The sequence below is a fragment of the Peromyscus maniculatus genome, chromosome 5, assembly GCF_049852395.1.
Source record: "Peromyscus maniculatus bairdii isolate BWxNUB_F1_BW_parent chromosome 5, HU_Pman_BW_mat_3.1, whole genome shotgun sequence".
NCBI classification, from domain to species: Eukaryota; Metazoa; Chordata; class Mammalia; order Rodentia; family Cricetidae; genus Peromyscus; species Peromyscus maniculatus.
Window position 1 is genome coordinate 104,421,681 of NC_134856.1, and position 72,089 is coordinate 104,493,769.

Sequence of the window (72,089 nt, forward strand, 5' to 3'; positions counted from 1 at the left end):
AAGAAAAAGAGCCTAGAGGCAAAAGAGAGCTGGGATAATTTAAGGTCAGAAAAAGCTGGCAAGAAACAAGCCAAGCTAAGGCTGGGCATTTATAAGTAAGACTAAGCCTCTGTGTGTGATTTATTTGTGAGCTGGGTGCCAGACCCCATAAAAGAGCAACAACAAAAACAACATTTTGGAGCCCACTATGGTTGAATTTCCATATAGGGCTTAAGAAAGTTAAGAGGCTGGGGGGGGGGGGGGCGGGATACGGCTCCTTTAAGAGTTTCTGCCTGCTGGCAAGCACTTCAGCAGCCAGTATGTTAAGTAGGAACAAAACAAGCATCAGCATTTTAGAGCTCTAGGAAGGTTGAATGCAGTTCCTGGTTAGGCAAACCTCCAACTGTCTGTTTCACTCTTGGCTTTCACAAACTGAGAAGCAGGCAGGGCCAGCTGAGATCCATGTGCAGAAGATCTAGGTGTAGGTTCGCAGTTTAAAGCTCTGCTCACATAGTCAAAAAAGGCTGAAGATATACAATATAAGAGGTCCAAATGGAAAAACCTATAGACAGGTTACAGTGTGTTTAACAATGTTCATAGGCTTAAGAAAAGAGAAAAAGTATATTTATAAATTTAAGGGAGAAGTAAAGCAATATAAAAAATAATAAGCCACACAGAGATGGGAAATACATAGGGATCCTGGATCCTGTATGTCATTGTGTTGATTTTGAATTTATTGATTGTTGAGAAGCAAAAGAAAGCTGCTAGGAAATGTGGGAGTGTGAGCTGGACTGCTAAATTGAACTAATCTAGATGCTTTAGGGATGTCTTAACTTTAAAAAAGTTAAAAAAAATGTATTTTTCAAATAAAAAATGCATTGGAGAAGATATTTTGCTTTTGTTTCCACAGGAGATGAGAGGCTGTGGATTCCTTCAGAGTTAATATGGATCAGGTTTGATCAGGTGAGACCTCTTGAATATTGACAGGTGATGTCTATCAGCAAAGTTTACTGCTGATCTTCCCAAGACCTGGTCATTATCTCAAAATTTTCTCTCTGGTACCCTAAAGATGTTTCATCCATAGACAACAGGAACCAGTATAGAGAAAACTATGCTCACATTCCCAAGAGTTGGGAGGTGTGTGGTCTTTGGTTATTTGATGGGTTATGGATATTTATTATAATTTAGGGAAATACAGGAATGATAAGGGAAAAAGGTAGATTATTGAATCTACTTTAAATTAAAAAACAACTATTAATCTCAAATATTTTCTATTGGTTTGGACTTTCTTATACTGATAAAAATTTAAGGTCTTTTTTTGTTTTAAAGTATCATATATATGTTTCTACTTTTGTTTAAAGGATTTTTTTTTTTTTTTTTCCGAGACAGGGTTTCTCTTGTGTAGCTTTGCGCCTTTCCTGGATCTCACTTGGTAGCCCAGGCTGGCCTCGAACTCACAGAGATCCGCCTGCCTCTGCCTCCCGAGTGCTGGGATTAAAGGCGTGCGCCACCACCACCCGGCTTAAAGGATTTTTTATAGATACAATTTAAGGTATTTTTGTTGCCACATATTGTATATATGTCTCTACTCTTGTTTATGGTATTGTACCTATGCAGTTCATTTAAAAATGTAAGGTAAAGTTCTAGTTTTTTTTTAAGTATTGTTATAAACTATATAGGATAGTCGAGAAACATAAGTCAGTAGTCATTTATAACAATCAAATCTGTAGATATGTTAGGTATATTTTCTAGGTTAAATAAATATATTTTAGATAGCTGGTCTTCAAATACTTCAAAGACCTATAAAATATGTCATTTAAAATGTTTTGTTAACTTAAAGTTTTTCATGACAATAAGACACATCCACACCTGATGGCCCCAATTTACTTCAGAGAAGATGATGAGCATTGAAGAAACTCCTTAGGGAGTTTGCTTTCATTGTGGCAAGGTTAGCCACTGAGCAAAGAATCTGTTCTTGTCTTTGACTGCTGACAATGTGCTGTGCAGACTGGACATGCAAGGCACACAGGAAAAAAAAGCCGATGAACTTTGCCAAAAGAAGGTAGGACAGTCTTTCAAAATTCGTGCTTCAAGAAGAGTCTGCCAGATATTCTGCTGGACACAGAGAAAAACAACTGATGAACTTTTCCAATACAAGACAAGACAGTCCTTTACATTTCCTGCTTCACTGATAAGTTTGCCTGATACTCTAGGCCTGTAGGCTGAAGATGGTTTCCCCAAGGTTGCAGAAGGAACTTTGAGTGATGTCCAGACAGTCAGATGTCATTTCTAGAGCTTTGGAAGTTGCTTGCAATGTACTTTTTGTTTACTGAAATAATATTATCCTTCTGGGGTCTTTGATGGAGTTAAGGCTAGACAGTTATGGTTGCAGTTTTCCTTAGTTATGATAGAAAGTAAATTAAGTGTAAAACTTTGGATTCATTAAGATAGGATAGATAATCCAGTATTTTCTCTGAATATGCTAACTACAAATAGAATATTGTAAATGTAATTCTTACTTGACAACTGCTTTTGTTGCATATAATTTTACTATGTTAAAGCGAAAACTTTTCTTTCTATTTACACCAAAAGGGAGAAATGTTGGAGAATATTATTTTAAGGTGTGTTACATTTATTTATGTTTCATTTGTTTAACTCTGTGAAACTGTGTTACTGTGCCTGTCTAAAACATCTGATGGTCTAATAAGAAATTGATTGGCCAATAGCAGGGCAGGAGAAATAGGCGGGGCCAGCAGGTACAGAAGATAAATAGAAAGAGAAATCTGGGAGGAAAAAAAGTAGAAGGACGAGCAAGAAAAGAAAGATGACATTAGGGGCTAGACTACTCAGGCACACAGCCAGCCACAGAGTAAGAAGCAAAATAAGATTACAGAAGTAAGGAAAAGGTAAAAAGTCCAGAGGCAAAAGGTAGCTGGGATAATTTAAAGTCAGGAAAAGTGGCAAGAAACAAGCCAAACTAAAGCTGAGCATTTGTAAGTAAGACTAAGCCTCTGTGTGTGACTTCTTTGTGACACAGGTGGCAGGACCCCCAAAAGAGCGAAAACAAACAACAGACAGCATACTGTCCATAGTTGATGCAGAGGCAGTTTCTTTGCCCAAATGGCTAGCTTTTGCCATAAAGAAAACAAACTCCATATGCAGTTTCTTTGATGCCCATCATCCTCTCTAGAAACAAATTGCCGCTGTCAGGAGCAGATGTATCTGTCTCATTGTCATGAAAAGTCATAAGTTATTAAACATATTTAATGCCACATTCTGTTGGTCTTTGACGTGTTTGAAGACTATCTATCTAAATATATCTCTGTATGACCTTGAAAACATACCTAACATGACTATAAGTTTGACTATGGTAGATGAATATTAATCTATATTTCTTAATTATACATTACATTTTAAATGAGCTCCATAAACACAATACCCCAAACAAGAATAGAAACATATATACAATATAACAAAATTAGCGTTAAATTTTGTAGTAATGTACCAAAATCCATAATAATGTAAAGTATTTTGAGATGTAGAGTTTTTTTTTTTAGGATTAAAGTAATTTCAATAATCTACACCTTCTCCTTTATTATTCCTATATAATGTCCCTTTTTTCCATTAGAAAGAGATCTTTGAATTTAACTATTTGTTTAGCTTTTTTCTGACTATAACCAATAACAACTTGTAACCAACCCTCCTAAACAATGAAAATTTTTATAATCCACTGAATAACCAAAACCCACCCATACTCCATCTCTTGGGAATGTGGGCTTCATTCTCTAGACTACTTCCTGTTGTCTGTTTGCACTGGTATCTTTGGGGGAACTCTGAGAAAATAAGGATCATTGTTAGGTCATGGCTACAATAGTATGTGAGGCTGGACCATGTAAGCCAGCAGTCTTAAAGCTGTTTTGAGTGCAGAATTCTGAGGAGACTGTAACAGAGGCATTTTGAGATGCTTGACCACCTGGGCCATCTGTTTTTTAGTGGTGTCTGGTCCCCTTGCTCTGAAAATACATAAACTTTTAAAAGTATCATATGTATCTGCATTAATACAAGTATAGACAATGCATTATGCACACATTAGCCAAAGAAGTTTTTTTTTTTGCTTTATATTTGAGGAACTAAAATATACATTATTTGTTTTGTAGGTTTTCTATGTTTATTTCTTTATGTCTGTAGTCAGGATTTTTAGAAGGTCTTCCCAATTAATTGATCCATATGAACCTGAAATGAATCCACAGCCTCTCACTTCCTGTGGAAATAAAAGCATAACCTCTTCCCAAAGTAACATTTTTATTTCCATTTTGAAGTCAAGATGTTATGAAAATATATAGGTTGGCTTACTCCAGCAGTTTTCATAATCCAATGCATCTTAGTAGCTGTTATTCCTTCATTAGCAATCAGAAATTCTAAAGAAAACACAATAAAACGCAGGATCCAGACTCTGTGTAGTTACCATTTTTATGTGGCTTATTTATTTTTATTTATTTATTTATTTATTTATTTATTTATTTATTTATTTATTTATTTATTTTACTTTACTGCTGTGGATATCACTCTGTATTATGTGAATGTGTTTTTCTGATTATTTAATAAATAAAATGCTGATTGGCCACTAGCTAGGCAGGAAGTATAGGAAGGAGAAGCAGAGAAGAGAATTCTGGGAAGAGTTCGAGGTTGCCAGGCAGACACAGAGGAAGCAAGATGTGAAGGTAGAACTGAGAAAAGGTAGCAAACCACATCGCTAAACATAAATAAGAATTATGGGTTAACTTCAGTGTAAGAGCTCATCAATAGTTAGCCTGAGCCAAAGGCTGAGCAGTTTTGATTAATAAAAGCCTCTGTGTGTTTACTTGGGTCTAAGCGGCCACAGGGCAGTGGGAGCCGGGCAGAACCAGGAAAACTTCAGCTACACTGAACTTCTTTTTTAAGACTTTATAATTTTTAAACTACTTTTTATTATATGACTGTATATATATCTTTTCTCTTTTCTCTCCCAAGCCTATGTATATTTTTAAATACACTGTAACCCATTTAGAGTTTTTTTTTTTCATCTGGATCTGGCTTTACTGAGCATCTGTATTGTTCTTTGGTTGCATGAGACCAATCTTAAACTGCCATGTTAGCTACCTGGCACTGCTCAGCTCAGTGCATTCCTTGGCTCATGGCATTGGCAGCTGGCTCCTCCCCTCTTGGTTCCCTGAGAGCCTGGCTTCATGGCCAAGGGACTGGAGGGAGCCACATTTACTGCCCCGGCTCTGGGAAGTTGTTGGGCCATGCTGCTGCCTAGCTGCTCATTAACCCCAGGTCAGCATCCAGGAGCAGGCCTCTTGAAAGAGCCATGCCCATGTTTGCCACTAGCACCCAGCCAGGAAGCTGCCTCTTAAAGGAACCACACCTCTGTTTTCTGCTGTCACCCAGCCGACCCAACAAAAGGCAGTCACCAAGAAGCCATATTGGACTCCATTTGTTTGTGTGTATGTTTGGAACCCTTTATTTCTCTTTAAACTTCCTCAGGTTTTATGTGGATCTACGTTGCCTCACGTTTCAATGTTGAGTAATGAAATGTTTGTCCTATATATACAATGTTTTTTTCCTGCAGAGAATGTTCACCAATACAACACCAATTACACTTTTCAGTTCATTCAAGTGTTGTGACTGGTGCATTGGTCATCTAGTGATTGACTGCACAGTACATATCATTCTTTTGAAGTTCTGTAAAATCTTTTCTATGGATGCAATCTTAAGACACTTTGATGAATCCCCAACACCTTCATAATACAAATACTTAGCAAGCACAGCATCGGGTACAAGATATGGAATTTCTTGGACTAACAGGATTAAATCACTATAAATTTTGATAAAATTTACCAAATTCATCTTCATGCTTCCAGTCATGGTAATATAAAAGGCAATTTTACAAATTCTGATTAAAGTCATTTTCTCAGTGCTTAAGAGATGGTTCACTTAAGAGCAGTAGCTGGTTTCACTGAGGATCCGGGTTCAGTTTCTAGCAACCACATTTTGGTTCAGAACCATAAGTCTTACTCCAGTCAGTAACAGGGTATTTGATGGTCTCATCCAGCTTCTAGAGGCACCAGGCATGCACAAGTTACACATACATAATGCAGACAAACTATTCATACACAAGAAATGAATACAAATATAAAAAAGCTAAAAAACAATAAAGTCCCTTCACAAGGGTGGCAATATAAAGAATGAGGTTTCTTTATCAACTATAATTTGCTAAAGTCTCCCTCCCTCTCCACACAAGGCTTGAGTTACCAGGAAGATTGTCTGACAAATAAACACATGCTTAAACTGTTTTGTGGGATTTTGTCTTACTCACAATATTATAGAACTGAAAGTTTTTTCACACTCATTAACAGATGAATAAGAGAGATAATTTATTGAATTCTCTCACTGAGCATGCCAACACTCAGCCAGAAGTCCATCCCTGTGAATCAAAACAAGAGGGCTAAAGGTTGCATAACCAAGGATCATAATTTCTTGGATATTTATCATCAAGGAATTGTATTGTAAAGAGAGACTTAAAAATAGAGAAAAAGCACAATTGATCCAATAAAAGACAAGAAAACAGAGCATCAGAAGGAGGACACTCTGGGCAGCTCTCAGCTCAGGGGGAGTTCTGTAGAGAAGCTTGGCTTTCTGAAGGTAGAGGACCTGCTGGTGGTGCATGTAGAGAAGAGATACCATGTAGCCACTGGCCCCTCCCATGGCTCCCTGAAACACTGCATCTCTCAGGACCATGAGAGGGAGTACAAGCCACTTTGTTTTCTGACTTTCTAGCATAAAATAACAATAGTTGTCTTCACTCTTAAGCTGTGATATATTCAGGTTTATACTTGTGATAGAGTGGATTAGGTTCATACTTATTAAAGCATTGAGTACCCAAAAGAAAAAAAAGAGTGGAAGGATATGCCATGCAGACTTTGGTCTGAGCCTCCTCCACCCAGATGCTCTAGGACTGATGATGATGGCCTGGACCACAGTGAGGAGACTGCTGGTGCAGATGGAGAGGCCACGGGCCACCCTTGACAGGTAAATGAGGATCTTACAGCCTACATCATCTAGGAAGTTTCTCAAACCAAAAGCTGCTATTGTCTTTGGCAGTCCTTTTACAAGGAGGAGTATGATGTTTGTAAAAGCCAAGTGGATGAGAATAAGGTGTATGGGTTTCTTCTCAGGGCCTCCCCACCAACTGAACATATAATTCACAAAGATAGAAATGTTCCCCAGAGTGCCAACCGTAGTCATTAACAGGAAAATTATTTTCTTGATAAACTTAAAAAACATTTTTTCCTTCTTAGGTAGAAAACTTTGTGTCCAGGATATAAAGACTCTTTCAAGAAAGCATCAGTAATGCTAGACATAAATCAGAAAAGCACATTTTGCACAATGGCACTTTCTAGTGTGTAAGAGGCAGCAATGGACACAGGTAATGTGTGCAGATTAGGTCCTTGAAATGCCTCCTTTTTCCCACTGTGGACTCTGAGATAGTGTACTCTGACAGGTAAGTTTGGCAACTGCTATTCAAAATCTAAAGTTTTGAAGGAGATTTTTATTTTTGAGCTGTGCACTAGCAAAGCTGACTTGTTCAAGTGGAGTGTGTCTGTCTGTCTGTCTCTCTGTCTGTCTTTCTGTCTGTATGTCTTCATACCTGGATTTTCCTAGTTAACTCTCAGCATAGCTGAATTGAACTCCAGTTTCTCCAAGCAACATTTCTTTCTCTGTTTCTCATTCCATTTCATCATATTTCCCCACCTGACTCCCAAACCTGAGGCTCATACTGAATCTGTGTGCCTTCCCCACATCACCTCACAGACACTGGGAATCCTGCTGGGTCACCACCTGTAACTTATCTCAGATTTGGTACCTCACCCTCCACACTGTCTCCTCCTTTGTTTGATATTCCTTTCTTATCTGCATCCTGACTAATGTAACAGTTTCTAGATTTGCCTTTGGCTTCAAAGTTTTATAACCTGCATTTCCACATCTTAATATTTTAAAAGTTCTTGTATTGACCACTCTATGCCTTCACTCCATATTAATGTTCACTAGTCACTTTTTAAAATAGTCCTCAATGTCAAATCAAATCATGTACCCTTTCAAGATAGGGCCTGACAGTTAAATCTGAGTCACAAAAAGATATGCTGAAAAATTCATGTACCCACCAGGTTGCAGGTGTCTAGCAGAACCCTGTGGTGCTTCCTAGGAGAGGGGGTAGCAGACAGCTGTGACCCCAGTTTATGACTTCAAGGCATTTGTGACTCCAGTGAGTGACCTGAGGTCATCTGAGGGAGCATGGATCCACTCTCCAAGAGGGGATGATGACAATGAGCTGGATCTAAGAAGGGGATTAATGAGGTGTTAGGTGCCACTGAGAGATGAGTGCAGTTCATGACTTACGACTCCTCAGTATTTTCTACATACAGTACCATAGGTTGGGGCATACTGTGTGAGCAGGGATCCCCCATCTCAGAGTTCAAGGTGCATTTGCCTCTGTGGGGCCTTGTGAGCAGCAGTTTGTCAGTTTGCTTTGCAGCTGCTTCTCCTGATTCTTCTCCAACCTGTGTATCAGGGAGGCTGCTTTGTTCTGCATCAGTCTGAGTTGATTCCAGAACTTTCGATCTCAGCAGTATATTATTCTTCATGTTCAGGAGCTGCTCCACTCTTATTTTTCAGGGACTCATGGTAAGCTTTGGGCATCTTTTCTAAAATGAGAGGGAAACTGAATTTTTCATGGGTCTGTGTGTTCTGAGTACTTGGAACACCTCTGTTCCCTTATTCCTGTGAAACTTACAGGATTGTTTCAACTGTCTATGTCTTAATGGTATCACCTGTGACCTGCATGAACTGAGCCGTGTTCCCAGGTTTGGGTTTATGTTGCCTCATGACTCTAGAAATATCAGTTACTTCCTTTCAACTGCTCCCCTGATGGAGGGGTAATCATTGCCTGTATTATCGGTGCATCCTAGAATCACAATACCATCCCAAATATGCTCCAGACAGTAATAGCAAGCACATCAGCATTCAGTAACAATTTAGAATAAAAATGCAGTGTTTACTCAGAGGCTGGAATCTGTAAAAATCCCTCCAATAATTCACCCCAAATCCTGATGGAAAATATTAACATTTTTTAATTGTTTAATGCTTTATTAACATTACACATTGTTTAATGCTTAATATCTGGAGATTCCTACTTTTCTGGTCTTCTCTCTCTCCACCCCAAAGTTCAATCATATTTCAGAACAGATTCTGTTCTAATAAGTGATCCCTTCTACTGGAATGGACTGTCAGAGGACGTAGAGGCAACTTATCTTCCACATTATATTGGCGAATACAAAAGGAAATTAATTTAATAGACAGGGTGGACTTGCGTTTACAAATACGGATGATACCTAGTCTGTAAGTAAACCCCAGGAACATGACATAGGTTACATCCGTCCATCCTGGTTTTCTAAAAACAAGGAAACAAAAGCAAAACAGACTATTTCTCTTTGCTACTTAACATTGGGATAAAATTAAGATGAGCTGTTCAGGGTGTGCTAGTTCACAGCCTGTATCCTTGATAGCAGGAATTCTCAAGATGGTAACAATAACTGTTACACTTAGTGGTTTGTATTTCTCCATACCTGCCAAGCTCACTAGACTGTAGCTGATAAAAGTATTATAATATTATGCAATAGACGGAAGAGCCTAAGGATGGATATCGGGGAAAAAAAAACCCTTCAAATTAGGAGTTATAATATAACTGTAAAAAAAAATTGCCAATATTTGAAAAGTAGAAATGCACCAAAAGTGAGAAGCACCAACCTTACAAACGCTAGTGATGCTTTTGGAGTCACAACGCTAGAAAATGTGGAGGCTGAAACAAGAAATTCTGTTTTTGTTTTGTGTTGTTATTTTTGAGACACAGTCTCCCTATGTGAACCAGGCTAGCCTTGAACAACAATCACCTTGTCTCCGTCTCTTGTGTGCTGATGTTACAGGAGCATATTCTGATTTTCTCCATGGTTTGAGAGACATGGGAAAATCTTCTATATACTATCGATTCCTTTAAAGAAAAAGAAAAAAAGGAAGAAACCTTATACAAAGACCCAGACAGAGCTCTGTCATGATCCCATAGCCGGAGGAGGATAGCGATGCTTTGGCAATTCTGTTCCATTTCTCTGTCTCTGGGATCTAGTCTCCTTTGCCCTGTCTGGAGCCACGGACCTACCTCCTCAGGGCCAGAAGGAAAGCAGAGGTCCCGAGGATCACAGAGCCTCTCAACTGCTCCCTGGCTTAGGCAAAAGGAGAGACTTCTGCTTTAGTGAAACTCTCCCTGGCACAGCTGAGGGGATTGAAGATCTTACCTCCATGAACTCACCTGGACCTCTGTGGTGCAGACAGCCTCCGGAGCAGCTCTGGGAAGGTGACATTTACCAGGTCCTATTTGTACTGTCAGGATTTGTGGGGCTCTTGGCTGCCATCAGGTAGTGCAGACTTCAAGTTTCATGTTGTCACAGTGTCAGGGGGAAGGAAGGCCTCTGCAGGGCCCCAGTCCCTGAAGTACAGCTTCCCCCTCTCTCCACAATTACTACATCTGTTTTCCTCAGAAGTTATTCCAAGTTTAATTAGGATTTAATGATTTTAAGAGGAAGGATGTGAGATGAGAAAATGAACAGCTAAGTTTCATTGTACAGAGCTCCCCACATCTCCAGACTGTTTTTCACCTTCCCAAAGAGACAAGCTATGATCTGGCAGGGGACCGGCTTCTGACACATAGACTAAGTCACTTGCTTCTCTTTCTTAAATCCCTACTTAGACAGAATTAGAATATATGATGCTCAGCCCTGGGGATTCATGTGCAAGACCCACACAAGGACTAGAACAACTTTAGAGTTCTTTTTTCTACCTGTGCCCATTGCTGGTGACAGGATTAGTTGGAGCTGATTCTTTCATTCCTGCACATTAAATATCATACAGAATTCTAAACGGATTCCTTCTTGCCCTTATTCCAAAAGCAGTATTTGCTCATTATAAAACTTCAATAACAGTTATAAAACTTTTGTGTGTGGGCCTTCCATTTACATTTCATTCTAGTTTCTAGGAGGCCCTACCTATCCCAGATGGAAAAGGATGTAAATAAATATACAGGGCTAAGATTAGAGGTGATGACATCATCATTTTGTTCTTGAAGAGAAAGCATCATTGGGTTGACATAGGAGATGAGTTCAAGGTCATGACTCTTACTCTGTGCCCTGCATGATGGTGTCTCCATACATATAGGGGCTGCTGACATTCTAGAGGCCAAAAACGCTTCCTCTGTAAATAAAATGACACCTTTTGTATCCTCTCTATTGAATGTGGAACCCAGGAACAGTTAAGCTAAGTTGTACATTACATATGTCATGGTGGATGGAAATAGAAAAATAAGGGTTGTTGGCCAAAGGGTCCCTTGGAGTCCTTAAAACAATCCAGGCTATTGCCAAGACTATAGGCTGCTCCCCACAAACTGACATCAAGGCTTCATTGCTTAACACTTCACCCACACTACTCACTGAGCTTGGAGATGTCAAGTCAATGCCTACATAGAGCCTTCACTTTGTGTTCCCGCATCTTTGGTACAGGCAGGTACTCTGCATGCTCTCAGAAGAGAAACATAAACACCAACCCAGGCACAAAGCCTTATCTGCAATGGTGCACTGCCTGCAAGATACACTAGGACAATGGCGGCACAAAGATTGTGGAGTAACCCACTCCTCAAGATGAAACCCACACCTGACACTGCTTGGCCAACCAGGAACCTGAGAAGCAACAGCCAGGGACCAAGGGTAAAACCAAATATTACTCATCTAAAAAAGGGGGAAATGTATTGATATAATGACTCCTAAATATTATGCAGCACTCATAGGTCAGTGTCTTGTTGAGCTATCAGCAGAGAAGCTTCCTCCTGCCGCAGATGGGATCAAACACAGAGACCCACAGTCAGACAGTATCCAGAAGAGTGAGAGACCTTTGAACACACAGCCCCAAATGGGATGTCTCCATCAAATCCCTCAATCCCTCCCCTCAGAGCTCAGCGAACCCCACAGAAGAGGATGTGTCAAGAGCATTAGAGCCAGAAGAGATGAAAGACACCAAGAAAATAAGGCCCTCTTGTGGTGGTATTGTGTTCCCCAAAATATTGTGTGCCCAAATAAACTTACCTGGAGTCAGAGAACAGAACAGCCACTAGATACAGAGGCCAGAAAATGGTGGCACTCACACCTTTAATCCTAGCATTCCAGAGGCAGAGATCTACCTGGATCTCTGTGTGTTCAAGGATACAGCCAAGCATGGTGACACAGGCCTTTAACCCCAGGGAGTGATGGCAGAAAGCAGAAAGGTATATAAGGCTTGAAGACCAGGAACTAGAAGCTTTTGCTGGATAAGCTTCAGGCTTTGGAGCAGCAGTTCAGCTGAGATCCATTCAGATGAGGACTCAGAGGTTTCCAGTCTGAGGAAACAAGATCAGCAGAGGAACTAGCGAGGTGAGGTAGCTGTGGCTTGTTCTGCTTCTCTGATCTTCTGGCATTCATCCCAATACCTGGCTCCAGGTTTGTTTTTATTAATAAGACCCTTTAAGATTCATGCTAGATCCCTCTAGATCAACATGAGCAAAGCTCCTAAGAACTCAGAGAGACTTGAGCAGCATGCACAGGGCCTGCACGGGTCTGCACTAGATCTTCTGTGTGCTTCTAGTTTTTGTGGGATTTCCGAGTGTGTGAATGAGTGAGTCTCTGATCCTGTGCCTTCTGTTAGGTTCTTTTCCTTCTGTTGGTTTGTCTTTTCTAACTTCCATGTGATAGGTCTTGTTTTATCTTATTATATATTTTCTAAAAATGAATGAATGAATGGACACATAGCCACTGGGGTAAAGATTAGTGACCGAACTGTCACTTATACTTGCTGGGAGAGGGAAAATCAGTTTTCTCTAATAGAGTGACACTTGGTATATCAACTACTTGAGGACCTCACATGCAGGAGTAATTGACCAGCATAATAATGGACTACATGGGATTTTTGTTTTTGTTTTGTTTTTATTTTTGTGTGTGTACTTTTATTTGGTTACAGTTCAATGGCTTTTTCTTTTGGGAAATGTATTTTTTATTTTGTTTTCTTGTTTTGGGAGGATTTTATTATTGTATTGAGTTTTTGTTTTTGAGAAAGAGCTTGAAGTTTTGTGGGTAGGAAGGAGGGGAAGATCTGGGAGGACTTGGACTTTGAGAAGCATGTACTAAAAATATGTTTGAATTTTAAAATACTTGAAATGTAAAAATAAAATAATAATAAACAAAATTTTAAAATAAATTTCTGGAATAACAAGGAGCACTTCCCTCTGTTATTTTTGTGATTGTTTTTGGAGAAGTTCTAAATATCTTCTTTGTCTTTGAAACAAAAAGAAAACAATTTAAAGCTTGTAGCGCTCTGACTAGTTTATTTAATAAAAGACGAGAAAATCTCAAAAAGCTGGCCTTCATGTGGCTTCCATCCAGAATTCCATAGAGAAAACCAGCCACCACAGGCAGAGGGCATGCTGGGAGTGACTGGTAACCTCCGTTTTGTACAGCAAGCTTACAATACTCCATTGTAACAGGGTGGCGACTAAGGTTAATAAACCTCACTGGGGAGATTGCTCTGCGACTAAAGTACTTTATTCCCACTGTTAGTGCTAACTCACTCAAATGCATGGTGGGGTGGCAGCTTGCCTGTAATTCCAGCCTCCAAAGCCAGGGACAGGCTATCCCTAGAGGAACTGGGTCAATAGGTTAGCCATTGCTGTGCTCTGTGTTTCACTGTAAGATCCTGACTCAGCAGAGTAGATGGAGAATGATTCCTGACACCAACCTCAGTCTCATGCATGCAAGTTATGTACAAATGTGCATGTGCATCACCTCACACACAGGTGTGCCTGTGGACTCACAAACATGCATGCACCCATAAAAAATAGAAATGTAAAGAAAAAAAACAAAAAACAAAAAAACCCCACCACAATGCAACTGCTCTTCTTCAAGGAAATCAGGAAACCAACTGTCAAAACAGGTGGCTTTATTTATGGTTTGGCTGAACCCAGGAGAGAAAGACTCTTCCTTTCTCTGCCCTTCTCTGTAGCAGTGATACAATTTTATAACAAAGAAAGAAATGCAGGAAAGGTGCCTGTGTCCTCAGAACTGTGGGAAGCCTCCCTAGGGGGCAAGTTTCTCCTCTGACAGTGCCTGGGCTTCAACCTTTCTCCTTCCTAAGGGTAGGAATGACTCTAGGCAAATGGTCATTCCTTGGGTTTATAATATCAATATTCTCAGAGTGCAAAGGAAGGGACACGTTTCCTTTTAGAATAACTGCCATCCTGCCAGGACAGTGACATCCTGACACCTCTTTCCCTGTTGGTCGCCTGCTCATTGCTCCTGGTAGAGCCATTGGAAATCCGGAAGTGCTGGGGTATTTCCCTGACATGAACAACACTGAGGGGATATAAATGTGGATGATCACTAGTTCTTCCTTTTTTTATTGTAGTTCTAGATTCCTGGCAATGGGGTCTTTTTCAGTTTTTGTTTTTGTTTTTTTGGTTTTTTTGCAAGTAAGCAAGAGATCCAAAGTCACATGATGGGCAGAGTGGGAGGGAAGCAGGTAAGAATCTGCCCAGCATTCATCTAGGGAAATATTTCTGCATATTGGAATATCTATTTGGATGATTTAATAATCTATTTTATGTTGCTATAAAAATATTTGAGATTAAGTACTTCATGAAATGATCTGCTTGGATTAGAAGTCTTGTATCTGGAAGGTTCAAATAGCATAGCACTCTCATTCTAGTGAGGGACTCCTGGATGCTTCACAATGTAGTTAAGATACAGAATAAAAAATGACCACAGAAGCTACCAGATGTGTGGTGTGGTCTTGCCATATAATCCATTCCCATAAGAATGACTTAACCCTGTCGCTGTAAGAAAACACCATGGCCAGAAGCAACTTAGGAAACGGTTTATTTTGGCTTTTGGTTCCCAAGGGTTAGTTCCCGTGATAGGGGTACAGCGTGGCAGCAGGTGGCTGGAGCAAGAAGCTGGCTGATGACATCTGAAGCCACAACAGCTTCTTCCGTTGGCAACGGCTACATCAAGCCTCCAGTTCCACCTGCTTCGGGTACACACAGGGAGAAAGGACCACCGACCATGCTGCCCATCAATGTGGACCCAGACAGCAAACCAGGAGTACGTCCTCAAGAGTTTGTCAACTTCACCACTCAGACAGAGCGGAAGATTCGCATCATTATGGCAGAGCCTCTGGAAAAGCCACTGACGAAATCTCTGCAGCGTGGAGAAGACCCCCAGTTTGATCAGGTGTTGTAGAAACACGAGACCATGTGGAGTTAGACAGACCTGGGCTTACATCTCAACTTCCACACGGAATTCACTAGATCATTTTTAACCGTATGACACAAACTGTGGCCCGTGGACCATGTTAGGAACATCGCCTGGCAGCCCTGGAGCTACAGACTTCGAAGCTCAAAAAAAGAACCCCCAGGGGTCCCATGCTGCCAGGTCATCAGCTCCATGAGCTCCCTCTCTGAGTACTGCCTGCCTTCCATCCTGCGGATGCTGTTTGATTGGTACAAGAGGCAAAACGGCATCGAGGACGAATCACACGAATACAGACCGAGAACGAGCAATAAGTCCAAAGGTGATGAACAGCAGCGAGACTATTTAATGAAAAGACGGGACCTCGCCATTGACTTTATTTTTTCATTAGTGTTAATAGAAGTTTTGAAACAGATTCCCCTTCATCCTGTAATAGACAGCTTAATACATGATATTATCAACCGGGCTTTCAAACACTTTAAATACAAAGAAGAGTACCTGGGTCCCAACACTGTCAATATGCACATTGTGGCGGATCTGTATGCAGAGGTCATCAGAGTACTGGCCCAAGCCAAGTTCCCGGCTGTCAAGAAGAAGTTCATGGCAGAGTTGAAGGAGCAGCGGCACAAAGAACAGAGCCCCTATGTGGTGCAGAGCATCATCAGCTTGATCATGGGGATGAAATTCTTCAGGATTAAGATGTACACCGTGGAGGACTTCAAGGCATCCCTCCAATTTATGCAGGAATGTGCCCATTATTTTCTGGAGGTTAAAGACAAGGATGTCAAGCAGGCCTTGGCTGGGCTCTTTGTGGAAATCCTCGTCCCCGTGGCTGCTGCTGTGAAAAATGAAGTCAACGTCCCCTGCCTCAGGAACTTCGTGGAGAGCCTCTACGACACCACGTTGGAACTTTCCTCTCGGAAAAAGCATTCCCTGGCCTTATACCCCCTGGTGACCTGTCTTCTCTGTGTCAGTCAGAAGCAGCTGTTCCTGAACAGATGGCACGTTTTCCTCAACAACTGCTTGTCCAATCTCAAGAACAAAGACCCCAAAATGGCTCGAGTTGCCTTGGAATCTCTCTACAGATTACTCTGGGTTTACATGATTCGAATCAAATGTGAAAGCAACACTGCAACTCAGAGCCGACTCATAACCATCACCACCACGCTTTTCCCCAAAGGGTCCCGCGGCGTGGTGCCCAGGGATATGCCTCTGAATATCTTTGTGAAGATTATCCAGTTCATTGTCCAGGAGCGTCTGGACTTTGCAATGAAGGAAATCATTTTTGACTTTCTTTGCGTGGGAAAAGCAGCCAAGGCTTTCTTTCAGTCTCAACCCAGAGAGAATGAACATTGGTTTGCGGGCGTTCTTGGTGATTGCTGACAGCTTACAACAAAAGGATGGTGAGCCGCCCATGCCGGTCACAGGAGCTGTGCTCCCGTCGGGAAACATCCTGAGAGTAAAGAAAACGTATTTGAGTAAGACGCTGACTGAGGAGGAAGCCAAAATGATAGGAATGTCCTTGTATTACTCCCAAGTCCGCAAGGCCGTAGGCAACATCCTAAGGCACCTTGATAAAGGAGTGGGACGATGTATGATGCTGACCAATGTCCAGATGCTGAACAAAGAGCCGGAAGACATGATCACGGGTGAAAGAAAGCCAAAAATCGATCTCTTCAGGACCTGCGTCGCTGCAATTCCTCGACTGCTGCCCGATGGGATGTCCAAACTTGAACTTATTGACTTGCTGGCCAGGCTCTCCATTCACCTGGACGACGAGCTGCGGCACATCGCGCAGAACTCTCTTCAGGGACTGCTGGTTGACTTCTGCGACTGGCGGGAAGACGTGCTCTTTGGTTTCACTAACTTCCTGCTCCGGGAAGTCAACAACATGCATCACACCCTCCTCGATTCCTCCCTCAAGCTGCTCCTGCAGCTGCTCACCCAGTGGAAACTGGTTATCCAAACGCAAGGAAGAGGCTATGAACAAGCCAGCAAGATCAGAAACTCAGAGCTCATTCCCAACGGCTCCAGCCACAGGATGCCGTCGGAGCGTGGTCCCCACTGCAGTGTCCTCCACGCTATGGAAGGCTTTGCTCTTGTCCTGCTCTGCAGCTTCCAGGTGGCCACGCGCAAACTGTCTGTGCTGATACTCAAGGAGATCCGAGCTCTCTTCCATGCCCTGGGTCAGCCTGAGGACGATGACAGGCCGATGATTGATGTCATGGATCAACTAAGTTCTTCCATTCTTGAAAGTTTCATTCATGTGGCAGTTTCAGATTCGGCAACACTACCACTTACCCACAACGTGGACCTACAGTGGCTGGTGGAATGGAATGCCGTCCTGGTGAACAGTCATTACGGCGTGAAGAGCCCTTCCCATGTCTGGATCTTCGCACAGTCTGTCAAAGACCCCTGGGTCCTCTGCCTCTCCAGCTTCCTGCGCCAGGAGAACTTGCCGAAACACTGCCCCACGGCCCTGAGCTATGCCTGGCCTTACGCCTTCACCCGGCTGCAGTCCGTGATGCCGCTGGTGGACCCAAACAGCCCAATCAATGACAAGAAAACCAGCACCACAGGCAGCGGAGACAACTACGTTACCTTGTGGAGAAATTACCTCATTCTCTGTTTTGGAGTTGCCAAACCCAGTATTATGAGCCCAGGACACTTACGAGCGTCCACTCCAGAGATCATGGCCATGACCCCCGATGGTACAGTGAGCTACGATAACAAGGCCACTTCACAGTGTTATCTCGTTCTTCGTCACCAGATCTGAACTCCAGCAGCAAACTGATGGCGAGCAGGAAGAGCACTGGTCAGCTGAACGTCAACCCCGGGACTCCCAGCGGCAATACCACAACTACAGAGCGGAGCCGGCACCAAAGGAGCTTCTCGGTGCCCAAGAAGTTTGGTGTGGTTGGCCGATCCTCCGACCCGCCTCGAAGCGCCACGCTGGACAGAATCCAAGCTTGTACCCAACAAGGTCTTTCCTCAAAAACCAGAAGCAATTCCTCCCTGAAGGACAGTCTCACAGACCCGTCCCACGTGAACCATCCCACCAACCTGCTGGCCACCATCTTCTGGGTCACGGTGGCCCTGATGGAGTCCGACTTTGAGTTTGAATACCTCATGGCCTTGAGGCTCTTGAACCGACTGCTGGCCCATATGCTGCAGGATAAAGCTGAGAACCGAGAAAAGCTGGAGAAACTCCAAGGGCAGCTCCAGTGGGCTGAATTCTCGGGCTTACAGCAGCTGCTCCTGAAGGGCTTCACCTCTCTCACCACCACAGACCTGACCCTGCAGCTTTTCAGCTTGTTGACACCAGTGTCCAAAGTGCCCATGGTGGACTCATCCCAAGCCATCGGTAAGGCCAGCGTCTCACATCCTTGTAGCCCTGATGGTGGCTGCATTCAGCCTTAGAGAAATAAGATTATACTATATGTCTGTATCTATAGTATTAGACACTGGCAATCGAATAAAAGGGGCAGCAGTTTATAGAGAAAAAAAAAAAAGAATGACTTAACCTAGACATCTCCATTAAATGCTTACGAAGAGTCACCTGATGAGGCAATTCCATTCCAAGTTAAACTCTACCTCCTCAACACTGCCAGATAGATGAAGACCACACTTCCAATCCCTGGACCTGAGAGAGACCCTTAAACCATACTGAAACCATAGAAGTTGCTTAATATGCAGATAAAATTTATCATATCTGAAACTCTATATGTCTTTATCTAAATATGCAATCCATTCCTCTAAAGCATTTCCATCTAATGAATTATTATAGCCACTTACCCAGGATTTCTAGTCAAAAATCTCTCACACATCACACCCTAGTAAACATTATTGGTTCTATCTTAAATTATTGAAAATGTAGATAAATCATACTACCTCTATATAACTAATACCATCCAAATCCAATGTTTCCACATTTTAATATGCACAGAGATTGCTTGATCACATCCCACATGAAGATACTGTGCTCTTGAATCTTTCTGTTCAAGAGAACCTGCTCTTGCATAGGGATTTTGAGTTTGAACTGGCACATTTTTCTGTCTATCACCCACCTTTCCCTGGGCTCATCCCAGATGACTAGGCGTAGGGAGTGCTGAAACAGAATTGCTAGTACCTGATGTAAGGTTGCTCTAAAAAGCACCTTCCACTCAGGGCCTCTCACAGGCCTTGCTAATACCATCTCGGAACTATGTAGTCCTTCTGTTGGCTCTCCTTCCCTGTTACATTTACACTCTCAGAAGGCTCTCCTGTATCACTCTGCTCACACCCAACCTGGATCATGCACAGTCAGTCTTATTCAGCATTAGTACTTTTTTCTAACGCTTTCCTCTAATATACCTTGTGGTGGTATTGTGTTCCCCAAAATATTGTGTACTCTAATAAATTTATCTGGGGTCAGAGAACAGACAGCCACTAGATACAAAGGCTAGAAAATGGTGGCACTCACACCTTTAATCCTAGCATTCCAGAGATAGAAATCCCTCTGGATCTCTGTGAGTTCAAGGCCACATTGGAAATAGCCAAGTATGGTGACACTCGCCTTTAATCCCAGAAAGCCAGCCTTTAATCCCAGGGAGTGGTGGTAGAAAGCAGAAAGATATATAAGGCGTGAGGACCAGAAACTAGAAGTTTTTGGCTGGTTAAGCATTTGGCCTGGTTAAGCTTCAGGCTTTTGAGCAGTAATTCAGCTGAGACCCATTCTGGATGAGGACTCAGAGGCCTCCAGTCTGAGGAAACAGGACCAGCTGAGGATCCGGCGAGGTGAGATAGCTGTGGCTTTTTCTGTCTCTCTGATCTACCAGCATGGACCCCAATAACTCGCCTCAGGTTTGATTTTATTATTAAGAACTTTTAAGATTCCTGCTACAATACCTTCTCCTACCAATCGTGGCCAGCTACAGCTCCAAGAGGTGCCTTTTAGACTGTGCCATAATCTGCCATGCTTTTACTGAAAATTCTTCAGTGGCCTCCTATTATTATTCTCATACCCAAACCTATACACAGTGTCTATTACTAGAATTTTTGTAGCACAGCCATGATCCACATCTCATCATCTGCATGCCTTCCTTCTGTCAGAAGTTAAGAATGTTCTTCCACAGATGTCCACATGCAAAGTACTACACTTTCACTTAGTTTTTGCTTTCCTTAGGGGATAATGTCCTTGATCATAGTTCTATATAAAGCAAGAAGTGTTTTCCATAGATACAGCTTCAAAAGAAATCAAATATTGTCAGGGTCCAAATGCACAAGGACATTTTCAGTCAAAGAACCCTTGAATATATCCCAAACAAATGACAAGTTGGTGTCCAAAACAAAACTACATTTTTATTCTTATTTTATTGTTAAATTGTTTTTATTTTCAAATTAAAATATGATCCCAAAATCTCCCCCTTCCCTTTCTTTCCTCCAACCCTCCCATGTACCCAGCCCCTTACTCTTTCTCAAATTCATGGCCTCTGGGACCTTTTTCTTTCATTCTTGTGTGTATGTACATGTGTGAGTGTATATGTGTGTTCCTAATTATATAGATATAAGATGTTCAGATTATGTTATTTGTATGTATATAATTTCCATGCTGACCACATGTATTGGAAATATTAAATATTAAGATAGTCTGAGAGATATTTTAGTTATACTGTTGCATGCCTTTAATCTCAGAACAGAGGGAGAGGCAGAGGCAGGAAAATGTCTGTGAGTTTGAGTCCAGTCTGGTCTATATAGTGCGTTCCAGGATAACCAGAGCAATATCTTGAAAACCAGACCTTATCTTGAAAAAAAAAAAACAGTAAAACAAAATGAAAGTAAGTTAAATTTTCACAATATAAAAATAAAGATGCTCTGAGAAAAAATTCCGTATAGGATTAAAGCTGAGCTTCCTGTTCCTTCAAACTATGACAGGTTAAGTATCCTGTCCTCAAATTGTCTATTTAGTTGTTAGCAAAAAATAAAAAAATAAAAATAAACCCACTGCACACATGGATGTAAAGGAAGGTGGCAAAGGAAAGAATCTGTCCAGCTTTATCCACTCCTGAGCAGGTCTTAGGTTGCCCAGGACAGATTTTATATAAAATAATACAATCTGTTTTTAAAAGCATGTATTAACTTAATGATCTGATACGTGAGTACATCAGGGCACAGCTAAGTCACAGCAGCAGCTGAGACCCGGTGCTCACTAGGTCCCCGAGCCTGTGAGCCTCACCAGTGGAGTAGTCTCACCACAGCGGTCTCTCACCGGGGCTCCCCTCCAAGCACAATACTGAGCTACACAGAGAGAGTTCAAGCCCACTCCCTACAAGAACTGTTTGGGTCTTTCTATTTATCCTGGGCTGGCACTGCAGTGAGCTGATGGACAGCTTTGGTGAAGGGCCCTTCACAGCCCTGGATCCCTTCAGGAGCCACACCCACACTGCTGAGAGGAGACAGGAGCCTCCCTGGGACAACTGCAGTGCAGTGTCTTGAGGACTGAGATGTCTGCACTTCCTGGGCCCAAGGCTGTGCAGTTCTCTAGGTCCCCGGTGTCTTGCCAATCGCCAAGGCTGTGCCAACTGGCTCCCACCAAGCAGACCCTCTCTGCAAGCTCAGCACTGTAGTGCCCTTGTCTGCAGCTCACCAGAGTGCAGCTTTGCAGCATCAGGGAAGATGGAGTCTGGGATTCCAGGGAGGAGGGGAGGGGAGACCTATGAACACTGGGATGTTAGGCACAGGCCACAGTGAGTGACTGGAAGTGAGGTGGAGACTCCAGTGTAAACAAGGTCAGCAAAGGATTTACACATCAGTGTGCCAGGGAGGCCCTGGCCTTGAGTGCGGTCTCCAGACATGGGATGGCATCATGTGAGAGGGCCTGTCAGCCAGAGACTCTTGTGGTGGTACCTTGAGGTCATCCTGGTTGTAATTGTTCCACAGCATCCACACTAGCTGCTCATATTCAGGAATTTCGCCACATCAAACAACCGTTGATCAGATTTGCTGGGCTGTGGTGACCTGACTTGACTCACTGTCACTTTCCCTCTGCCCGGCTCGCTCACCTCAGAGACGGACGGGTCACCCACCCTCTCTCACTCTCCTGCTCTGGCTTGGGGAAAATTGAAATCCTGATGTCTGAGTGAAGCATTGTCTATAGTGCTTTTCCCAGTGCTAATGAGAGGCTACAGGTCACGTGACAAGGATGGGGGTGGGGATGGGAGATGGGAAGAATCCACTTTCCACCTGCCTAGGAACCCTGAAGTAGTCTTATGATGGCGATGAAACACGAATTGCTAAATGGTCTTATAATAAAAAATCCGGAGCCAGATATTGGGGTAAATGCTGAAAGATCAGAGGAAACACAGGAACAAACCACTGCCCCGTCTCACCTCTAGGACTCCTCAGCCTGAAAAACCTCCAGCCCAAAAGGGCTCTAGTTCCTGTCTTCTCGGGCCTTATGTACCTCTCTCTGCCCAGTCATATCACTTCCTTATTAGTGCTGGGATTAAAGGCATGTGTGCTTCCCAAGCAAAGGCATCAGATCTCAAGTGCTGGAATTAAAGACGTGTCTTTAATTAATTACATTAAATCCCAAAGTACTGAGATTAAAGGTGTGTGGCACCACTGCTTAGCTCTATTTCTCATTGCTGACACCATGGTGAATGTCAGTGTGAACAGAGGCTGGTGCCGCGTATGATGTGGAGTCTACTGATGTCTTCGCCGCCATGGAGAAGGCTGAGGCCCACTTGAAGTGTGGGGCCAAGAGGGTCATCATCACCACCCCTTCTGCTGATGCCCCCATGTTTGTGATGGGTGTGAACCATGAGAAGTGTGACAATTCACTCAAGATTGTCAACAATGCTTCCTGCACCATCCACTGCCTAGCCCCCCTGGCCAAGGTCATCCATGACAACTTTGACATTGGGGAAGGACTCATGACCACAGTCCATGCCATTACTGCCACCCAGAAGACTGTGGATGGCCCCCAATGGGGAGCTGGGTTGGGATGGCTGTGGAGCTGCAGAGAACATCATCCCTGCATCCACCGGTGCTGCCAAGGCTGTGGGCAAGGTCACCGCAGAGCTGAACGGGAAGCTCACAGGCATGGCCTTCCGTGTTCCTTCCCACAATGTGTCCACTGTGGATCTGACATGCCCCTAGAGAAAGGGGCCAAGTATGATGACATCAAGAAGGAGGTGAAGCAGACATCGGAGGGTCCACTAGAGGGCATCCTGGCCTACACTGAGGACCAAGTATTCTGTGACTTAAACAGTGACCCCACTCTTCCACCTTTGATGCTGTGCCTGGCATTGTTCTCAGTGACAACTTTGTGAAGCTCATTTCCTGGTACAACAATGAATTCAACTACAGCAACAGGGTGGTAGACCTCAAGGCCTACATGGCCTCCAAGGGGTAAGAAGCCCACCTCAGCAAGGACAGAGCAAGAGAGAGACACTGGGCCGCTGAGCAGTCCCTGTTCCATCTCTGCCCTGACACTGAGCATCCCCCTCACAGTTTCCATCCCAGAATGCCAGAATAGCTGGAGGGACTTGGGGAGCCCTACTCTCTTGAATACCATCAATAAAGTTAACTGCATGCCTTCTCCAAAAAAGAGTAAAACTTGAGCATGCAAAAAAATAAAATAAAATTCTACTTTCTGGGATTGCATGCTCTCCTGCATTTCCTGATGAAGTTTGCAATAGGCTAAATTGTAGATGAATTGATAAACGGTCTTATTCAATAAAAACCCAGAGCCAGATTCAGGGGTTAAAATCTGAGAGATCAGTGGAACAGGAAAAGCCACAAGCCAACCTCACCTCACTGACACCTCAGCTTCCAAAGAGACCTGCTTCCTGTCTACCCACACCTATATGCCTTTCTGTTCTGCTATCTCATTTGCTCTATCCGGCCAGCTACATCACATCCTCTTTCTGCCCAGCTCTGTCAATTCCTGTCTGTCTGTACAGACCTCCAGACCTTTATGGTTAACTAGTGTTGAAATTTAAGGTGTGTGCTACCACACCTGCTCTGTTCCCAGTGTGGCCTTGAACTCACAGAGGTCCCAACAGATCCCTGCCTCCTGAATGATAGGATTAAAGGCATGTGCTACCATGGCCTGACTTCCATGTTTAATATAGTGGCTGGGTTTTTCTCTGAACCTCAGATAAACTTTATTGGGTTGCACAAACAAAGTATCACCACACTAAATAAACTTCATGATCGCCATGGTGGGATGGTGGGAACGTGAGAATCCCGACAGCTCCCTGAAGCCTGAAGCAGTCTTCAACTTTCTAGGACAAGTTGATTGTAAAACAAAACAAAGCAAAATATAATCTATTATCTCAACAATTTATTGTTGTGATACATGAGAAGGGAAGAGCAAAACCATCCCAGCGTCTGTAGCTTTAGTTGGTAAAGAGTTGGGTGTGAAAAGGAATTTCTTATTTCTCAGGGGACACGGCAGTGCTTAGCAACATGGACATCCCTGATGATCAGGACAAAGGGACTGAGGCCAGCATAACTAAGTACTAAAAATGCTTTCATATTGAGTATTGTGGAATCGTGTGTCACTGTGGAGCCTGTGTAGAAGGAGAAAATGAAATCTGCCCAGTAAAAGAAAAGGAAACAGACCATGAGAGTGAGAACACTATGGGCAGCTCTGATGTCTGGCCTGGAATCATTTGCAAACCTGGAACTGTGAAGGTACAGGACCCGTACGTGATGTTTATACAGATGGAGAGCCATAGACCCACTGCTCCAGCCCATGAGACTCTGGAAAACAACATCACGAAGAGCCATGAGAGAGAGGAAAAGCCACCTAACTGTGTATGTGGATGGCAGCATGCAGCAATACCCGGTATACATCCCGACTCCAGACCTGTTTGTGCTGCTGGATGCTGTGATATAGTGAAGCAAGTTGGAGCTTATCAGGGCATTAAAGATCCAAAAGAGGAGGAGAAAGGGAAGAACTTGCCATGCAGTCTGTGGTTTGAGCTTTCTGCAAAGGATTGTCCTAGGACTGATGGTGACAGCCTGGACCACACTGAGGTGACAGGTGGTGCAGATGGAGAGGCCACGGGCAACTCTTTCTAGGTAAATTATAGTTTTACAACCAATGTCACCTAGGAAGTTTCTGTAATAAAAAATTGTGGCTATGTCTCTGACCCCTATGCAATGAATAATGATTGTGTTCACAAAAGCCAAGTGGATGAGCATAACATCTACATTTTTTCTCTGAGGACCCATGAAAGTATACACATGTCTCACAAATAAGATGATGTTCCCTAAAACTCCAAGTCCAGTAAGTGAAATGAAAATTAGTCTCTGGATGAGGTCTCTCCAGATCATCTTCATGAAATTTCCAGCACTAGGAAAAACCCTTTTGATAAACACAAGGAAGTAAACATGAAATGGTTCAGGCCTGTGGGTGTTCTGTTTTCTTTAGTGAAGAGAACAGTGTATTATGTAAATGCAGAGTCCTTTGTTACAGATGCCTGAGTTCATTCTTGCCCCTACTGTTCTTGTTTCCATGGATATAGCAATGATGCTGATGGTGACTGAACATAAACACCATGCTGATGCACTCACTGCTTTACAGAAGACAGTTCTTTATACCCTCCATCTCTAAACTTTTTTCCATGAGGACACCCAAACAAAGGACAGTATCACTCAACTTCTAAGCCATGATATGGAGCATCAACTTAGATACCTCTCTTCCCAGATTCTCTTTGCCATCCTGTACACACTCATCCCACAAGTGTTGAATTAATAGAAAACTGGAGATACTCCAAAGTTGTGTAACACTTGTCCAAATGGGGATGCTTTCCAGGGAAATTCAGGTGGCTTTTCTCTGTCTCCAACTCTGAACTGACCTTGGCAAAAAATGACACATAGATTAATTGGGTAGAGCAGCAGCAGCCCACTCCCTCACCTTCAGTGGAATAGGGTGATTAATTGTTGTTCCCTATCATGTCATGCATGGGATGTATTAAAGGAAACCACAGCCCTACTTATGTGCCTTTATTGACCATGCCCTAAGAATGTTCTCCAAGAAAGGATCATATATCAGCTCTCAGCTTAGGCATTTTCCTTTGGACTCCCAACAAAAGCACAGTCTAACATTTAATTCAAGGCTCATCAAATCAGTGATTTTATCAGTCAGTAATGCTGTACCTTATAAATGACAAGCAGCCTACTGCCCCATACTCTTGTGAAGTTTTACACATAACATGCATTCTTCTGTTTTCTCATTCTGTTTAAATTGAAGTGAGGATTAAAACACAAATGAATTCATGTTGCTTCCACTTTTACAAATCATAGATAGTTTTACGTGGAAACCTAAATATATTTTCTTCCACTTTTTAGTATTCTCTGAAGTTCACAAAGTTTATCTCCAGATTGCTTTCAGATTGTTTCAAGCACATGTAACACAGGCACTGACCCTGTGCCAAGGGGACATGTGATGTCCTCTTTGTGACCTGACTCCAGCCATGATCCTTCATAGCTAAGTGCTGCCCACAGGTCACAAATGTGTCTCCTACCATTTCCCTGAAGCCTCTGACTGTGCTGTCTGTTCCCTGCTTATATCATCCCTCTGTGCTGAGAACACCTGAGAGACGCTTTAGGACATCAGCTACCTTCCACAAACCTGTCATGGAATGCTCAGAAAATGGCTTCTGAGTACATTATTAACTGAGTGTTATGGTTGTAATGATCTAAATAAATCAGAGAGATGAACTGAAAGCAAAGATATTCTGGTTGTGCTCTTAAAGTGCTGGGGAAGTCAGTCCACTTTGGAATACGCATTCAGGAAGGCTTACTATATTTCCTTGCAAGTATGAGGGTGGGAAATTTCCAAGATCCCATAGGTCCAGTGACTATCATGGACTATCTTTAAAGACATCATCAATGGAGCTAATTTTTAGTTGCATTATCTCTGTAATGATCTTTTTATGACTATGTTTTTTAAAGGTGTACCTCTTATTTATTTGAGATACCAATAATGTATATTGAAATGAGGAATCTGTCACTGTTTCCTGAATAGTGTCACTCCTGCACTGAAAAAAAAAATCTACTTTACATCTATTAAAAAAACATCCGGAGAGACAATTATATGTAGATTTCCATTCATTTCATTTTAATTTAGTTATTTTATGTGTATAAATATATACCCAGGTGGCCCTTGTGTCACTGGACCTGCAAAGGTCAGGATAAGGCATCAGGTCCCCTGAAACTGGAGTTGCATATGGTTGCTAGCTTTGATGTGGGTGCTGAGAATCACAAGACTATCAAATGCATCAACCACTGAGCCTGTTATTCAAACATGCATGGACAATTTAACACGCTTTCACAAGCTCCTTACCTCCGCCATGCTCGAACTGATCAATCCAGTCTGTGTGTGTCCAGCTAAATGAAGGATTTTGCTGCAATGATGTGGTGGAGGCTTACACATATTCTGGAAGCTTGAGGAATACCGAAACTTTAGAAATAGAAAGTTCAGGATTCACAAGAACCTGCATTGTGACCACACACTGTGGATTAAAATTCTGGCTTTCTCAATTCGTATGTTCATCATGTTAAGGATATTATTTGGTTTCTTTAAAAAGTGTTTTTCATATGTAAATACAATATAGGCATATATTGGGCAGTCAGTGAACTGACAGGTGTAGTGCCTAGGGAAGTGCCCAGCATGCTTTAAAGACCCATTTTCTAAAAGCAGTTATTAATGTTAGTGTTATGCCTCATGTCTGCTTTGTCCACAATTCTCATGTTCTATGGTTTACATTGGATCTAGGGAAGGGGAAGTTCACAAGAAATGAAATCATGGTAAAGAAGGAAAGAGTGCTTCATCCACAAGCACTGTAGTCACTAGGAGTTACACAGCTCAGATCGAAGTTCCCAGTCCTTGGAGGGAAAAACACACAAAGATTGTGCAGAAGCTGTGGGAACCGGAGCTTCCTCCTCCAGGCTACAGTGCAGGTCCCCCTGTCTCCTGCTCTGCCTGTCCTGTGTAATGAGCAGCTCTGGCCCAGTGGCCACACACACTGTCCACATGGCTGTTGCAGCCATCCTGGATTGCAGGTAGGAAATGATAGACCATCTTCTCCCTGAATCCTGACACTTCCCTCTCCCAGAGTGACAGGGAGCCCACATCCTTGTCTCCTGCATCTCTGCCCTCCACAGATTTCTGTCCACACCAAAGACAGCTCCACCCCACCATGACACGCAGCACTCACCATGCAGTCTGTGCAGCAGCTCAGGGTGGGTGTCCTCACGGCACCAGCCAGGCCCTGTTTATCAACCTGAGACCTTAACTCAAGGGAGGTGTCAAGATGTCACCATCAGGAGTTTGGCTTCATCAGGGGAAAAGGCTCCTCCTGCACATCTCCATCCCTGAGGCCGCTCTGCCTTCTCCCTGGTGCTCTGTCATTTCCTGAACCCAGGAACTTGCTGATTGTAATTATGGTCTCTGTGAGTAAGGAGAAGTAGGGGTCAGGCATTTGAACTTAACTCCAGTCTGTCCTCATGCCTCAATTTACCTCCTTAACCAAGAACTGCTTTGGAAGAAATATCTGATACTCCAAAGTGATCACTTTCTGAATAATTTTCAAACATATTCTTTATTAATAACAAAAGATCATTTAGTGCTACAGGCAAATCAGTGTCATGTTTAGGACAATCACCAGGAGACTGTGGGAGCCTCTGTGCTCTTAGTACTGTTTTGAGTGTCTGCTGCATGCTTTACAGTCAGTCCTGAGTATTTTTGTTTTTGTTTTACTTCTGTACTATTTTCTTCTTATTTAAATTTTTTATACAATATATTTTGATCCTGTCATTCTGTTCCCCCAACACCTCCTGCTTCCTCCACACCTTCCTATGTATCTAACTCTATATTTGCTCTTTTATGCTCTCTCCCACAAAAATAACAAAACAAAACAAAACCCTGAATAAAAGTAAATGAAAGGAATCAAAATAAAATTAAAAAAAAAAAAAAGCCCAAACAAAATGAAACAAAAAGGCCACAAAACAAAATTGTGGAGTTCATTTTATGTTACATAACTATTTCTGGGCATGGGACCTGTCCTGGAGTATGGCTGAGTGTGACTCAGAAGTATTAATACAGAAGTGAAAAACTCAAATATATACAGTAAGGGAAGAGAGAACCAGGAGGAGTGTAAATCTCTGCATCAATTCTAGTCTGTTCTTAAATATAGGAAATCAGTAAAAGCATCGCAAGTCTTTCAAAGAGGCTTGACCAAATAACTTATTGTCAAAACTATGCAATCTACCCAAATATATTTTGGGTTCTGTTTGAGAAAAATCAAAAGCAAATCATCATTCATTTGGGAGCCAGGATCTTTTCTAGGTCTCTGCAACAGAGGCTAGCAACAATAGGAAGTTCAAGGCAATAACAACTCCTCCAAAAGAGACACAAATTGTTTTCAAATCAGTATTTTGTTTATTGACAAAATTCATATGAATGTATTAATCATGAACACTGGGAGGAAAATATTAAATCCATCTTCATTAGTTTCCATAAATTTAGGTTCTTTCAAATGAGGCAAGTACTTTTTCCATTCTTTCTTATTATTTACATGGATTGTATTGTGGGTGATATACAATTAAATATTGTTCTATTGTCTTTTAAACCAAACTATTAAGCAGAGCTGTAGAGGGAAGTTTCTCCAGTCCCACCTGGTCTTCCAGTCTCGTGTTTCTCTAGTTCTGCCTGGCCCTGTGGTCTTGTCGTTGTTTCTAAAATAATCACTCAGAGGCTTAATATTAATTACAAACTGGATGGCCTATGGCTAAGAATTCTTTTTTTTTTTTTTTTTTTTTTTGGTTTTTCGAGACAGGGTTTCTTTGTGTAGCTTTGAGCCTTTCCTGGAACTTGCTTTATAGACCAGGCTGGCCGGTCTCAAACTCACAGAGGTCTGCCTGTCTCTGCCTCCGGAGTGCTTGCTAGCTAGCTCTATCATCTTAAATTAACCCATTTCTATTAATCTATGTATTTCCACATGGCCATGGGTTACCAGTCTGCTGGCATGTTCCTCCTTGGGCTGTGCCCTGCGTCTCTCCTGCCTCTGCCTTTCTTCTTCCTGTCTCTCTCTTGGATTTCCTGCCTGGCTATAACCTGACTTGCCACAGGCCAGAGCAGCTTCTTTATTAACCAATCATAGCAATACATACTCACAGCATACAAAAAGACATCCCACAGTACATAGCTTTTCGAATGAATTATGAGCATACCTGAAGTATCATAATGTAAGACTGACATCGCCCACTCTTTCATATTTTCAATGAGAAAAATCCGAGATGGACCTGTATAGCTGCCTATACATAACAAGCCAAAGGATCGGTCACTAGATATTTGGTTTTGAAAATAATGTTGCAATGTGTGAAGGTTTTTGCTGTGTGTCTGATACAAACAGCTTGAGAGTAAAGACAGGAGGAACCCCAAGGATCAGCCTGTCCAGAGAGTAAACCTCAAGTCAGCCAGAGCTACAGGAAATGACTCCATCTCACTTAAACTAGTACTGATACAAATAAAACAATTATATCTGCAAGATGGAATCGAGACCTGAAATCCCTAAGTCAAGTGTGACTGTGAAAGTAATCAGGGCACAATTTCTAACTTGTTGTTAGTTTGTTTCTTCCCAAAGTATGTTTTTTTGTATTTGTATTTATTTATTTATTGGAGGTTCAAATATCTTTATTTGCAGACGATGATAGTTATACATAAATGACCCAAAACATCCTGCCAGAAAACATAAGCGACCCCCCAAAACTCCTACAGGTGATAAACTCTTTCAGCAAAGTGGCTGGATACAAACTTAACTCACAAAATCAGTAATCCCTTTAAATACAAATGACTAACAGACTGAGAAATAAATTAGAGGAAAAAAAACACCATTAGAAATAGCCTCAAATACCATAAAATATCTTTTTTAAAAAATTAATCACATAATATTTTATTGATTCCTTGAGAATTTCATGTCATGTGCCCCAATCCTGCTCACCTCCCAATCCTTCCATAGCTGCCCCTCTCCCCCGCAGCATCTCCCCAGAAGGAAACCCCCCAAATTAATTAAAAACAAAAACAAACAAAAACTCACTCTTCCATCCTTCCCACCTCTCCAACACCTCTTCATTCATCATAGTGACAGTGGGAGCTTCAGTGTGTCACGCAGTGTACACTTTTGTCCAATCAGCCCCACACAAAAGTGCTCATTCCAGTGAGTCATTGGTCCTTCAATACCTCTGGCCTCTGCCACACCATCATCACTGGACCCTCACTGAAACTCTTCTACATATCCTGCTGTTGCCCCATGTCTGGAGATCCTGTGGCTATTGTTCTACAGTAGCAGTCCCTTCAAGTTCTCCAGCATGTCATAGATGGGGTAGATGTTAGGGTGGGCCAACTCAAGGCCCAGGTTGTGGGTCCTGGATGGTAGCTGAGCAGTCAGTCCGGGCCACTGGGACTGGTCCCTCAGGTGAGGGGCATAGCCAGCTCTCCTAGGCCCATGCCATTGGTGCCAGCTCTCCCTAGTGCAGTGGTGGGCAGCAGCTCTCCGATAAAAGGTGGGACCAGCTCTCCTGCTGCTGTGTTCAGCAAAGGGCAAGGTCAGCTATCCCATGGTCACTGCAACAGTGTGGCCTTCAGACACCAATTAGGCCCCAGGTGGTGGCCCAGACTCCTGGCATCAGTGTGGCCTTCAATTGTAACAGGAGCCATTGACATCAACATAGACCTTAGCTTCTGTAGGCCCACAGAACCAGACATGGCCCTCAGTTGTAGCTAGAGCCCAGATGTCACCGTGGCACTTTGTGGCAGCACAAGCCATGCAGATCTGTAAAGCACAAACTGCAAGATGACCCTCAGACACCAACATGGCCTCAAGTGGCAGCTGAGACCTGGGCATCCTTGTGGCCTTGGGTGGCAACAGGGGTCATGGATGTCAACACAGACCTCAACTACTGTAAGACCATGGACCTAGACATGGCCCTTAGCAGCAGCCTGGGCCTGGATATTACTCTGGCCCTGGGTGGCAAGCGGGCCACCCACACCAGCCTCTTCCTAAACACCTTTGTTTCTTCAGTTCTGCCTCTTCCTACAGCACATGAACAGTTCTGCTTCCCTTTCTTTCCCATTTCTCCAGCATATATTTGCTCATCATAATGGCTACTACCTGCACAATACCAGGTAGACCTGTGGATGTCTTCAGCCATCCAGGACTGTGAGGACCCAGGCTTGCTGTGGAAGTCCTCTGTACTCTGTGAAGATGTGTTGCTCACATTGTTAATAAAAAGCTGATTGGCTGATGGCTAGGCAGGATTTCTAGGGCAGAGAGAATACTGGGGAGAAGAAGGGCAGACTCAGAGGAGGCACCATGAGACCCAGAGCAAGCAGGATGAGAAATACATAGATGAAGTATATGAGCCTTGAGGCAGCACAGAGATTAATAGAAATGGAATTATTTAAGTTATAAGAGCTAGGTTTAAAAAAACAAGCCTGAGCTATTGGCCAAGCATTTATAATTAAGTCTCTGTTTGGTTATTTGGGAATGTTGCCAGTGTTTGGGTCCACATATATCCACATAAAACCTAAAAAAAAAAAAAATAACTTTTTAAAAAAGCTTCCAAATAAACAAAAATAGAGCCAACCACAATTTTCTAGTCCTACAGTCTTTTGTGCAGGCCATGGTTCAGGGAGGAATCTTCCAGCCACTGCCTGTATCCTTGAGCTGTCAGCATGAGCCCTGCCAGAATGCTGTGAGCTAAGCCACATGGCAGGTTTAAGGTTTTGTTCATGCAAACAAAAAATATAGATATGCAATGAAGACAGATACAGAAAAAAGAAACCTTTAAACAGGTTACAGTGTGTTTAAAAATGTACATGGGCTTGGTAAAGAAAAGAGAAAGGATATATACAGTCATAAAAAAAAGAATAGTTTAAAAATAATCAAGTCATTACTACAGGTGTAAAGTAATATTAAAAAAATAAACCATTTAGAGATAGAAAATATACAGGGAGACCAGAACCTGTGTGTCTTTAAATTTTCTGATTGCTGATGAATAAAGCCATAGCTTATAAGAGACATTGGATTGTGAAAGCTTCTAGATTAAACTAACCTATATATTTTTAAAATGTCTTGACTTCAAAATGGAAGTCAAAAGATGTGTTGCTTTGGGCAAGAGGTTATGCTTTTGTTCCCCCCAGGAAATGAAAGGCTATGGATTTGTTCTGGGTTAAAGAAGTTCAAGTTTGATCCAGGAAGAACCCCTGAAAATCATGGCTACAGACATAAAGAAATAAATCTAGAAAAACTACAAGACACATGATATATATTTTACCTGCTCAAACATAAAACAAAACATTATCTTTGACTGACTTGTGTATAACACACAGTCTATTTTTGTATTAATGCAGATAAGTATGTTATCTTTAAAAGTTTATGTATTTTCAGAACAAGGGAACAAGACATCCTTGAAAACAAATGGTCCAGGTGGTCCAGGATCTCAGAATACCTCTGTTGCAGTTTCCTCAGAAATCTGCATCCAGAACAATTTCAAGGCTGCTGACTGAGATGGTCCAGCCTCACAGACTACTCCAGGCAAGACTTAACCATTATCTTGACTTTCTCAAGGTTCCCCCAAAGATTCCAGTGCCCCCAGACAGCAGGAAGCAGTTTAGATAGAATAATGCCCACATTCCGAAAAGATGAGATATAGATGTTTGTCATCAATTGGGGCAGTTGGTTACAAATTGTTATTGGTCATGTAAAAAAAAAAAAAAAGGAAACCAAACAAAAGAGTTGGATTCAAGGATTCAAGGATCTCTTTCTGAAGGAAAAAGGGAGGATATAATATACAAATGATGACATAAAAAGGATAGATAACTGAATCTACTTTAATCCAAAAAGCAACTACTAGTCTTAAATACCTTAGTATAGATTTTTATATATTGATTCAAATTTAAGGTTATTTTTGTGAGATTATGTTGTACATACATTTCTACTCTTATTTAAGGTATTGTACCTATACAACTCATTAACCAATGTAATGCACATTTCTAGTCCTTGAAAGTTATTATTACAAACTATTTAGGATAAGAAAGAAATGTAGGTTGGTAGTTAGTCACCAATTACAATCAAACTTGTAGTTATGGTAGGTATATTTTCAAGGTCAAAGAGAGATATATTTTAGATAGACAGGTGGTCTTCAAACACTGCAGAGATCTACAGATTATGGCATTTAAGATGTTTTAATAATTTAAGGCTTTTTATGATAATGTGACATGTCTACTCCTGGCAGTACCAATCTACATCAGAGAAGATGATGGGCATTGAAGAAACTCTATATGGAGTTTGCTTTCTTTGAGACAGAAGTTAGTGACTGGACAAGAAACTGCTCCTGCCTCAACTGCTGACAGTATGCTGTCCAAATTTGTCAAGCAGGGCCCAAAAGGAAGGATTGTCAAGAAAAGGTAGAACAGTCCTTCAAAATTCCTGCTTCACAGAAAAATCTGTCAGATAATCTAGGTCTGTAGGCCAAAGATAAATGCCCCAACATTACAGAGGAACCTTGGGTGTTTGTCCAGGAGGCCAGCTGTTTCTGTCTTTTTTTAGTTTTGGAAGTTGTTGCTCTGCACTCCCTGTTTATTCAGGTAATATTATATCCTTCTCAGGTCTCTAACGGAGTTGAAGACTGGATAGTTATATAGTCTTCCTTGTTACCAGATTCAGAAAAGAACTCACAAAAGAGGAATAAAGTGTATAAGGTTGGGAGACATAAAAGGATAGTTTTGGGTTGGTAGCACATGTTAGGTTAGAAAGTGAATTAAGTACAACACTTTGGACTCACCAAGATAGAGTAGAAAACAGAATATTTTCCCTGAATTTGCCCAATACAAATGGACTGGATTTTGTGAGTGTAATTCTTACCTGATATTTATTCTTAGTGTAGATAATTTTATTATGTTAAAGTTGAAAACCTTCCTTTTTAATTAAAAAAAAAATCAGGAAATTCTATGGAGTAATCCTTTTGTATACTGTGAAGATGAGTTGCTCTCATGGTTAGTAAAAAGCTGATTGACTGATGGCTAGGCAGGATTTTCAGTGCAGAGAGCATGCTGGGGAGGAAAAGGGCAGATTCAGAGGAAGTGCCATGAGATGCAGAGCAAGCAGGATGAGAAATACATAGATGACGTAAATGAGCCTTGGGGCAGCACATAGATTAATAGAAATGGGTTGATTTGAATTATAAGAGCTAGGTAAAAACAAACCTGAGATATTGGTTGACCATTTATAATTAATATTAACTCTGTGTGGTTCTTTGGGGAGTGGCTGATGGGATAGAGCTGATTTGTAGTCTAGTTGGGGAACTCTGCCTACACAGGCTGGCCTATGGGTGTCTTTCACCCACCTGGGCCATGTGGCACAAAGCAGGCCTGTGGATATCTTCAGTCAGCCAGGACTGTAGGACCAGGCTGACCTGTAGATCTGTTTTTTCAAACCTAAATGCATTTATTTTCATTAAAATCATTAACAGATTAATTGTATCATTCAGTGGGAGTCACTGTGATATTTACACATTTTCTCTGTCATGTATTAATGGTGTGCTTCCATATCTCTTTCTACTACCAGAAGTGGTGATCATGAATGATCCTTTATAGACACAGGAAGGCAAGATGGAGAAAGAGACAGTTGGGGCTTTGGACTTTCCTCAGTCTCATTATTAGCTAAGGACAATCAACATTTGTTGAGTATGGATCCACCCTTATGTGCTGAGATACTCTTAGTAGATATGGTACTATGTGCAGCTAAACAAAACTATCAAGTTTTCGGTTTTGTATGCTTGTGGGGCATACATGGGCTGCAAAGAGGGTGCTGAGAGAAATTCAGATAAGTAGAGCTTAAGCTTTAAGCTGTTTGTGTAGAGAGTGGATACAAATGGTACTAGAGGAAGTTAGTTTAAGCTGTTTGTGCAGAGAATAGATACAAAGGATGGCTGAGAGGAAGTTAGCCTGGGTTGTTTGTATGGAGATTAAAGCCAGTGAAAAGGGAAGTTAGCTCAAGGTATTTATGCTAAGATAAGATACTAAAAACAGGAGATGGCATCAGGACATAAACAACTTGTAAATAGGGTGCCCTTTAAAATGATTGGTTGGTTCCTTCACCCCCTCCTAGGGTTCTGAGGTTTTCTGGTGTAGAAGAGACTTACTGCCTATCAGTAAATGAGTTCTTGCTTGACTTGACTCCCCAGTACATCTGATTGTCTCCAGGTAAGAGGGAGGCTGGGGAATGGGCTAGCTGTGTGCACTTACCTTTCCTCGGTTCCAGGCCACCTCTTCACAGGTGACCTAAGTTCCCAGTGGGGCAGGTCCCCAAATATGCTGAGATGATCAAAGGACATTTATCAATGTCTGATCTCTCCTACTGAGTATGACAATATTTAGTTGTCAAATGTCCATCTCTCTGAATAAGTATGAAGGGGCTGATAACTGCATATCCAAGAGTCAGAAACTCTGGAACATACAGTATTTTGGAATAATTTTCTAAGAAGAAAGTAAAAATTAAAGAAATAAAACAATCTGCCCAATAGAAGGAAAGAAAACAGAGCATCAGAAGGAGGACACTCTGGGCAGCTCTCAGCTCAGGGGGAGTTCTGTAGAGAAGCTTGGCCTTCTGAAGGTAGAGGACCTGCTGGTGGTGCTTGTGGAGAAGAGATACCATGTAGCCACTGGCCCCTCCCATGGCTCCCTGAAACACTGCATCTCTCAGGACCATGAGGATGAGAAAAATCCATCTTATTATCCAGCTTTCTGGCAGAAAATAGCAATAATTGCTGCCTTTTTTAACCTGTGTTATGTTCACACTGTTGATACTTTTGATGTAATATGGTAAATTCATGCTGATCAAGAAATTGAGTATCCAAAAGAAGAGCAGCGAGGAAACAATGTGCTGTGGAGTCTTTAGGGTGAGCCTCTGCCACCTGGAGTGTCTGGGGCTGATGGTGATGGCCTGGACCACAGTGAGGAGACTGCTGGTGCAGATGCAGAGGCCCCGGGATGCTCTTGCCAGGTAAACAACAACTTTACAACTGGTGTCATCTAAGAAGTTTCTAAAATTAAAGGCTTCTATCGTCTTCGGCATCCCTTTCGAAAGAAGCATTATGATGTTTGTGAGTGCCAAGTGGGCAAGAATGAGGTGTATAGGTTTCTTCTCAGTGCTTTGGAACGTGTGCGTGTAACTGGCAAAAACTAAGATGTTCCCCATGGTGCCAAGCCCTGTGAGACAGAGGAAGACTGTGCCCTTCACAGGGTCCAAAACCATCCTTATATCTGAGGCAGAAATACTTGACCCAGCAAGCACCTTTTTGAAGAAATCAGTAAATCATGATAAGTATCAGCAAAAAAAAAAAAAAAAAAAAAAAAAATGTTTTAAAGCCACTCAGTTTTCTGGAGGATAAAATAATGATATATATTATTGTTCAGATTTATTGACCCAGAACTTCCTTAAAGACTTGTTTTCAGAAAAATCTTTCCAAGCTATATATATAACTTATACTATAAAATCATATACTTGTTCAAAATTGATATATCTCACCTATGTTCTCTCTCAGCATGGCTGAAGTAACACCAGTGGCCCCTACCAGAATTTTTCCAAGCATTTTATATTTTGCTCTGTCACATTCCTCTAATCCAATTCTGTAAATAATGCTAACCTGTCTGCCTGTGCCACATGCCATCTACAAACATCTGTGAAGTCCTGTGGTTTTAACGTATTGAACACCTCTCAAATTTAACCACATTTTGATTTCTACAGCACCTCTTATTTGCCCAGTATTCCCTTACGTCTTTCAATTGATGAGTGTAGCATTTCCTATGTTCCTTCCATCTTATTGTATATTAGATGCTTAGACCCCAGTATTTCCAGATACATATTAAAAACAAACACTGATTCTATGATTGTATAATGAGCCACTCAAACTAAGATTTAAAATTATCTTTCCCAGGCTCAGTTTTCTACTGGAACTATCATACTGAGAGTGGATGTGGTCAACCCCCAAAGCCCTGGGCCCTGGTGTCAATAGAAAGGCTTTTCTCCACTCTGAAAACTGAGCTGCAAAGCTACATATGTATGCCTATTTACTAACCTTTGTTGCATAATTTCTGTAAAGTTTAGGACCACTATGGGGCAATGTGGAGACAGACTGAAAGCAACTATCCCCAGTTTTAGCCCAAATTGTAAATAAAAATTTCCATTTGCATGTACATGTGCACATATAAATTTCATTTTCTCTTAATGCCAGTAAGCTAGATCCAATTTTCTCTTAATGCCATGTAGCTAGATCCAATGATAGCAATTTTATTACTTAGAAATATTTACTGGTCTTCTGTAGTTCCACAACATTGAGTCAAAGTGTATCCCTACTAGATAAGATCTACTGGTTACAGTAGAATCAGCAAAGGCATCAAGGAATCAATTTGCTTTTTTTACTATCCACGTTCATAAACTGTACCAAACCATAGGTTCTAGTGTGGCATTTTCACGCATATATAACTTGTATTCTCCTCAAAACCACCTTTAGTGCCCTACCTCGTCCTTTTCCTTGGCACCTTAGCCAGGTAATAAAGGAAGAGAAACACACAGAAAGGAAATAGAGAATAAATACAGATGTTTTTATTTGCAGATATCAACCTGTACTTAAAAGATCACAAAGACTATACCAGAATATTCTTGAAGACGTGATAAATTATTTCAGAAAGCCAAAGAATATATAATCGGTATACAGAAATCAACATTTTTTAGTACCAGCTAAGAAAGAAAACAATAACTTTCACAATATTTACATTAAATAAAACAAAAACCACCCAGTTAAAAAAAACAAATGTGTAACAGAACATGGCAAGCTGTTATCTTTGCTTTTCCTCTGAATCTTTACCCTAAGTCTATCCCCAAATTTTTCATTCATCCTTCCTTCTCCCTGGTTATTCTAAATTCTTAAGTGTGGTTTATATAAAATGTCTTTTCTCTTCATCTCCAATGAATTGAGTTGCAGAAGATTAGTATGTTGTCTAAAAGGAAAATGCAAGTGTCACTTGAGTGTTAATTCTGAAATTTGCCAGAACAACCAGTTCCACAATTTTGGCCAACTTTAAGCAAGCTTTTTACTAAAATTTTAAGTACTGACCAAGATGACTAATTCAAAAAAATCAGTAGCCCTCCAATATACAAATGAAAAAGAGGCCGAGAAAGCAATCAGAGAAATGTCACCCTTTACAATAGCCACAAATAATATAAAATACCTTGGGGTAACTCTAACTAAGCAAGTGAAAGACCTGTATGATAAGAACTTTAAGTCTCTGAAGAAAGAAATTGAAGAAGATATCAGAAAATGGAAAGATTTCCCATGCTCATGGATAGGTAGAATCAACATAGTAAAAATGGCAATCTTACCAAAAACAATATACAGATTCAATGCAATCCCCATGAAAATCCAAACACAATTCTTCACAGACTTGGAAAGAACAATACTTAACTTTATATGGAAAAACAAAAAACCCAGGATAGCTAAAAGAATCCTGTATAATAAAGCAACCTCTGGAAGCATCATGATCCATGACCTCAAGATCTACTATAGAGCTATAGTAATAAAAACAGCCTGGTAATGGCATAAAAACTGACATGTGGACCAATGGAATCAATTTGAAGACCCTGACATTAATCCACACATCTATGAACATATGATTTTTGACAAAGAAGCCAAAACTGTACCATGGAAAAAAGAAAGTATCTTCAACAAATGGTGCTGCCATAACTGAATGTCAACATGTAAAAGATTACAGTAGATCCATATCTGTCACCATGCACAAAACTTAAGTCCAAGTGGATCAAAGACCTCAACATAAATTCAGTTACTCTGAACCTGATAAAAGAGAAAGTAGGAAGTAGTCTTGAACGCATTGGCACCAGAGATCACTTCCTAAATATAACACTAGTAGCACAGACACTGAGAGCGACAATTAATAAATGGGACCTCTTGAAACTAAGAAGGTTTGTAGGGCAAAAGACATGGTCAATAAGACAAAAAGACAGCCTACAGAATGGAAAAGACCTTCACTAACCCCACATCTGATGGAGGACTGATCTCCAAAGTACATAAAGAACTCAAGAAACTAGACATCAAAATATCGAACAATTCAATTAAAAAAATGGGCTAAAGAGCTAAACAGGGAATTCTCAAAAGAAGAATCTCAAATGGCTGAAAGGCATTTAAGGAATTGCTCAACATCCTTAGTCATCAGGGAAATGCAAATCAAAACAACTCTGAGATACCATCTTACATCTATCAGAATGGCTAAGATCAAAAACACTGAGGACAGCTTATGTTGGAGAGGATGTGGAGCAAGGGGAACACTCCTCCACTGTTGGTGGGAATGCAAACTTGTACAGTCACTCTGGAAATCAGTATGGTGGTTTCTCAGAAAATTAGGAATAGGTCTTCCTCAAGACCCAGTTATATCACTCTTGGACATATACCCAAGGAATGCTCAATCTTACCACAAGGACACATGCTCAACTATGTTCATATCAGCATTATTCGTAATAGCAAGAACCTGGAAACAACCTAGATGCCTCTCAACTGAAGAATGGATAAAGAAAATATGGCACATATACACAATGGAGTACTACTCAGCAATAAAAAATGTTATCATGAAATTTACAAGCAAATGGATGGAACTAGAAAATATCATCTTGAGTGAGGTAACCCAGACTCAGAAGGACAAACATAGTATGTACTCACTCATAAGTGGATACTAAATGTGAGGGAAGAGATGGCTAGACTGCAACCCACAACTCCAGAGAGGCCAGCTAACAGGAAAAGACCCTAGGAGGGACACATGGATGACCCTGTGAAGGAGAAGTGGATGAGATCTACATGAGTGGACTGGGTGTGTGTGGGGGGGGTGGCAGAGAGCGAGGAGTGGGGGAAGAGAACATAGGGAAATGGGAGGGTCAAGCTGAAACAGGGACAGAGTGGGAGGGCAAGGAGGAAGATATCATGATAGATGAGGAGGACATCATGGGAATAGGAAGAGGCAGAGTGCTGGGGAGGCTCTCAAGAATCCACAAGGTTGACCCCACCTTGGTCTGCTGGCAGTGGTTCAGAGGGTGCCTGGACCAGTCTATTCTGGTGACCAGCCTAGCAAATAACCTAGCTGTCATCATAGAGCCTTTGTCCAGTGACTAATGGAGACAGATACAGAGCTCCACGGCCAGGCACCAGGCTTAGCTCTGGGAATCCAATTGATGAGAGAGAAAAGAGATAATGCAGGCGAGGGACGTCGAGATCATGATGGGAGGACATGCAGAAATGACTGGCCACACTAGTGGAAGCCCATGAACTGTGGACTGGTGGCTGTGGAGCCCCCATGGGACTGGACTAGGCCCTCTGGATACAGAAGACTGTTGTTTGGCTCAAACTGTTTGGGGGGCACCCAGGGAGGGGGATTGGGATCTGTCCCTGGTGCATAGGCAGGCTTCTGGAATCTGGTGCCTGTGGTGTGACACCATGCACAGTCTTGGTGCAGTGGGAAGCAGCTTGGACCTGCCTAGGCTTGGTGAACTGGGCTCTGCTGACTCCCCATGGGAGACCTCGATTTGGGGGATGTGAGGATGTAGGGTGGCTTGGGAAAGAGGGCTGAGGGGTGGGAGGAGGGGGGAATCTGTGGATAGTATGTGGAGTGAGTAGAAAATTTCTTAATAAAGAAAAATGAAAAAATAAAATAAAATTTTAAGTACTGACCAAGATGGAATTTGATCATGACCACCACCTGGAAACTTTCCAGCTATGTGGCCTGGAGACTCTTGTTGATGGGGTTTATATGGGCAAAAACCATAGGCCATCATGTAAGTGTTACAGTTCTGGAGGGACAGGTATCCTGACCATCAGAAGCCAGGCTATACCTATACCTATAGCTCTGAAGGAAAAAGTATCCTGGTTGTCAGAAACCATGTGATACCTACAGATCTGTTCTGCTGGTGGATGGTTTCCCTGCAGGAATGTAGCAGCTCTGCTCCTCTGGGCAAGCTATTACTTCTCTGCTCCACTCAGCTAAGGGAGTTTCCCCACAGAAATGTAGCAGTTCTATTCCTGCTCAGCTTAAAATTGTTACTTCTCAGACCCTCTCTACTCTGGTGAAAGGTCTTCACCCAAATCTCACTCAGGAGATTTATTGGGAGGGAAGAATCCAGGAGAGTGGCTGCCTCTGCCAGAGTAGAAAAAGGCAGCTCTCAACTGCACAGGTACAATGCATATATAGGACGTCTTAGGGAAGGAGTTTTTCCAGGGTGAAGATTTTTCAGGGTGGGAATTGGTCAGATTTCAATCTCTGAGCTTGGACAAACTCAGAGACTGCCTGGATTTCATGCTAAGGGATTGGTTAGTTTTCATGCTCAGGGATTGATTGGTTTTCATGCTCAGGGATTAGTTTGTTTTCATTCTTAGGGATTTGTTCATTTTTTGTGCTGAGTTGGTCAGGGGTAGAGTGTATCTCTTTGGCACTGGTTTCAGGTCCAAAGTGTGTTTCTTTCTCTGGCCCTTGTTAACCTTTTTTGGCTCTGGTTTTAGGGCCAGTTAATCGGCTCTGGTTTCAGGGTCAAGATGAATTTCTTTCAGGACCAAAGTATGTTTCTTTGACTCTGGTCTTAGGGTCAGGGTGTGTTTCTTTGGCTGGCTGGCTGGCTTTTTTTAACTTTTTGGCTCTAGTTTCAGGGTCAGGATGTATTTCTTTGGCTGGCCCTTTTACCCTACATCCGTACTTCCCATGAGGCTTTGTTGTTATTTTCCAAAAACTACAACTTCCAGAATCCTAAGAAGATACTTTGTTCTTGGGTAGGTGTTATCCTTCATGAACTACAACTTCCAGAATCCCAGGAAGTTACCTGGTCTTTGGACAAGTGGGTCTTACAGATTAATTTCAGGTCTAACATTTCCCACTGAAGTTGTATTCTGGGTCAAATCTCTGACTCTATGATGGTACCAGTTTTTAGTTAGATTTAATAACCATTAGTATAATAGTTCCCAAGCAGGAATTATCATTTAGTTATTGTATCAACAGTAATTAATAGAAATAGTAATAATTAATAGTAATAGTAGAGCCAACAGTAATTAAAGAAAGCAGAAGAGCCAACAGCCTTGTGATGGATACTATCTCTTTGTTCTACATAGAGCAGGTCAAGTGTCCTATCATATTGCAGAAACATTTAAGTTAAAGAATCTATTGCTGATAAATCTGAGCCTTTTTTTTTTTTTTTTTTTTGCTATATCAATTGGCATTAGTGGAAGCCATTTTGCCCCCTATGTCAAGGAGTTTTCTTTAGACTTAGCATTTTTTCAACCTGTCATGACGGCAGGGATGATGTATTCTCTTCTGTGGCTGCTTCCAGCTCAATTGGGGCATTGGTTGTCAGGCCCCAGGAAGGTTGAGCAATGGGGCATTTATCAGAAGCATTTGATTAGCTGAATCCCGTGAATGGACAGAGAGCAATCAATTGGCCGGACTGGTCCATATCAGCTTTTTGAAGTTCAATGGCTCATCACAGTCTTTTGGAGAAGGTTGTAGTCAGTTGCCATTCCCTGGATGATGTCTGTCAGTTAAGGGGAAATCTACTGAGAAAGATATAGACTAGGGGCAAAAGTTAAAATTTAAGAACTTAAAGGAAAATATTACATTTGGAACTTTTAGGTCCATAGTCCTAGTAATTGTGGAAAAGAAGGAGTCCCAAGAGACTCAGGAGGGAGAGAGAGAGAGAGAGAGAGAAAGAGAGAGAGAGAGAGAGAGAGAGAGAGAGAGAGAGAGAGAGAGAGAGAGTCCATCCTCAGGAACAGACTGGTGGGGAAATTTAGGCTGCACTTACCTGGAGTCCTTTTGATCTGTGAAAGGTGGATCCAAGCCTTATGATTTCTTGATTCCTTGAAGCTTACAAGAATTTCAGTTTACCAGAGTAGATAAAAGCTTTAGATATATTAACATTACTCTTACACTGACATCAATATTGTAGAAAAAAAACAGTTAATAGGACTCTGTAAAACAGGTGGAACAGATTTACATCTTGGTATCTTGACAAAGGCTATGGCTTTTGGTAAAAAGCATGAACATGTATTCCTATTTCTAGCGAACCCGATACATATTTTAGCCCAATGAAAAGCACTTTTAAGTCTGTGTTTAGAAGATGGCTGATGGAAATTTAAATCTTAAGGTTGTGATTGAAAAGTAAGCAGTCAGTGCTCTACCAATTTACCAGAACTCTATTTGTCCAGCTCGAGCTATTCCAGGGCACTTGAGTGCAATCCACCTGGGGGTCAGATGTTTTCCTTGCTCTAAGGTCCCTTCCCCTTCTCAGGACCTGAACCTGAGCCAAAGCTGGACCCCGGCCCACACTCCTCCTTTTCTGCGGGGTTCCCTGAGCTCTGCCTGACATTTGGTTATGGGTCTCTGCATGGACCTCGGGGCACAACAGTGGTGCCTCTGACTCCGGGAAAGCAGTTTCAAAAACAGACTTCTCTGGGAGGACCAGTGGGAGGGGAAAGAAGAAGGAACAGCAGTAAGGACAACACAGGAAAACACAATGACATGTGCATGAAAATGTCTCAGTGGTTCCCATTACACAGTAACAGAAGAAAAACAGCAGCAGCAAAACAAAACAAAACAAAACAAAACAGGGTGGGCTTTGCATTCTGATAGGGGATAATGTCCCATTGGATTGGCTTCCAAATCAGCTCTCAAGTTAAAACATAAGGTTATTGCTCCTTGATTCACTGTACTGGGGTGAGATCATCTTGAGTTATAGCAACTCAAGTCTGGCAAGTTTGTGACTATGTTTTTAATCTTTTGTTGTTGTTGTTATGAGATGCCTGGGTCTCTCCTAGACAGGCCTTGATCTCACAGAGATCCACCTGCCTCTGCCTGTCTGGTGCTGGGATTAAAGGTGTGTGCTACCATGCCAGGCTTACTTTTCCATCTTTGTAGTTCTTAACAGTCCTCACCACGGTCTAGGAACACAATGAACATACTGACTTACTATTTCAGTACAACATCATGTGTCAGGATGGAGACTTTGAGGATGGATTCACAAAAGAAACCTTCACGGTGAACAGCAGCAGCCTGGAGAGTTAGCCGGCAGACTAGAACAGACACAGTTGCTGACACAGGCCATGTAGAAATTCATCAAAAATGAAATGGATGGACTAAATTTACATCACTGACATCCTTATAAGGCAAGTGAACTTGAGATTAGAGAAAATGGACATTTTCCATAGAAATTTGAGAAGTTTCTATTTATTTTTAGTTACTGGAAGAAAGGAGAGAGCATTAGACAAAGATTCACCCCAAACTCTCTCAGGGTGGCAGACCCTGGGCACAGGATAGGAAGCACCCTGCATCCTGGCGTCACATGTCCTGGAAATGGCCCCAGTTATCTCAAGTGTCAGCAGAAAACTGAAGGTGACCAGGCTCAGCCTCTCCCTCTACTCCTCAGCTCAGTCCAAGAGAGCCACATGGGTGTCTTTAAGCAAAATGTTGCATAACACATGAGATTAAAAGAAACCATGAGGTCTACTCACCACGATGATGAGGTGCACATGGGCTCCAGGTACTTCTGGCAAGTGAGCCTTCCCCGGGTCATATTTGTACCTTCAGTGTGTGTACAGCACTTGTCACCATAAAGTATCCTCAAGACACTAGCACATCGTGCTGTAGAGAAAAGGGAGCCCTCTGCAGAAGCTGGTCCCTAAAGCATGGCTTTCCCTCTCCCTCCTCAATTACGACATTTGTTTGCCTCCAAAGTTACCCCTGGATTAATTAGGTTTTCATTACATCACAGAAACATGTGAAGTGAGAAAGTGAACAACAGCAAAGTTTCCATGTCTAGAGTTCCCCCATGTTCCTGATCCCTTCTTTACCTTTCTAAACCAAGTCTATGAATCAGAATAGAGACCTGCCTCTGGCACAGAGGGAAATCAGTTCTTTCTCCAGCCCTTTGTTGTGTGGAGGACATAATAGATGAAGTCTGTCACTTCACACTCTACTTTCTGAGCATATCCCAGCCACACACCTGAGCAGAACAAGGTATCTTTGCCTCATCTGCACACGTTCTAGGTCACCATAGTCTGCCATAAGCAATGGTTTTACTCCTTCTTCCTTAAATAAATGGTATCCCCAACCAGATGGACCTCCTTTTTCAAATTCTGTCCTAACACCACTGTATCCTCGTGAACAAAGGCACTCCTGATACCCAATGCAGGATAAACACACTTGACTGTAATTGAAGGAAATTCCTTTATCATCTTCATCCTTACTTTTGAATGGGAAATTGAATCCTGGATGGATCAAAGGTCCCATCCCATTTTCAAGGGTGAATACAAATATAAAAATGAAAACCCTAATTCTCCCTGAAGCAAAAGAGCATGATCAATCTCAACTTCTTCTCTTAAAACATTTTCATCATACATTGTGTATATTTTTTTCTCTTACCCTTTTGAGATATTTGCCAAGTTTTGATTTCATCAAGACAATAACCTTCCATTCTCTTAATGAACCTAGAATCAATCCTAGAGAAGATCCTGGTGTTTGTAAGACATGTATATATTTTTGTCATTGGTGCCAAGAAAAAAATAAAGACTTTATTCTCTTCCACTTGACTTTCTGAAGCATTTTTAGAGACATGGGTTTTTTACTTTTTATTTTTTGACCAGTGGAGAGGGACATTTACTGGGACTTGGAGACACAAAATGCAGGCCTGTGCTTTTGTTCTTGACTGTCAAAATATGTGATTGCAAGGCATCTTTTAGGATGAGTCCCCAAAAGGGCACCAGAAAGGCAAGAAACCTTGGGAACCAATTCTTCTGTGTCTGCCTTGAGGATCAGGATCTCCTGGATTAAACCATACTTTCCACTGTGCTGTAATATACCATCTGGAGTCTCTGAGGCGTTTCTCTTGCTAGAAGCCCTACGGAAGGGAGAGGATTCTCCCTTTACACACCATTTTGCCTTGCACCTGTTTCTAGAGTCCGTGTTATCTCATTACAGATCTAAAACTGAGTATTTCTGAATTCACCTCACCTCTCATCATCTACTCTTTACTATAACACAGCAGTGCCTTTCCCTCCCGCACAGTTCTCCTTTTAGTAAGAGCATCTGATGTTTTATTTCAGTCTTGTGGAGACTCCAGCCAGAGCTGACTGTTTCTAACCTGCCATCCTCCCCACATCACTGTTGCTATCTATCATAACCAGCAAAGCCTTGGCTGTCACAGCAACACAGGGAGAGGACATTCCACCCAACACACTGGGAAGCAATGGAAACAGGGGCAGGGGTTCCTTGGAAACTGCACAGTTCCTTTTCTAAGAATGCTTTCCTGGCATTAGCATTTGAGAAACAATCAACATTTGGGGTTCCTTTAGTGACATGTGTCTTAGTTAGGGTTTCTATTGCTGCGACAAAACACCATGACCAAAACTCAAGTTGTAAGGAAAGGGTTTATTTTGCTTTGGCATTACTATTCTTCACTGAAGGAAGTCAGGACAGGAACAGAAACAGGGCTGGACCCCGGAGACAGGAGCTGCAGAGACCATGGAGGGGAGCTACTTACTGGCTGGCTTCCCATCCCTTGCTCATCCCCCAGCACTTTGACTTTTATATCTAATCAAAAAGGAAAGTTTTAGCTTTAATATAGTAAAATTATATATAACAAATGTTATCAAGCAAGAATTAAGCTACAGTATCTAGTCTATTTGTATTTGACAATAATAAAGAAAATTTTCTATCTATCTTGTATTTGTGAGTCTAAGGTTTCATATCTAATTTATCTTTTATACGAAAACTATAAGTGAAGGGCATGTGGATCGTATTGATCCAAAGCTGGTTTGCATTTTGGTTATTTTACCTTCCAGGCATTCCACATATGTAAAGCAAATGTTAAACTCTTGGTCAACATATAATAGGATTATACCACAGGACTGGCGGGACCTTGCACAAGCTGTTCTGGAACCCAGCCAGAGACTTCAATTTCTAACGTGGTTTAAGGAGGAAGCTAGAAACGTAGAAAAACAATGGACGGATAAAGGAATACAAGTTTGTCAGGATCAGCTTATTGGAGAAGGCCAATATGCTTCAATACAAACACAATGTTTATATGATGTTCAAACTCTAATTTTATGTCGAATGGCAGCCTTGAATGCATGGGACAGAATTGAGGAACCAGGAAAAAAACCTGAGTCATTCACAAAGGTTATGCAAAGCCCAAAAGAATCTTTCACAGATTTTTTAGAAAGACTGGCTTCAGCAGTAAACAGAATGGTCTCAGGATCAGAAGCTAGTAAGGCAATAATTGAAGCTTTGGCATTTGAGAATGCAAATGCAGCATGTAAAAGAATAATCAGGCCGTTAAAGGCAAGATCTGCACCTTTGGAAGATTGGATTAGAGAAACAATTAATGTTGAGGTTGATGAGCATGATGATACGTGGGTAGGAGAAGTAATTTCAAAAGGTTTGAGGAGTGTTAGATGTTTTGGGTGTGGAAAGCAAGGACATTTTAAAAGGGACTGTAAACAGGTCATTCCTAGAAGCAATGTTTCTTCAAGGAACAATGGCAACAGAATGCCCCTTCCTTCTGGAGTATGCAGAAGATGTGGTAAGGGAAAACACTGGACCAATGAATGTAGATCAACAAAGGACAGACAGGGTAATCCTTTGCCTCAGTTTTCGGGAAACTCCCAGAGGGGCCTCATGCAGGCCCCCATAGCAAAACCAGTTCAAACCTTTCCTGCAGCTGTAGAGGAAATCCCTGCTCTGAGCGATTAAATAACCAAATGACTATTGGAATAAATCATGCTGGTCAGGATGATGAAACAGAGAGAATAGAAAATTCAGGAGAAAACATAAAGAAAATTTTTTGGCAAACTTCTATTAATGAACAGAGACCAAAATTAACGATAAAAATAAATGGTGTTTTGTTGTCTGGTCTGGTAGACACAGGTGCGGACGTTACCATAATTGCACCAGAATTTTGGCATCCAGCTTGGCCTCTTCAGGAGGTAAACGTTCAACTGTTAGGAATTGGGACATTATCTGGAGTGAAACAGAGTGCAAGATGGCTGTAATGTATAGGTCCAGAAGGACAGAGAGGAATATTAAAACCATATGTTGCTAACATAGCTATGAACCTGTGGGGTCGAGACTTGTTGCAACAATGGAATACTCAGATTAAAATCCCTCCAATCTCAGAAACAAATCATAAACTAGCACATGTTGCTGAGAGAAATATTAGAAGGCATTATTTTGAGTGGTCACCAGCCATCCATATTATACAGGAACAGGGCACAACAACTGATAATCTTCCAAAAATACCAACAGCTCTACCTTTAAAATGGTTAACAGACAAGCCTGTATGGGTTCAGCAATGGCCTTTAACAACAGAGAAACTCCAGGCTTTAGAAGAGCTGGTAGAAGAACAGTTAAATGCTCAGCATATTGAACAGTGAACCAGCCCTTGGAATTCTCCTGTATTTGTTATTAAAAAGAAATCTGGTAAATGGAGAATGGTAACAGACCTTAGAGCAATTAACAAAGTAATTCAGCCGATGGGCTCTCTACAATCTGGAATTCCTTTGCCTACTCTGTTACCAAAAGGATGGCCTCTCATAGTTATTGATTTAAAAGACTGTTTCTTTTCAATACCCTTACAAGAAAAAGACAAAGAAAGATTTGCTTTCACAGTGCCTACTTATAATAATTCTCAACCGGTTAAAAGATTTCAATGGAGGGTCCTCCCACAGGGAATGTTAAATAGCCCAACTCTGTGCCAATATTTTGTACAACAGCCATTGGAAGTGATACGTAAAAAATTTCCTAAATCTATAATTTATCATTATATGGATGATATTTTACTAGCTGACTCAAATGCAGATACTTTAGAAAGAATGTTTGAAGAAGTAAAGAAAATTTTGCCTTGCTGGGAATTACAAATTGCTCCTGAAAAAATACAAAGAGGGGATTCTATTAATTATTTAGGATATAAAATAGAGCTACAAAAAATTAGACCCCAAAAGGTGCAAATTCGGAGAGATAGACTACAGACTCTTAATGACTTTCAAAGATTATTTGGAGATATTTCTCATCTACGAACTATTGTTGAGGTAAAAAATGATGAACTGACTAATTTGTTCAAAACCTTAGAAGGTGACAAGGACTTAAATAGTCCAAGAGAATTACCACCTGAAGCTGAGAAAGAATTGGCCTTGGTAGAAAAGAAAGTACATGAAGGGCATGTGGATCGTATTGATCCAAAGCTGGATTGCATTTTGGTTATTTTACCTTCTAGGCATTCCCCTACTGGAATATTAATGCAGAGGGAAGATATTATATTGGAATGGATATTTTTACCAAATAAACCAAATGAAAAATTAAAAACTTATGGGGAAAATATCTCTCACTTGATTTGGAAAGGAAAATTGAGACTTTGTCAATTAGCAGGAATAGACCCAGCAGAAATTGTCGTACCTTTAACTAAGGAGGCCATTGAAAAATTATGGACAGAAAGTGAACCTTGGCAAAGAGCTTGCAGTAATTTTTTGGGAGAAATTAACAGCAAATATCCCAAAAGCAACAGAATTGATTTTATAAAGAGAGCTGAATGGATCTTGCCTCGAATTGTACGGCAAAAACCCATATCTGGAGTTCGTACATTTTATACAGATGCCAATAAACAAGGAAAGGCAGGTTACAAATCAGAAAATTTAAGTAAAGTGGTTCAAAGTCCTTATAATTCAGTGCAAAAATCAGAATTGTATGCTATTCTGTTGGTATTAATGGATTTTTCAGAACCTCTCAACATAGTAACTGACTCTCAGTATGCTGAAAGAGTGGTATTACATATTGAGTCTGCAGAATTTATCCCTGATGCTTCAGAATTAACTTCACTATTTATTCAATTACAAGATACAATCAGGAAAAGGAGTCATCCTTTATATATAACTCACATCCGATCTCATACTGGTCTGCCAGGCCCTTTAGCACAAGGCAATGATGAGATTGATAAATTATTGATAGGAAATGTGCTGGAGGCCTCAGAATTTCATAAAAAACATCATGTCAATAACAAAGGTTTAAAAAAGGATTTTTCCATAACCTGGCAACAAGCCAAAGAAATAATAAAGAAATGTCCTACTTGTTCCTTCTATAATCAAACGCCATTGCCAGCAGGATGTAACACAAAGGGTACTCAGAGGAATGAAATCTGGCAGATGGATGTGTTTCACTTTGCAGAATTTGGAAAATTGAAATATGTACACCACACCATTGATACTTATTCAGGATTTCAATGGGCAACTGCTCTGAGTTCTGAAAAAGCTGATTCTGTAATCACTCATTTGCTAGAAGTTATGGCCATCATGGGTATACCTGCACAAATCAATACTGACAATGCTCCATCATATGTCTCTGTTAAAATGAAACAGTTTTTTGCTTATTACAAAATAAAGCATATTACAGGTATACCACATAATCCTACAGGTCAAGCAGTTATAGAAAGATCAAACAGAACTCTAAAGGATATGCTAAATAAACAGAAAGGAGTAACAAAAACCCCCAGAAATAGACTGCATAATGCTCTATTAACTTTGAATTTTCTCAATGCCAATGAGAAAGGAACAACAGCTGCAGAGAGACACTGGGTAATAGAAAAAACTACAGAATTAAATCAGCCTATATACTTTAAGGATGTGCTGACCTCAGAATGGAAACCAGGGTATGTATTACGTTGGGGACGAGGTTTTGCTTTTGTTTCTACAGGAGAAGATAAGCTGTGGGTACCATCAAAATTGATAAAGGTTCGATTTGAACAAGAGAAACCTCTTAATTAGAGGAGGTGATAGTTCATCAATCAGCATGAACATCCAATTTAAACTAACTTGTACCTGCAACACATGTCTTTTCATTTAATCAGATAATAACTTGCCAAAAAGGAACATCCCCAAAATTAGTCTTGGGGAAAGGTTTTTGTTTTTGTCTTTTAGGAGGATGAAGGTTAAGGAATCTGAAGAACACAAGACAAATGAGACAACTGAAGAAAAGGGACAAATCATCTATCCCAGGAAACAGAGTGAAACGGCGTATGGGTATATATTATCTAAAAAATTTTATGTCTTCTTAAATGTTTGTTTCTGCTTTTCTCTAAAGATTTAACACTATTGGTCTTCTAATAGTCCCAGTTCAATTAAAATTTAAAGCTGACTTTGGAGTTGGAGAATGGCTCTCTCCTTCTTTAAACTCAAGCATGTTGTTAAAATGAAAATACAAACTCCCTGTATCATGCCAGAATAAAAGAGCCATTTTCTGCTATGGGACAGGACAAAAGCCAAATTAATTAAGGGACTATTCTATTACTAATCTCAACTCTTTGATTCTATTCTGATTCTTTAAACTTTTCTTAAAGTATAAATTTTATATCAAAATTTACAAGATTAATATATACATATACATTTTAAACTTTGTTAAGATATGAATGGTCATATAGAGTACTAACTAATTCTAGAAAAAAGGCTTCAATTAGCTGCATATATATGTCTTTGTGTTCGAGTCTCTTATCAGTTTTCTGCAGGAAATCACGGCCAGGCCTAACATCAACTGAAATCTCCAGGAAGAAGATGGGGCCCCACAACAACAACAACAACAACAACAACAACAACAACAACAACAATTCCACGTGGACAAGAATAATATCACTAAGCTGACAAACATCATCTACAGATCAGCTTTTAACTACAAGGTGCTCAGAGCAATTTTGAGATGACTAGCTGAGATGATCCAGTCTCACAGACTACTTGAATGAGGACTTGAGAGAAACCCTGAACTTTGGCTTTATACACAGACTGGATAATAATGAAGGATATAGGTACCTTTCCTAGAATTTGACAGTTAACCTAAAATTTTTCTTTCAGGATAAAGATAACTTCGCCCATACCCAGCAGGAAGCAATTTTAAGAATGACGCCCACATTCCCAAAGAGGTGGTGTGGGGCGGGTGGGTTTTTTTTTTGGTCTTTTTAATGGGTTTTGGGTCTGGGATAATTTTCAGTGTTTAGGGGGGTTGGTTATACGTTGTTGTCAAGGCTTAGGAAAAAGGCTAAGCAAAGGAGATTAGATTTAAGGTTCTTGTTTTTAAAAAAAAAAAAAAGAAAGAAAGAAAGAAAAGAAAAGAAAAGAAAAAGACAATTGCTAGTTTTAAATACTTTACATTATTACCAACTATTAGGATATAAAGAAATGAAAGTAGTTAGACATTACAATAGAAATTATAGTCATATTAGATATGTTTTAAAAATTGAGCAGATATATTTTAGACAGGTCATCTTCAAACCCTTCAGAGATCTACCGAATATGGCATTTAAAATGTTTTAATAACTTAGAAATTTTTCTTTTTTGAGACATGTCGGCTCCTGGCAGTACCAATCTACTTCAGAGAAAATATGGGCATTGAAGAAACTGCATATGGAGTTAACTTTCATTGTGGCAAAAGGTAGCCACTGGACAACAAAGTATCCTCAAATCAACAGGACAAAATGGACAGACAGAACACGAAACAAAGGACTACCGATTCCTGCCAAAACAAGTGTGGTTATGGCTTTATCAGAAGGCATCTTCTGAGGCCAGGACAATATGGCACCATCCCTGAAGTGGCCTTCACAATCTGGAAAAGGTACAGTGCCCTTTTCTTTGAAGGCAGCTGAACAGGCAGTGGGGCGATGGCTTCTGTTGTGCAATGGAACAGCAACTGAAAGCTCACGCCTCTCAATAGTAGACTGGCATTTAATAGAGGGATGTGGAGAAGAAGGGGATGCTGAGATGAAGCCATATATACACAGCCAAGAAGAATGGACAGCTGAATTCAAAAACCATCAACAATTTCCAGAATTTAAAATCCTGAATCATGACATGACACTAGTGGAATTCAGGTGTTTCTGGTACATGGACTGCTCTCACCCAATGTGAGGTTGAACTGTTGACCTTGTGTACAACCTACTTCACAAATGAGTCTGTCAGATACGCTAAGCCTATAGGCTGAAGATGATGCCCCAACACTGCAGAGAAACCTCAGGTGACTGTCCAGGCAGCTGGCTGTTTCTGTCAACTCACAAAATTTTTGGAAGTTGCTTTTGTGCTCTTCCTTTTTTTATTTTTGTTAGCTAATATTATTTCCTTCTTGGGTCTCTGAGGGATTTGAAGATTAGTTAGTTATAGTTGAAGATTAATTAGGATAGAAAGTGAATTAGATACATTTTGAACTTACTAAAATAGGATAGATAAGGGAATTATTTTCTCTGATTTGTCAAATACAAATGGACTAGACATCGTTTAGGTATTTGTTACTTGTATATATTGTATATAGTTATTGTACTTTTGTATATAGTTTTTCTTTTGTTAGTTATAACCTTTTGCCTTTTTTCTTTTTATTAAAATAGAAAAGGGGAAATATGGTGATATTTTATTTGTACTGAAATGTGATTTTAATTTTATGTTAATAAATAAAGTTGCCCTGGGGTCAGAGCTATTAGAGCCATAGTAAGAGCGTGGTGGTTAGAAGAGCTAGGTAGATTTCTGTGTGTTCAGGGATACAGCCAGTATTGGAGACATACACCTTTAAGACCTGGAGGGCGGTACTTACAGGCAGTGATGAGGCAGTCATGTGGTTGGGTTTACAACCAATGAGAAGGCAGAACAAAAAGACTATTTAAACACAGACAAACAGGAAGTAGCTCTCTCTCGGGGAAGCTAGGAGCACTGCAGGAGGTAAGATTTTATCTCTGAGCTCTGACCTCTCGGCTTTCTCTTTTACATTGGTTCTGTGTTTCTTATTTTAATAAGACGATTGGTTACATCTACATATAAGTATAACTATCTAGTCTTCAACTACATCAGAGACCCCAGAAAGATATAATATTACCTAAGTAAACAGGAAGTGCATTGTAAGCAACTTTCAAAAATCTAGAATGACAGAGACAGCTGGCTACCTGGACAGTCATCTAAAGTTCGCCTGCATGTTGGGGCATCCATCTTCAGCCCATAGGCCTAGAATTTCTCAGTTTCTTCTCCCTGTGTCCTGCAGAATGTCTGGCAGTCTCCTCTGTGAAGCAGAAACCTGAAGGATCATCTTGCCTTGTTTTGGCAAAATTTAGTGGCCATTTTTCCATGGGTCCTGTATGTCCAGTGGATACAACATTTTGTCGAGCAGTCCAGGCAAGGAAAATTTCTTGCCCAAATGGCCAGTTCTGCCAAGAAGGAGATAAACTCGATATGGAGTGTTCTCGATGTCCATCTTCCTCTTTGAAGTAAATCAGTGCTTGCCAGAAGCAGATGTGTCTTATTGTCCAGAGAGTCTAAGTTTTTAAAACATTTAAATGCCATATTCTGAAAGTCTTTGGAGTGTTTGAAGATTACCTATCTAACTGAAATATATCTATGTATACCTAGAAAACTTAACTAACATGACTATAAATTGATTCTCATGGATGACTAATTATTAATCTGTATTTCTTTTCTTTTTTTTTTTTTTTTGGTTTTTCGAGACAGGGTTTCTCTGCATAGCTTTGCACCTTTCCTGGAGCTCACTTGGTAGCCCAGGCTGGCCTCGAACTCACAGAGATCCGCCTGGCTCTGCCTCCCGAGTGCTGGGATTAAAGGCGTGCGCCACCACCGCCCGGCAAATCTGTATTTCTTAATTATACATTATAATTTCAAATGAGTTGCACAAACATACCTTAAACAAGAATAGAAATATACATACAGTTTAGCAAAATTAATTTAAATTTGTAATAAACTAAAATCTATAGCAATGTAAAATGTTTTAAACAAGTTGTTGCTCCTTAAAAGTAGATTCAATAATCTACCCTTTCATCCTATCATATCTATAATATCATCCCTTTTCTTCTTTAGAAAGCGATTGCATTTATAATCAACCTGCTTTAAATAAAAATAAACATTCATTTACAATATTTTGGGAATTTGGGTGTAGCTTCTCATACTACTTTCTGCTAGTTGATGGTGCTAGCAATGTTATAGGGATCCTGAGAAAATTAAGAATTATGGTCAAGTCCTAACTGGAGTAGTCTGTGAGGCTGCATTGCCTCAGCCAGTTGCTTTGAAGCTGTTTTGGATGTTGGATCATCTGGGCCATGGCTGTCATTGGAGAACTTTCAGGGGGTCTTGGTTGATCAAACCATATTAGCCTAGAAGCAATCCACAGGCTCTCATCTTTCGTGGAAACAAAAGCAGAACCTCTTTTCCAAAGCAACATATCCTTAGACATAAATTTTGAAAGTAAGATACCATATATATATATATATATATATATATGTTTAACTTAGTATCTTTTACAATCAAATGTCTTTCTGCAGTTAAAAATCCCAAAGACAATATAATCCAGACTCTCTTTGTAATTTCCATCTTTACGTGGCTTATTTTTTGTATTACTTTTACTGTCCCTTTAAAGACTTTATTTTTTTAACTATTTCTTTTTATAACTGTATATATTCTTTATTTATTTCTTTATATAACTGTATACTCCTTTTCCTCTCTCTTCCAAGCCAATGTACATTTTACATACACTGCAAACCATTTAGAGTTTTATTCCATCTGAACCTTCTTATTGTGAATCTATGATCCTCCTCTGACGAGGAGAGATTTTAAACTCTTAAACTGTGTTGCTAGGACCAACTCGGCAGCCTTGGCTGCTGACTCTGCCCATCTTAGCTTTTCAACATGGTGGAGGTATGCCTACCACCAACGCCAGGAAGTAGTGGTTCGATGCCTCCAACAAGCACCATGTAGCCCAGAAACCTTTCTATGTTTTGTTTTGTTTTTCTTCTGGTATGTACTGGCAAAAGCTAAATCCACCATGCTGTAGCTCAAGCCTGCACACCACAAACCCACCACATTGTACCTCATGGCTTGCCTGAGCAACACATTGAAGAAGCTGTTTTTAGCTTCATTTTGGAATTTTTTAAGGTATTCTCAGATTTTTGGTGGAAATTCTTGCTACCATGTCTGTGCACCAAATGTAGCATGAATTGCTAAAAGATCTTATTAATAAAAAACCCAGACCCAGATATTGGGGCAAGAACTGAGACATCAGAAAAGCAGAAAGAAGCCAGCCATGTTTTTTTTTTAATTTTATTTTATTTTTATTTTATTTTACAATACCATTCAGTTCTATTTATCAGCCACGGATTCCCTTGTTCTCTCCCCTCCTGCCCCTCTCCCCTTCCCCCCAGCCTACCCCCCATTCCCACCTCCTCCAGGGCAAAGCCTCCCCCGAGGACTGAGATCAACCTGGTAGACTCAGTCCAGGCAGGTCCAGTCCCCTCCTCCCAGATTGAGCCAAGCGTCCCTGCATAAGCCCCAGGTTCCAAATAGCCAGCTCATGCAATGAGCACAGGACTCGGTCCCACTGCATAAATGCCTCCCAAACAGATCAAGCTAATCAACTGTTTCACCCATTCAGAGGGCCTGATCCAGTTGGGGGCCCCTCAGCCTTTGGTTCATAGTTCATGTGTTTCCATTCGTTTGGCTATTGTCCCTGTGCTTTATCCAACCTTGGTTTCAACAATTCTCGCTCATATAAACCCTCCTCTTCCTTGCTAATTAGACTCCCGGAGCTCCACCCAGGGCCTAGCCGTGGACATGAGTGGGAGTAATGAAGCGCAAGGGTCGAGGGAAAGAGAGCCTGTGGGAGTGGGAGATCCCAGCTGGATCAAGAACAGAGAGGGAGAACAAGGAATAGGAGACCATGGTAAATGAAGACCACATGAGAAAAGGAAGAAACAAAGTGCTAAAGAGGCCCACAGAAATCCACAAAGATACCCCCACAATAGACTGCTGGCAATGGTCGAGAGACAGCCAGAACTGACCTACTCTGGGGATGGGATGGCCAAACACCCTAATAGTCATGCCAGAAACCCCATCCAAGGACTGAGGAATCTGGATGCCAGCCATGTTCTTACCACTTGGAAATCCTCAGCCAAAGAGACCTACTTCCTGTATACCCATGCCTATATGCCTTTCTGTTCAGCATCTCACTTCCTCTCTCTAACCAGCTACAATCACTTCTTGTCTGTCTGTACAGGCCTCCAGACCTCTATGGTTAGTGCTGGGATTAAAATCATGTGCCACCACGCCTGGCTCTGTTCCCAGTGTGGCCTTGATCTCACAGAAGGATGGATCTCTGCCTCTGGAACGCTAGGATTAAAGGCCTGTGCTACCACTACCTGACTTCTATGTTTAATATAGTGGCTGGCTTTTTCCTCTGATCCTCAGATAAGCTTTATTAGGGTATACAATATATCACCACAGCCTACAGTTGACAAATTTTCTCCACAGAACTCATCCCCGATGGAAGCCACATGACGGACTCTCTGATATTTTCTTGCCTTTTATTGAATAAATCAGTCAAACTACTACAAGCTTTAAATTGCTTATTTTTCTTTATACTTCAAAGGTAAAAAAGACAGTAAGAAATTTTCTACACAAATTAACAGAGACAACAGAGGAAAGTGCTCCTTGTTGGACCAGAAATAACTATTTTATTTTTCAACTTCTGTCCACCCTGACATATGTAATGTACAACTGAGTTTCTGTGCACCTGGATTTCCCCATTCAGTAGAGAGGATGGAAATCCTGGTTTCCTCAAAAGCTGTCATTTCAATTACAAGAGAAGCATTTCTGATTTCTATTAGATGTCAGCTTCACCCACATGTGTAGAGACACACCACACAATGCACAAAGAGAGACGAGTGACCTCGAACTCATCTCCCAAGGAAACCCAGTGGTGCTTTCTCCTCAAGAACAAGACGATGATGCCATCATTTCTACAGTCAGCCCACACCCACATTTATTTCCATCATTTTGCATTTGGGATAGGAAGGGCTCCTGGGCACTAGAATGCGAAGTACACAGAAGGACCACTCTTGGACACGCGTGAGTTTTAGAAGTGTCCTTGAAGTTTTATAACAAGTAAACGTTGTTTTTGGAATAAGGTCGTGGTTGGGGAAGGTTGGACTTTATATTTCAAGTCTCATATGATATTTAAAGTGCAGGAATGAAACAGTCAATTACAGCGAACACCTTAATCACCAATGGGCACAGGGAGAACAAGGGACCCTAAACTCATCCTGGTCCATGTTTGGAACTTGCTCAATAAGCAGAATCCCCAGTGCTAAGCATCATTTATTCTAATTCTGTCTAAGCAGGGATTTAAGAAAGAGAAGCAGGTGACTTAGTCTATGTGTCAAAAGCCGGTCCCCTGCCAGATCATAGCTTGTCTCTTTGGGAAGGTGAAAAACAGTCTGGAGATGTGGAGAGCTCTGTACAAAGAAACTCAGTTAGTTGTTCATTTTCTCATCTCACATCCTTCCTCTGAAAATAATTTAAACCTAATTAAGCTTGAAATAACTTCTGAGGAAAACAATGTAGTAATTGTGGAGAGAGGGGGAAGCTGTACTTCAGGGACTGGGGCCCTGCAGAGGCCTTCCTTCCCCCCCACCCCCGACACTGTGACAACATGAAACTTGAAGTCCGCACTACCTGATGGCAGCCAAGAGCCCCACAAATCCTGACAGTACAAATAGGACCTGGCAAATGTCACCTTCCAGAGCTGCTCCAGAGACTGCACCACAGAGGTCCAGGTGAGTTCATGGAGGTAAGATCTTCGATCCCCTCAGCTGTGCCAGGGAGGGTTTCACTAAAGCAGAAGTTTTACAGAACTTTGACTAAGCCAGGGAGCAGTTGATAGGCTGTGATTCTCAGGACCTCTGCTCTCCTTCTGGCCCTGAAGAGGCTGGTCCCTGACTCCAGAAAGATCAAAGGAGTCAAGTTCCTGGAGACACAGAAATGGAACAGAAATGCTGAGGCATCTCTATCCATCCTCAGGCTGGAGGATCATGACAGAGCTCTGCCTGGGTGTTTGCCTATGGTTACCTCCTTGCCTTTTTTTTTAAATGAAGCTATAAGATGTATAAAAATTTCAAGAGTGTATCAAAATATTGAGACAGGGACTGGAAAGATGACTCTGTGGTTAAAAGCACTTGCTGCTCTCCCACAAAACCTGGGTTTGTACCAGCACTCACACCATATCTCACAATCATCTGAATCTATAGTTCTGGGAGATCTGATGTCTTCTTCTGGCCTCGACAGGCACCAGGCATGCATGTTGCGTATACATATATGCAGACAAAACACCCATACATATAAATTGATAAAAAATGAACTAAAATAAAACAAAATAAATACTGAGACAGGCAGAGTAGAAGACTCCTACTATATCAGTACTAGGGTAATGAATTAGAAAGATTACATGCTGAGGACCAGCCTGTTACATAAGAAGACCTTGTCTCAAAAAAAAAGAGAGAGAAAGCCAAACAAAATGTTGTTTTCAGTCTCCAGGTTTACTATCACAATGATTCTAACATGTTATTACCATTGTGCTTATAAAATTTGTACTTTTCAATTTTGGTGCATTTCCATATTTCAAATATTGGCAAATGTTTTCTTTTACAAAGTGTTGGTAGGTCCTAAACACACTGAAGATAAACTGGAAGGGTTTGGTTAAAGTTTCTTGATTCTGTCACATGATATCGCACACACTTGTAAGTCAATTTTAATCATTGTGTGCTGGAAGATGGGGAGAAGTATAAACCACTAGAGCAGCAGCTGCCATTACCATCTTGAGAATCCCTGCCGTAAAGGATCCAGGCTGTGAAGGATACATCCTGAAACAGCTCATTGTAATTTTATCCCAGTGCTAAGGAAAAGGAGCAATAATCTTGTATTTATTGGCATGGAAGAAATTACCAATGCACCTCAAGGTTCTGGAGTTATAAAGGATGTGGTATTCTTTGTCTCTGTAGATAGAAATCATGTCTCCTAAAACATTTCACAAGATAATTTAAGAGATAAGCTGGCTCTATTTCCCTGTGATTCTTCATATGAAAAGATAAATCACTTTTGAGATGTCCCAGAAGCTGGCTTCAAACAAGACAAAGAGCTTTAAAGTTTGGAGAAAAAGAAAAGAGAGTTAGAAAGTAGAAACCCTAGTCCCTTGGAGAAAGGAAAAGAGTTAGAAAGTAGAATCCTTAGTCTGTGAACAAGTGGAAAACATTCAATATTTTCCATTGGGACTAGAAGTGAAAGGATTGCAGGGATTTCTACAGATTCCAATCTCTAGGTAAATAGTTAATGAATAATCCAAATGTAGTAATGAATGTAGTGATGCTGATATGCCTGCAAATAATGTCTGGAGCATGTTTCATTATTTACAGACATATATGAAGGCATTGTGAATTTTAGAGTGCAATAGAACAGGAGTTAATTACCCCTTTGTTAGAGGAGCAGTTCAAAGGCCATAAATGACATTACTAGAGTCATTAGACTACATGAACCCAGAAGGCTATGTTCATGCAGGTCACAGGTGATATCATCAAGACGCAGACATTTAAAGCAATCCTGTAAGTTTAACAGGAGGGAGCAAAGGGAACCGAGGCATTCCAAGTACTCAGAACACACAAACCCATGGAGCCACTGATATATCGAGTTTCCTCTCATTCTAGAAGGTGCCCAAAGCTTACCATAAGTCTCTAAGAAATGAGAACGGAGTTCCTGAACATGAAGAATAACATCCTGCTGAGATCTAAGGTTCTGGAATCAGCTCACACAGATGCAGAATAAGCAGCCTGCCTGATACACAGGTTGGAGAAGAATCAGGAGAAGCAGCTGCAAAGCAAACTGACAAACTGCTGCTCACAAGGCCCCACAGAGGCAAATGACACGGGGAACTCTTAGATGGGATCCCTGCTCACACAGTATGCCCCAACCTACGGTACTGTATGTAGAAAATACTGAGGAGTCATAAGTCATGAACTGCACTCATTTCATAGCATCACATAATACTTCATTAATCTCCTTCTCCCATCCACGTCATCATCATCTCCTGGTCCAGAGATATTCCAAACTCTTTTAGATGCCCTTAGGTTGCTCATTGGGGGTCACAGATTCCCTGAAGACATCCACCGAGATCACAGCCCTCTGCTACCCACTCTCCTAGGAAATGTCCCAAGATTCCTCTTGATGCTCTTCCTAATTACAGCGGGGTAGTAACATGACTTTTTAACCCAGGACTCTTTTTCAGGATGTCTTTTGATGATTCAGCTTTAATTGTTGGACCCTATCTGAAAAGATCATTCAATATGACTTTTCACTGAGGATTATTTTTTTAAAGCATAATCATTTATATGGAGTGAAATCACAGAATAGTTAATGTCAAAAAATTAAAATGGAGAAATCCAAATTATAAAGCTTTGACGCCAAATGCAGACCTGGGAATAGGTCTACTAACCCAGATGCAGACAAGAAAGGAATATCAACAAAGGAGGAGACAGTGTGGAGGGTGAGGTACCAAATCTGAGAAAAGTTACAGGTGGTGACCCAGAAGGGATTCCAGTGTCTGTGAGGTGATGTGGGGAAGGCACACAGATTCAGTATGAGCCTCAGGCTTTGGGAGTCAGGTGGGGAAATATGATGAAATGGAACGAGAAACAGAGGAAGAAATGTTGGTTGGAGAAACTTGGAGTTCAATTCAGCTATGTTGAGAGTTAACTAGGATAATCCATGCACATAGACAGACAGACAGACAGACAGACAGACAGACAGACAGACACACACACACACACACACACACACACACAGAGAGAGACACACACACACACACGACCAAGTCAACTTTGCTAGTGCACGGCTCAAAAATCAAAATCTCCTTTGAAACTTTACATTTTGAATAGCAGTTACCAAACTCATCTGTCAAAGAACACACAATATCCCAGAGTCCACAGTGGGGAAAAGGAGGCATTTCAAGGATCTAATCTGAAACATTACATGTTTCCATTGCTACCTCTTGCACACTAGAAAATGCCATTGTGCAAAATGTGTTTTTCAGATCCATGTCTAGCATTACTGATGCTTTTTTGAAAAGTGTTTACAGCGTGGAAAAAAAGTTTTTTCTACCTAAGAAGGAAGAAATGGTTCTGAAGGTTATTAAGGAAATAGTTTTCTTCTTCATGACTGTGCTTGGCACTCTGGGAAACATTTCTGTTTCTGTGAATTATATGTTCAGTTGGTGGAGAGGCCCTGAGAAGAAACCCATACACCTTATTCTCATCCACTTGGCTTTTGCAAACATCATAATCCTTCTTGCTAAAGGATTGCCAAAGACAATAGCAGCTTTTGGTTTCAGAAACTTCCTAGATGACATAGGCTGTAAGATCATTGTTTACCTGGAGAGGGTGGCCCGTGGCCTCTCCATCTGCACCAGCAGTCTCCTCACTGTGGTCCAGGCCATCATCATCAGTCCCAGAGCATCTGGGTGGAGGAGGCTCAGACCAAAGTCTGCATGGCACATCCTTCCATTCTTTTCATTCTTTTGGATACTCAATGCTTTAATAAGTGTGAACCTAATCCACTCCATCACAAGTATCAACCTGAATATGTCACAGCTTGAAAATGGTGAAAACCATTGTTATTTTATGCTAGAAAGTCAGAAAACAAAGTGGATTTTTCTCACCCTCATGGTCCTGAGAGATGCAGTGTTTCAGGGAGCCATGGGAGGGGCCAGTGGCTACATGGTATCTCTTCTCCACAAGCACCACCAGCATGTCCTCTACCTTCAGAAGGCCAAGCTTCTCTACAGAACTCCCCCTGAGCTGAGAGCTGCCCAGAGTGTCCTCCTTCTGATGCTGTGTTTTGTTTTTTTCTATTGGACTGACTGTGCTTTTTCTCTATTTTTAAGTCTCTCTTCAGACTTATCTCAAAACGATTCTGAGATAATGATTATCCGAAAATTTCTGGTCCATGGTTATGCAGTCTTTAGCCCCCTTGTGCTGATCCACAGGGATGGACTTCCGGCTGAGTGTTGGCATGCTCAGTGGAAGAAATTGAGGAAATGTCCCTCTCGTTTATCTCTTTAATAAGCATAAAAGAAATCTCAGTTCTCTAATATTGTGGGTAAGACAAACTTCAACCAAAGCACTTTAAAGATGTTTTTATTCTTAGACAGTAATCCTAGTGACTCACAGCCTTGACTTGAGAGAGTTCTAAGCAAATCAAAATAATATGGATATTTTCTCCAGCTAAGCACCCTGGAGAAGCACCTTTAACTGCAGATTATGAAAATGATTTTCTCAGCACTGTGAGTCCAGGAGTGGGATATGTGAGGACAAATTAGGTAAATTTTTTCAAAAGAACTCGTCTTTCTCTCTTTTAGCCAGGGATTTCTTATCTTAGATCTATAGCCACAGGTAGATTTGTTCTTTGAGAATTTCACTGGGGGAAAATATCATACATTATAGAATTGTTGTTTCCTAAACACAATAATTTAACAACAAAAAGCCCATTTTTAACTGCTTGAAAGCAGGTTAATTATCCAGCCACAGAAAGGATCTTATGGAATTGTAAAGAAATGATAAAGAATCAAAACACCTTTATTTGGAATGACATGTACTGTGAAATTTCAGTCAATAGAATCCATTGACACCAATCACAGAACTGAAATGCATGGAAACACTTAATCGATACATGAAGAGGGTCTGCAGTAACATAAATTATAGACTGTGTAACCAGGTAATGTATGCACAGTAAAGTGCCATTCTATATCCCTCTATAATTGCTTTATTCATAAAAATGTGAATTCATTTTTCAATATTGATAAATAAATGTGTTTGCAAGCAGACAGGACTTGTTGGTAGCTGCCCTTTGTTGCACGCTAACTCACCACAACACTATTCATCTCTCTGTCATGAAAGAGCTGCATAAGGATCTGATTCTAATTTAATTTAATTGACAATTTCTGCAATTGGATCCACACAATAAGATACTGGGTAGAGAATATGAGTCTAGCTATCAGATATTGGATGAACCCATTATGAAAAATACTTATTAATAGTTAACTTATTATATTATCTTTGAACATAAAACTCTAGAATTGTTAGAGACAGATTTGTACCCTATTTGAAAATAACATTTCTATCACCTATGGTGAGAACTCCTGTAAACATCTGGGTGCATCATGGTTCTACTTTACAATGGTGAATACATATTTATTTTGTGTTTGGTTGTACCAAAAAATGTTAGCAATTTCTGTTATAATTTTATTCTATAGTTCCTTAAGTAGCTTGGCTTTCTAGTATAAATATTACCTTGCAGTGTGAATGTCAAAATATCTTAGATTTCAAATATTTTCTTCAGTTATCATTTGTTCCAACATTATGAAAGGTTTTGTAGGCAATCATCACTGCAGGATTTGTTTTTATATTTTTATTTTACTGGCAACACAATCTATAAAGAGAAGAGAGTGAACGCAGCTCCAATTCCAGTCTGTCCTCTCTCGCGCTGTGTCAATGGTCATGCATCCGCTGTCTGCTCTTAATGCTCAGCAACCTTCTCTCGGGTTCAGATGTGGCACACTGTGTGTCACCCCATCCCCAGGATCTTACATCACTTCCTTTGAGTCAGCGCTCAAAGACTGATTTAGAAAGTGCTTGTGTGAACTCTGGTTCCTTCAGATCAAGGCATTCTGCCCAGAGTGGTGTGCATGCCTGCAATCTCAGGACTGAAGAGGTTAAGAAACGGGTGACAGGGAGGGTAAGGATAAAGGAGGAAGGGGAGAAGGAGGTGGAGGCCAAGCTGGGAAGATGACTCTATCAGTAACGTGCTGGCTGTGCATTATGAGACCCTGAGTTCAGATCCCTAGGATCCATGTAATAAAATAAGCCATGCACAGTGGCCTGTGTAACTCTAGGACAGAAAGGTGGAGAAAGACAGATCCAGGCAGCTCACCGGCAGCCAGTCTATCCAGTCTGTAAGCTCTGAGACAGACCCAGTCTCAAAAGATAAGATGTAGAGGGCAGATGAGAGGGCTCACCAGGTAAGGGAACTTGTCACTAAGCCTGATGCAACAAGTTCGGTCCTTGGGACCCACATAGTGCAAGGACAGAACTGACTCCCTTTAGCTCCCCTCTGACCTCCATGTGCAACACACACACACACACACACACACACACACACACACACACACACACACGAATCAAAAAAATAATGATAGTGCAGGGGGGTTACCATGGAAGATGACACCAGATATCAACCTCCATATTTACAAATGTGCAGAAAGAGAGACAGAGAGAGAGAGAGAGAGAGAGCATGCAAGGCTTCAGCAGTAAGTGAGTAAGTTCACACCCAGGCACATCATAAATTGCTAAACATTCAGTCAATAAATTAACCTGAGAGAAACAAGACACTTCTTATGAAGAAACCTGGATTCTCAAATGACACTGGAGTTTTCACAGGGCACAGTGAATGTTATACAGAATTTGCGCTGATCACCTTTCCTTATGGAACCTCTACTCAGATTGGTGGGGCACAGTGACATTTTACACCTCTAAAAACTAGTGTGGGGGCCTGGAGAGATGTCTCAGAGGTTAAGAGAACTGAATGCTCTTCTACAGGACCCCGTTTCAATGCCCAGCACCCATAGGGTAGATCAAACCATCTGTAACTCCATTCCCAGGGAACCTGATGCTCACTTCAAACTTCCACAGACACTGCATGCATGTAGTACAGATACTCATGCAAGCAAATACTCATAAATGTAAAATAAAAATAAAATATAAAAAAAATTTAAAAATATGTCAGTTTAGACTAGTGTCCTATCAAACCTGAAAGGTGTAAGTAAGTTCATTTCTCACCACAAAGTAACCTAGTAAATGAGTGCAGTTTATTTGACCAGAAGGCACATTGACTGATAGCACATATTTGTGGTCGCATCTACGAATGGGAATCTGGCTCCGCCCTCTTTGCGGGAGCTTTGAGATTGAACATTGACTCATATCTGGGAACTCACTGATGAACATTCTAGTGTTTCAAGTGAGATGAATCCAGATCTGGTGATTTCCCCCTTGTATATAGCATACAGAATCCTGGTGGAGTTCTAGACCACTTGAATATTACAGTTATCAGATACCATGATCAGCCAATCAGCACAAGAGGTTTCTCTGCGTTAAACTGTTCTGATCACTGTCATTTCCATAACCATAGCAACCTACCCTATGAAGTGAAGACAACTATTGTTATTTTTCGCTAGAAAGTCAGAAAACAAAGTGGATTGTTCTCCCTCTCATGGTCCTGAGAGATGCAGTGTTTCAGGGAGCCATGGGAGGGGCCAGTGGCTACATGGTATCTCTTCTCCACAAGCACCACCAGCATGTCCTCTACCTTCAGAAGGCCAAGCTTCTCTACAGAACTCCCCCTGAGCTGAGAGCTGCCCACAGTGTCCTCCTTCTAATGCTCTGTTTTCTTTCCTTCTATTGGGCAGATTGTGTTGTCTCTTTGTATTTATCTTTCTCTTTGAAGAATGACTCCTTCACAATGCATTTTCAAGAATTTCTGACCCTTGGTTATGCAGTTCTCGGCCCTTTTATCCTGATTCACAGGGAAGGACACCTGGCTGAATGTTGGCATGCTCAGTAAGATTGGAGGAGCCATGTTGCTTCAGAAAGGGAGGTTTGAAATGGCTGTTAGTATTTTCTATGCCTTGTGTATGTTTTTTAATCAAGTAAGAAAAGCTTAAGCAGGTAAAGACAGTCTGACACAGTACAGCTGGGGGTGAGCAGCCTATGTCTGATACGAGGATCAGATCAAAGAGAGAGGGACCCAGGTATCTTCTCATTTACTCTCACATCATCCTTCAACATTCAGTGTGAACTCTGCATAGATAGATGGAGGTCATTCAGTGTGAACTCTGCATAGATAGATAGAGGTCATTCAGTGTGAACTCTACACAGATAGATGGAGGTCATTCGGTGTGAACTCTACACAGATAGATGGAGGGCATTCAGTGTGAACTCTGCATAGATAGATGGAGGTCATTCAGTGTGAACTCTGCACAGATAGATGGAGGTCATTCAGTGTGAACTATGTATAGATAGATTGGGGTCATTCAGTGTGAACTGTGTGTAGTTAGACAGAGGTCATTCAGAGTGAATTCTGCATAGATAGATGGAGGTCATTTGGTGTAAATTCTGCATCGATAGATGAGGTCATTTGGTGTGAACTCTGCTTAGATAGATGGAGGTCTTATTCCACTGAACTTTAGGTAGTGAAGATCAGCAGAATGATGTGCCAGCATCTGCACAAATTACTGAAGTGAATCCCTTTGACTCAGGAACCCCATTTCTAGGAACTAATCCTTCAGATACACATGTTTACTGAAGAAATACAATTTACAGATTATCTACATCATTCCAAACACATTGCCTAAATACAAAACAAGATGTGCATTTGTTAGCTACTTGATAATATTCGGGGGCTGGGGAGTAACTCAGTGTCAGGGTGACTTCCTCTATGAACAAGGCCCAGGCTCAGCCTCCAGAACCAAAGCAAAGAGAACAACACAACAGGAAACACATCCGCAATTCCAGACTTAGAAGAGAATTATGACATTGAGGACTGGTGGAGATGACTCAGCAGGGAAAAGCACTTACCACCAGACTGACACCTGAGCTTGACCCCAGGAACCACACGATTAAAGAAGTAAACTGACTTTCTTAAGCTGCCCTCTGACCTCTACAGGTGCCGTGGCACATGCATGCTCCCCTCCCAGAAATAAATGTATTTTAAAAATTTACAAGATTTTTTGGTGTGATATTTATAAGATGGTAAATAAGCTCAAAATATATTGATATAGAATGAAATATTCAAGTGCATTTCAATATAATAAAATAAAAGCATGAAAATAATGGAATATAGTCATAGTTTTAATTAGATTTGCTCTATCATTTGCAAGAGTAAAAAAACTATAAGAATTATTACATTTGAGAAAAACTAGAATAACAGAAGTTTAATAAGTACTTCCTTTTACCTTTCTGAGTTATTTTGTTTTTAAAAATATGAGGAAACTGAAGACATAGGTCAGCAGTAAAGATCACACACTGCTCTTGCAAAGGACCCATGTTTGATTCCCAGTACATCAAGTGGTTCACAACTGCATATAACTTCAGGTTCAGGGGGATCTGGCATCTCTGCACTTCTCTGGCACCTGTACTCATGTGCACAGACACACATACACATAACTACAAATAAAAATAAACATTTTGGCTATTGAACCCAAATTGGCCTCTTGCTATAAGGCAGAGGCTGGCTGTCTTAATTAGGGTTTTATTGTTGTGAAGAGACTTCATGACCACAGCAACTTTCATAAAGGAAAACATTTCACTGGGGCTGGCTTACAGTTCAGGGGTTTAGCCCATTATCATCATGGTAGGAAGCCCGGTGGCATGCAGGCAGACACAGCACTAGAGAGGGAGCTGAGAGTTCAACATCTGGATCTGCAGGCAGCAGTGAGTGAATGTCTACTAGACCTGGCTTGAGCATTTGAGATCTCAAAACCCACCCCCTCGTGATGCACTTCCTTCAACAAGGCCACACCTTCTAGTAATGCCACTCCCTATGAGCTAATGGGGGGCATGTTTATTCAAACCACCACACTGGCCTTGAACTCTTGATCTTTCAGCCTCAAGCTTTCCAACTGCTGGGACTATGCATATACCATTAGAGGTATATGCCACTAGGCCTTGCTCACATTTATGTTGGTGGCTGTGGTGACGATCTGAGAGATGTAGGAATGGTGCTGGTCAGTGCTCCTACTGACAGAAATAGCAAGTCAAACTGGTAGAAGGTGGGAAGAGCCTCGGTAGCATCTTTCACGGTGGGCATTTCTCTGCTCTGTTGAGGACATGATAGGAGAGGGGCATGGAAGGGCTTCTGGCTTACTGTGAAGATTTGGGTGTGGTTTTGTAGATATGTACTGTTTCTAAGAGTCACTTACTGCATTTAAGGTAAGTGTAGTTTTCTTCCTTTTGATCCAGCAATCCCAACTACTGAATATACAGCCAAAGGAAATGAAATCAGAATGTTAGAGACACTTGCACTCTATGTTTAGTCACAATAGCACTCACTATGCACATGGATTCAACCTAACTCTATTAATAGATCAATACATAAAACGGTCATATATAAACTGAAGGAAATATTATTCATCCACACAAAGAAAGAAATCCTAAGGGTCTAGATGGGAATAGGAAGTGAGGAGCAATAGAAGAGGAGGAAATTGGGAGAGGATCAACCAAAACCCAGCAGGTATTAAAATGCCATAGTGGAGCCAACTATTCTGAATGCTGAAATAAAAATGCTGAAATAGATAAACAAATGGATAAAAAACAAACATCACCACCCAAAAGGAAAGAAATAATAACATGAATAAAGGGCAAAACATCCAGCCCACAATAAAGTTGGCGATGGTGGAGAGAAATACAAACAGACCTTCATAGACTAAAAGGAAGGAGGAGGGGGAGGTGTTCAAAACAGTAGTGAGGGCACAGAGGATCCCACAGTGTCCTGGTGATTGTCCTAAACATGACCTTGACCATAGCCCCTGCCTGTATCACTAAATGATCTTTTGTTATTAATAAAGAATATGCTTGAAAATTATTCAGAAAGTGATCACTTTCGAGTATCAGATATTTCTTCCGAAGCAGCTCTTGGTTTAGGGGGTAAATGAATGGAAAGAGGAAAGAATGGATTTAAGTTCAAAGAGCCCAGACCCCTCATGCCCTGCTCATCACCTACTCACAGGCACTGTAATTAAGTTCCTGGGTTCAGGAAATGACAGAGCACCAGAGAGAAGGCAGAGCGGCCTCAGGGATGGAGATGTGCAGGAGGAGCCTTTTCCCCTGATGAAGCCAAACTCCTGATGGTGACATCTTGACACCTCTCTTGAGTTAAGGTCTCAGGTTGATAAACAGGGCCTGGCTAATGCCGTGAGGACACCCACCCTGAGCTGCTGCACAGACTTCATGGTGAGTGCTGAACGTCATGGTGGGGTGGAGCTGCCTTTGGTGTGGACAGAAATCTGTGGAGGGCAGAGATGCAGGAGACAAGGATGTGGGCTCCCTGTCACTCTGGGAGAGGGAAGAGGCAGGATTCAGGGAGAAGATGGTCTATCATTTCCTACCTGCAATCCAGGATGGCTGCATCAGCCGTGTGGACAGTGTGTGCGGCCACTGGGCCAGAGCTGCTCATTACACAGGACAGGCAGAGCAGGAGACAGGGGGACCTGCACTGCAGCCTGGAGGAGGAAGCTCCGGTTCCCACAGCTTCTGCACAATCTTTGTGTGTTTTTCCCTCCAAGGACTGGGAGCTTCCATCTGAGCTGTGTAACCTCTAGTGACTACAGTCTTTTGCAGATGGAGCACTCTTTCCTTCTTTACCATGATTTCATTTCTTGTGAATTTCTCTTCCCTAGATCCAATGTAAACCATAGAACATGAGAATTGTGGATAAAGCAGACATGAGGCAAAATACTAACACTAATAACTGATTTTAGAAAATGGGTCTTTAAAGCATGCTGGGCACTTCCCTAGGCACTACACATGTTAGTTCATTGACTCTCTAAAATATACCTGTATTACACAAAATACAATTTACATATAAAAATATTTTTAAGGAAGCCAAATAATATTCTCAATGTGATGAATATATGAATTGGGAAAGTCACAATTAAATCCA

At 41.3% G+C, this 72,089-nt stretch overlaps 5 protein-coding genes and 1 pseudogene across 5 annotated transcripts; 3 read left to right on the top strand and 3 right to left on the bottom strand.

Annotated features, from left to right (window-relative positions):
- Positions 1 to 6,408: 6,408 nt before the first annotated feature.
- Positions 6,409 to 7,441, bottom strand: LOC102904129 (vomeronasal type-1 receptor 4-like). The gene has a single exon (XM_006998688.4). It carries the CDS (start codon positions 7,303 to 7,305, stop codon positions 6,409 to 6,411), a length of 897 nt encoding a protein of 298 aa, XP_006998750.2. The 5' UTR covers positions 7,306 to 7,441.
- Positions 7,442 to 15,104: 7,663 nt separating this feature from the next.
- Positions 15,105 to 18,168, top strand: LOC143273531 (protein furry homolog). Its single transcript, XM_076573617.1, is given in 3 exon segments — positions 15,105 to 15,374; positions 15,576 to 16,715; positions 16,717 to 18,168. Coding segments are annotated over 3 exon segments (2,862 nt in total).
- Positions 18,169 to 18,185: 17 nt separating this feature from the next.
- On the top strand, positions 18,186 to 23,787 carry LOC102908024 (glyceraldehyde-3-phosphate dehydrogenase pseudogene; annotated as a pseudogene).
- A 1,031-nt stretch (positions 23,788 to 24,818) lies between these two features.
- Positions 24,819 to 25,739, bottom strand: LOC102917742 (putative vomeronasal receptor-like protein 4). The gene has a single exon (XM_006997927.4). The coding sequence runs from the start codon at positions 25,722 to 25,724 to the stop codon at positions 24,819 to 24,821; it is 906 nt and encodes a 301-aa protein (XP_006997989.3). The 5' UTR covers positions 25,725 to 25,739.
- Positions 25,740 to 36,805: 11,066 nt separating this feature from the next.
- Positions 36,806 to 37,705, bottom strand: LOC143273423 (putative vomeronasal receptor-like protein 4). Its single transcript, XM_076573014.1, has one exon. The coding sequence runs from the start codon at positions 37,703 to 37,705 to the stop codon at positions 36,806 to 36,808; it is 900 nt and encodes a 299-aa protein (XP_076429129.1).
- Positions 37,706 to 63,481: 25,776 nt separating this feature from the next.
- On the top strand, positions 63,482 to 64,441 carry LOC143273422 (vomeronasal type-1 receptor 4-like). Its single transcript, XM_076573013.1, has one exon. It carries the CDS (start codon positions 63,497 to 63,499, stop codon positions 64,439 to 64,441), a length of 945 nt encoding a protein of 314 aa, XP_076429128.1. The 5' UTR covers positions 63,482 to 63,496.
- Positions 64,442 to 72,089: the final 7,648 nt, after the last annotated feature.

Bases quoted from the DNA above. Each gene is read 5' to 3' on its own strand.
- LOC102904129 (XM_006998688.4), bottom strand. From the start codon at position 7,305: ATGTTTTTTAAGTTTATCAAGAAAATAATTTTCCTGTTAATGACTACG.
- LOC102917742 (XM_006997927.4), bottom strand. From the start codon at position 25,724: ATGAAGATGATCTGGAGAGACCTCATCCAGAGACTAATTTTCATTTCA.
- LOC143273423 (XM_076573014.1), bottom strand. From the start codon at position 37,705: ATGGTTTTGGACCCTGTGAAGGGCACAGTCTTCCTCTGTCTCACAGGG.
- LOC143273422 (XM_076573013.1), top strand. From the start codon at position 63,497: ATGGTTCTGAAGGTTATTAAGGAAATAGTTTTCTTCTTCATGACTGTG.